We start from the raw sequence: 72,089 nt of genomic DNA, 5'->3' as shown, positions 1-72,089 counted from the left end.
TTTTATCAGCTCCACTTACCGTATAGAAGCACTTTGTAGTTCTACAACTACTGACTGTAGTCCATCTGTTTCTCTACATGCTTTGTTAGCCACCTTCCATGTTATTCTTCAATGGTCAGGACCACCACAGAGCAGGTATTATTTGGGTGGTGGATCATTCTCAGCACTGCAGTGACACTGACATGGTGGTGGTGTGTTAGTGTGTGTTGTGCTGGTATGAGTTCATAAAACACAGCAGCGCTGCTGGAGTTTTTAAACACCTCACTGTCACTGCTGGACTGAGAATAGTCCACCAACCAACCAACCATTGAAGAACAGTAAAAGCAGGTTAAAAAGGTAGGCAGAAAAACAGATGGACTACAGTCAGTAATTGTAGAATTACAAAGTGCTTCTATATGGTAAGTGGAGCTGATAAAATGGACAGTGAGTGTAGAAACAAGGAGGTGGTTTTAATGTTATGGCTGATCAGTGTATATTTAGTCAAAACGTAGCTATGCTTGTGTTTGGATTTAAGGAGTATAGGAATGGGTGGGGATGGTTCAAAATTACTACATATCCAGGGTGTCCAGGCCAGTCTGGAAGATTTCTGGTTCCCTGTCCTTATAATTACTGATCTCAGATGTTTTGCAGTGTGCTAAAAAGGACAACATTCTTATTCCTTTTTGGTAGGTAAGAAACTAAAGGGATGGTGTTAGAGGTAAAGGCAAACTTTGATAAGAAGGCGCTTAGGTTCATTCTTTTCAACTGTGCCACGCCATGGTGTTTTTCCTCTTCAGCAGCTAATGGCTGAGTTCATACGAGGTGAAGAAATTGTCACATGTAATAAAGTGATTTAACAGGATCATACATTTTACCCCCTACACCGCTTTCCAACATTTTGGCATCACAGATTGCTTTACAAAATGTTGGAGACTGATATAGGGGGTAAAACTTATTATCTCATTAAATCCATGTACACAGGAAACCAGTGCGGAACAAGAATTGGTAATAATCGAACTAATTTAATCGCTCAGGAACAAGGAGTGAGACAGGGCTGCTGTTTAAGCCCCACTCTATTTTACATCTATATTAATGAATTGGGCTCCAGTCTGAAGTGTAGTACAGTGCCTGGTCTCACTCTACACGACTCCTGCTGTATGCAGATGATCTGTTTCTGCTTTCCCCCAGTGCTCAGGGTCTACAGCAAAAAAATGGACCTGCTGCATCAGTACTGTCAGACCTGGGCCCTGACAGTCAATCTGAAAAAGACTAACACTATTATTTTCCAGAAAAGATCCAGGTCTTGGGGAGCTAAACACACATTTATATTATCTAGCAATTAAATTATACTTAGGACTAAAATCAGCTCATCAGGAAACCTTAACCTGGCAGAACTGAATAAATTGACAGAAAAAGATTGCAGGGCTTATTGTGCCATAAAAAGAAAAAACATTCATGAAAATTCCAGTTCGAATTTGGCTCAAAATCCTTGAATCAATAATTGAACTAATTGCTCTGTATGGATGGATTGGATGGGGGGATGGATGGATGGATGGATGGGTGAGTGGGTGGATGGATGGATAGATGGGTGGATGGATGGATGGATGGGTGAGTGGGTGGATGGATGGGTGAGTGGGTGGATGGTTGAGTGGGTGGATGGATGGATGGATGGGTGGGTAGATGGATGAGTGGATGGATGGATGGGTGGATGGATGGACAGATTATTAAAAATTATAGGTTTGCTAACACATTACCAACTCCATAATTGGGACAAACATCCATTAGGAATGCATGCAGAGGTCTGCAAAATCATCCAAAAAGTGCAAAGAAACACCACAAAGATTGCATGCAGAGTAGAATTAGGTCGATTTCCAATCATTATAAACACACAGAAATTCTGAAAACATCTAAAAGAAAGACCCACAATCTTATCATTATAAAGCTCTGCAATGCCAAAAGCTGAGCAAAGACACCAGTCCCCTCATCCCACTGGTCCTGAGTCACTGCACCAACACACTACCTACACACATCTACGCATCACCTACACACACCAACACACCACTAACACACGTTAACACAGTAAAGGCTCAGTAAAAGAAGTAATCTGCAAAAACCCAAGTAGAAACAATATACCAAATACCATAAAGAACATCAGAAACTAGTGATATAACACACAATGAATGGAATATTCAAGCAAACCAAAGCAGACACTCTTATCAAGTTTCTAAAAACATAAAACTCATAGTATATATTGAAACCAGCATAATGGTTTGGAATTACTTTGCTGCCTTGGTAAAAGGACATCTTTAAACCGTTGAAGGAGCAATTTATTTATATTTATTTTGTTACTAAATAAAAAAAAGTAAATGACAGTGTTTGACATTGACCTTGAACTGATGCATCATGTGTAACTCGTAACTACCTGTCCTATCATTAATATAACCAAAGTGACAAACAAACAGACCCAATTAGAATGAACCAAATTACACAAACACTCTGAGTAAAGTATCTGAGTTATTTGGAAACTCAAGCTTAGGTCCAGTGAAAGTGCAGTGTTGGCTCTACACAGTCAGTACAGTGTGGCAGATTATCTGAGCACGGTGTCCAACACTAAATTAAGAAACACCTTGACGAGGTACAGACTGAGTACGCACAACTTTCTCACTCATTGCACTAAATATCACCACATTCAAACCCAATTCTTTCCCAAATTCAGCATTATTATCCCCAACTTTAACTCCCTCTCAGGTGCCGACAAACTGCCCACCTATAAGGGGAATACAGAGAAAGCTGCAAACTAGCAGCACTATACACAATGGTGACAGTGTAAGTGACAGTGAGTGACCATATCACACACACACACACACTGAATTATATTTTGTTATTAATGTTTACATAGTAGTACTTACTGTTATTATCGCCATTGCTGTACATTTGTTGCTTTTAATATTATTATTATTATTATTACTATGTTTAACAGTAATATACTGTATCATAAATTTAATAATAATTATATTATTAGTATTTCATTTTTATCATATGTTAAATCTGTAAGCAAGCTTTGGCAATATGAATGTCCATATTTTTCATGTCAGTAAAGCTACCTTCGAATTGAATTGAATCAAATTAAAATGAATTAAATTGAAAAGTGCCCCCTCACTATCACATCAAACACAACCCACTGAATTGCCCTATAGGTGAATGGGTGTGTGTATGTGTGTGTGTGTGTGCATATGTGTGTCTGGCCTGCGATGGACTGTCACCCGTCCAGGGTGTTACTGTGTGCCTTGCGCCCAAGCTGGGATAGGCTCCAGCACCCCCGCGACCATAATTGGATAAGTGGTTAAGAAAGTGAGTGAGTGAGTGAACTAATTGGGTTATAGAGGCATGGTAGATGCTCCCCATTCTTCTCCCAGACCTATTTTATGGCCACCAATTTGTGTCGTACACCTTGCAGATCTTACAGCTAGTTACAGTGTTGTATTCTTGAAAAAAGATGACTTTCCGTGGCATACTGGCAAAATCATCATTTTACTCTGTGTCCTGGAGACCAGCTTAAACCTCACTTTGTGCTCCTATACACACCAGCTAAAATTAGAAGCCCTGTGTAGGCCTGCAGGTCAATCTCATCTCTTTTTCAGTCTTCATATTTACAGAGACTTTCAAACTTTGTCTCCATGATTATTTTTTTTTTTTGATGGCTGGTGTGAGAAACATGTCAATATTTGAGATTGTGTCCTGGGCATGGGCAGAGGCATGTATTGTGACATTTTGTCCTGATATCCTCTTTTGGTTGTCATGCCGTCATGTGGTAACAAGAACCATGTTCTGTTATTGTTCTTTTACAAAAAATGTCTCCCTGTCAGCTTTGGGATTTCTTCTTTATCTGAAAATGATGCATTATACTCTGTGTTGTATTCTTTCTATCTTGTTCTTTAGAAATAATTTTTCTCTCATTGTTCCTCCAGAAAAGAAAGAAAAAGGAAAATCAAATGGAGAAAAAACAGATCTTTAATTCAGCACTGAAACTTGAAATTATAGCTTCAGCAAAGAGAAAACTGGGTGTCCTGTCATTTGCTGAACCTTCAAAGCCTCTGAATAAATTCCACATTACAAACAATGCTATTAATAAATGCTTATTTTGTCTGAGGTTTTGTTTATTTTGTCTGTGAACTCGAGTTGTGTGTGTTTGTGAGGAGAGATGCTGAGTCTGAGTTTGTCTTAAAAAAAAAAAAAGAATAAACTGACCCACTAGATTTGGTAGAACCATTTTTTTGTGTTTAACAATGCCCAATTACAACTTCAAATCAGAAAAAGTTGGGACAGTATGGAAAATACGAAATAATAATAATAATGCAGTGTTTCTTACATTTACTTTGACTTTTATTTGATTTCAGACAGTTTGAACCCAAAGATATTTCATGTTTTATCTGCTCAACTTCATTTGATTTGTTAATAAATCTCCATTCCTGCATTTCAGGCCTGCAACACATTCCAAAAAAAGTTGGGACGGGGGCAATTTAGGGCTAGTAATGAGGTGAAAAAACTAAATAATGATGTGATTCCAAACAGGTGATGTCAACAGGTGATTGTAATCATGGTTTGGTACAAAAGCAGCATCCAGGAAAGGCTGAGTCTTTGATGAGCAAAGATGATCAGAGGATCTCCAGTTTGTCAACAAATGCGTGAGAAAATTATTGAAATGTTTAAAAACAACGTACCTCAAGGAAAGATTGCAAGAGATTTGCATATTTGTCTTTCTACAGTGCATAATATCATTAAACGATTCAAGGAATCGGGAGGAAATTTCAGTGCATAAAGACCATGGGCGCCTGTGATCTTCCATCCCTCAGACGTCACTGAATCAAGAATCGCCACTCAACATTAAATAGCTGATATAACCACATGGGTGAGGGATTACTTTGGCAAACCTTTGTCAAGCACTACAATACAGAGTTACATGCACAAATGCCACTTAAAACTTTACTGTGCAAAAAAGAAGTCTTATGTTAACCATGACTTCTCTGGGCTTGGAGGCATCTAGGATGGACCATCACACAGTGGAAACATGTATTGTGGTCTTTTGCCTGCAGTCCTGACCTGTCCACAATAGAGAATGTGTGGAGAATTCTGAAACGAAAAATGCGACAACGACGACCCCGTACTGTTGCACATCTTAAGACGTGTTTGCAGGAAGAAAGAGACAAAATAAAAGCTGAAACACTAAATCACTTGGTATCCTCGGTGCCAAAACGTCTTTTAAGTGTGGTGAAAAGGAATGGCCACATTACAAAGTGGTAAATGCTTTACTGTCCCATCTTTTTTTTGGAACGTGTTGCAGGCCTGAAATGCAGGAATGGACGTTTATTAATAAACAAAATAAAGTTGAGCTCAGGTTCATTCTGTCTGCAATAAAATAAAAGTCAAAGTAAATGTAAGAAACTCTGTGTTTTTTATTATTTGCATTTTCCATGCTGTCCCAACTTTTTTCTGATTTAGGGTTGTATTTAACATTGTACAATTAATACAATGGCAAATTACATTTGACATAGTTTCAGTTTGGATAAATCTAATTTTGTTATGCTCTTCGGCAACCTCTACTTGTTTCATAATTGCTGATTGCTGTTCTAAGACAGTCACAGGCTCGCACATGCCTCCCTTAACATGTGTAAAGCTTTAGGCCTCATCTTTAAATTGGCAAGCTGCTAAATAGCACAAATAGAAAAGGCAATAGACCCGTAGCAAGCATTAAGCAATGAACTGCACCACAATCCTCCATCTCTTTACTCCATGCAAAACTATTGGCTAAAAAGAAGCACAGAAATGCACATTTATAATTTGCACACAAGCATTTTGACATGTACACAATGGAGAGTAAAAATAGAACCCTTATGCAATGATTCAGCTTGTTTTAGGGGGAAATATGGAGGCGGTAGCATCATGTGGCAGCTACTTTTTACGCAATACTGGTGCAGTACACTTCAGTGACAGAAACATGATTGAACCACTGTACTAGGAAATATCACAGAATAATTCAAAAAATATATATTATGTAACAAATCCAAACTGGTTGAATACCCATTTAAAAATAAAGGATCTATCCTGGGCATGACGAGTTTAGTATGGAGGAACCCCACTGTCCTACAGAGAGCATTGAGCTCAACCCTATTCATCTCCTTTGGGATAAATTGAAATAATGATTGCAGCCCGGATCTTCATGTCCAGCACCAGTGCCTTAGGCTGTTATTGTAGTCCAAAGAGACCCAGTGTGTGCCAACAATATTTGTTTACAAATCAGGTTTTGTCCATCATGTTCTGACCCCACCATCTGCATGTTCCAGCAGAAACTAAGATTTATTAGACCAGGGAAAATTTGTAGTCTTAAACTGTCTGGTTTTAGTAAACATACAGTAGTCTACAATTCTTGTTCTTGGAACCCCATGTAGTCCTTTGCTGTTGTAGCCTACTTGCCTCTAGGTTCATTCATTATGTTGTGCATTTTCTGTTCACCATGGTTATAAAGTTAACTTGTGTTACTATAGCTTTCCTGTCAGCTTGAACCAGTCTGACAATTATTCTTAGACCTTTGTCATTAATTACTTTTTGCTATTCATACACCGATCAGCCATATCATTAAAACAACCTCCTTGTTTCTACACACACTGTCCATTTTATCAGCTACACTTACCATATAGGAGCACTTTGTAGTACTACAATTACTAACTGTAGTCCATCTGTTTCTCTACATACGTTTTTAGCCTGCTTTCACGCTGTCCTTCATTGGTCAGGACCACCACAGAGCAGGTATTATTTAGGTGGTGGATCATTTTCAGCACTGCAGTGACAATGACATGGTGGTGGTGTGTTAGTGTGTGTTGTGCTGGTATGAGTGGATCAGACACAGCAGTGCTGCTGGAGTTTTTAAATACCGTGTCCACTCACTGTCCACTCTATTAGACACTCCTACCTAGTTGGTCCACCCTGTAGATGTAAAGTCAGAGACGATCACTCATCTATTGCTGCTGTTTGAGTTGGTCATCTTCTAGACCTTCATCAGTGGTCACAAGACGCTGCCCATGGGGCGATGTTGGCAGGATATTTTTTTGGTTGGTGAACTATTCTCAGTCCAGCAGTGACAGTGAGGTGTTTAAAAACTCCATCAGTGCTGCTGTGTCTGATCCATTCATATCAGCACAACACACACTAACACACCACCACCATGTCAGTGTCACTGCAGTGCTGAGAATGATCCACCACCCAAATAATACCTGCTCTGTGGAGGTCCTGTGGGGGTCCTGACCAACAGCATGAAAGGGGGCTAACAAAGCATGCAGAGAAACAGATGGACTACAGTGCTAACGTGCTTCTATATGGTAAGTGGAGCTGATAACATGGACAGTGTGTTTAGAAACAAAGAGGTGGTTTTAATGTTATGGCTGATCGGTGTATAACTGCCACTCATTGGATTGGATTTTTCTTTGGAGGAGGAGGTTTGTGGGGGTGGGTGATGTGGTGATGGGTGTTTGCTTTTTTTTTTACGCACTACGCTGCTGTCTCATGACTTGCTGAATGGTGTATTAGATTAATGAACAGGTGTACAGATGTTTCTAATAAAGTGTTTAGTGACTGTATATCACACTTTCTCTAGCAGCCTCCATCAATAACAATATGACATTAACAACATGACAGATAATCAAAAAGGTTTTTATCATCTCTGGTTTAGTGCCACAGGCCTGTCTCACACTGATAATGCTAAAAAGCACTTGTGTATGCATAGTTTAGCATTATTATGAAGCATTAATGTCAATTTTATTGATTTACACGGTAATAGTCCTCTACTTATAAACCTGTCAATTCATTTGAAGAATACATACCCCCTTAAAAGGACTAATGTTCTTAAATTATCTGTAGGCCAAGACAGGTCAGGCTGAACATTTTTATTGCCATTTTGATGTTTTGGTCTCTGGTTCACTTTATTTGGCAGTGTGTTTCTGCTTGTTCTCCCCAAGAATCTTATTGGTGATAATGAACTGGCACAAACCTGAAGCTGAACATTAGATTAAAAATACAGCCCACTCCTGAACTTGGTCTAGATGCCAAAGAAACTGGTGTGTATGTGATGTTTCTCTTCTGATAAGACAATGAGAAAAGCAGTTGACAACATGTACATAACTATCAACAATAACATTAAAACCACCTCCTTGTTTCTACACACACTGTCCATTTTATCAGCTCCACTTACCATATAGAAGCACTTTGTTGTTCTACAATTACTGACTGTAGTCCATCTGTTTCTCTACATACCTTTTTAGCCTGCTTTCACCCTGTTCTTCAATGGTCAGGACCCCCCACAAAACCACTACAGAGTAGGTAATATTTGGGTGGTGGATCATTCTCAGCACTGCAGTGACACTGACATGGTGGTGGTGTGTTAGTGTGTGTTGTGCTGGTATGAGTGGATCAGACACAGCAATGCTGCTGGAGTTTTTAAACACCTCACTGTCCCTGCTGGACTGAGAATAGTCCACCATCCAAAAATATCCAGCCAACAGTGCCCCGTGGGCAGCATCCTGTGACCACTGATGAAGGTCTACAAGATGACCAACTCAAACAGCAGCAATAGATGAGTGATCGTCTCTGACTTTACATCTACAAGGTGGACCAACTAGGTAGGAGTGTCTAATAGAGAGCTGCTGTATCTGATCCACTCATACCAGCACAACACACACTAACACACAACCACCATGTCAGTGTCGCTGCAGTGCTGAGAATGATCCACCACCTAAATAATACCTGCTCTGTGGTGGTCCTGGGAGAGTCCTGACCATTGAGAAACAGGTTGAAAGCAGGCTAAAACAGTATGTAGAGAAACAGATGGACTACAGTCCATAATTGTAGAACTACAAAGTGCTTCTATATGGTAAGTGAAGATGATAAAATGGACAGTGTGTAGAAACAAGGAGGTGGTTTTAATGTTATGGCTGATCAGTGTACATTGGTGACTTCAGCTACAGTGCTGGGAAATACGTAACTCTTGCCTCTTCTGGTTTGCCTTTGTCATTGCATTTTTTGCACTTACGACCATTAAATCTAGGTTTAGTTCTTGAATATTTTTCTAATTCCAATAAAGTCACATCTAGCTTAATTCTGTCAATACAGGACTCTCTAGAATTTTGCATAAGTACCAATTAAAAAGTATCAATTAGGCACTCAGGTGGTGCAGCGGCCTGATGAGATCTTGAACCTAGGAGGCAGGATGCCCAAACAGGCACAATTGGCTCTGCTTGAAGAAAGATCTCATGGCTGCTGCATAATTGCAACCTTTGCTGTCTGGTCAAGGCAGAGTCTGTCACAGCACTAAAACTGTGAGAGAGGCAGGTGAAAAGATGCGCCTGGCGAGTACACGAGTTGAAGGCGGCACGTGATAGTCTCTGTCCTCTTTAGCCAACGTGGGCGTGGTACAAGCTACAATGCATCAACAGCCATGATATGGATAAATCAATTAGTAAATTTATTAAATGAATAAGTTACCAGTTATTGGGTCAAAAAGGCAATTAATTTTTGGGTAATGTGGGTGTTAACTGTTCTAAACATAGATATACTTTAATTTTACTGAATGTAAAAGCTTGCACTGGTGTTTGTGGGTGTCAGCAATTAAATTGTGAATATCTGGAGTGCTGATGGAGGTCATGTACATTCTAACTAAAAAAAGCCTGGCTGTCAAAAATAAATCTGAGAAATCAATGTTACACAGTCCAAGCAGGTAAGGATTAAATATCTTTGTCACAGATCCAGCCCCAATGTGCTCCTGCTGGAGCTCCTGTGCACCTACCTCTTTGATTGGTCCCCTGCTTATAATTAGCCCCAGCTGCACCTCATCTGAGGGCATTTAAGAGGGGAGCAGGGATCTAGTTGTTGGAGACTATTTTATGTGACTTTGTTCTGTCTGTCGGTCGATTGAGCTGTTTAACTCTGTGTAGTCCTGTGTAGTCCTGTGTAGTCCTGTGTAGTCCTGTGTAGTCCTGTTTGGCCTTTAGATTAGATTAACATTGTTCATGTATGTTTAGTTTAGGTTAGCATTTAGCATAGGTCTTGTTAGTTTGTCTTGTCTAGTTCCTACCTGTCTTGTGTAACCTTGTTGTGTCTTGTCTTTTATTATCATTAAATAAAAAATGCTTTTTTGGACTCCAGGACATAAGTGACATTGTTGGGATTTTGACCTATTGGGCAATCCCTCTTAATTATTGTGATGTTCATCATTCTTTGCATCTTGAGTAGGGCAAAGCAAAACACACCCTGAACAGGTTTATCACAAAACATCACACTTATTTATATCCAATAATTATTGATCTTTTTGGGAAGACGGGGAAAACCCAGCCAGTAAATAAAAATTGCGGGGTAACAGCAACACTATTACATATACCGTACATTTGCCAGATGCTTTAATCCAAATCAGTTTATAATTGAGACATTTTACATTCCAAGCAAGTGAGGGTTAGGGGCCTAGCTCAAAGACCTTGCTACAATCAGTAATCCAGAATCTTAATCTGTGAACCTATGTTGCTGCTTATACACTGATCAGCCATAACATTAAAGCCACCTTCTTGTTTCTACACTCACTGTCCATATAGAAGCACTTTAAATTTCTACAATTACTGACTGCAGTCCATCTATTTCTCTACATACTTTTTTAGCCTGCTTTCACCCTGTTCTTCAATGGTCAGGACCACTACAGAGCAGGTATTATTTAGGTGGTGGATCATTCTCAGCACTGCAGTGACACTGACATGGTGGTGGTGTGTTAGTGTGTGTTGTGCTGGTATGAGTGGAGCAGACACAGCGGCACTGCTGGAGTTTTTAAATACCATGTCCACTCACTGTCCACTCTATTAGACACTTCTACCAAGTTGTTTCACCTTGTAGATTTAAAGTCAGAGACGATCGCTCATCTATTGCTGCTGTTTGAGTTGATCATCTTCTAGACCTTCATCAGTGGTGACAGGACGCTGCACACGGGGCGCTGTTGTTTGGATGTTTTTAGTTGGTGGACTATTCTCAGTCCAGCAGTGACAGTGAGGTGTTTACACCACCACCATGTCAGTGTCACTGCACTGCTGATAATGATCCACCACCCAAATAATACCTGCTCTGTGGTGGTCCTGTGGGGGTCCTGACCATTGAAGAACAGCATGAAAGGGGGCTAACTGTAATTGTAATTGTAAAACTACAAAGTGCTTCTATATGGTAAGTGGAGCTGATAAAATGGACAATGTGTTTAGAAACAAGGAGGTGGTTTTAATGTTATGGCTGATCAGTGTATATTTAAGCTGAAAGTTAATTCTTTGTACCCAAGAGTTCTCCTGCACCCCAAGAAGGCCTGCCCTAAAGTCTGAACAACTGCTTAAAGAAGTAAATAACAGAAAAACCAAACACAGCAACAACCAGAATGGCAAATTACACAAACAATACCTAAGAATGCCCCAGTCAATGCAGAACACATACTCCCTCTTTACATTTTTAAGGGTGATTTCAAGTGTGCTCCTGAAATTCCCTGGTCTTATTATTGCAATCATTGTGTCGGTTGGTGTGCATTATTTATGAGAAGACAGAAGAAAGGACAGTGAGTATAAAGATACCGAGCCCCCTGCAGACAGCTGCCTAGTGGCATGAATGCCAGTGACCCAGTGGTGGTAATAACTAAAACATGAGGCTTAGTTGGGCTACGCTGCTAGGCTGACAATGTTGGGCAAGTGATTAACATAAAACTGCATGAGCATTCTGAAGAGCACCAGAACAGAAATAGTAATGTTTGAAGTACTCTTACGCGTCAGCTTTAAATTACTAATACAGTGGCTGATGTCCCAGTTCGTGTTTATCTAGTAACTCGAGTGGTTGACCTGTTTGCCATATGTTTCACTTCTGTGCCAGCCTGTACAACATGTCACTGCAATATGGTCATTCTGGTGTCAGAATCTTTCAATAAAAGGCAAAATTTTCATACTATGACATACTATTACCTCTTGTTGCAAATACTGGACATAATACTGACTGTTAGCGTATAATCTCTTTTACAATACAGAAAACCATAGAGACAAACCAATTTGTTAAAGAGGTGGCACCCTTTGGTTGTATACCTTTTAATGTTCGTTAAGCCATAACATTAAAACCACCTCCTTGTTTCTACACTCACTGTCCATTTGTAGCACTTTGTAATTCTACAATTACTGACTGTAGTCCATCTGTTTATCTACATACTTTTTTAGCCTGCTTTCACCCTGTTCTTCAATGGTCAGGACTCTCCCAGGACCACTACAGAGCAGGTATTATTTGGGTGGTGGGTCATTCTCAGCACTGCAGTAACACTGACATGGTGGTGTGTTAGTGTGTGTTGTGCTGGTATGAGTGGATCAGACACAGCAGCGCTGCTGGAGTTTTTGAATACCGTGTCCACTCACTGTCCACTCTATTAGACACTTCTACCTAGTTGGTCCACCTTGTAGCTGTAAAGTCAGAGACGATCGCTCATCTATTCCTGCTGTTTGAGTTGGTCATCTTCTAGACCTTCATCAGTGGTCACAGGACGCTGCCCAAGGGGCGCCGTTGGCTGGATGTTTTTGGTTGGTGGACTATTCTCTGTCCAGCAGTGACAGTGAGCTTTTTCGATGCAGCGAGACGCTCCCACCTAGTGGGGATAGAAGACAATAACACTCAAAGTGTGTTTCTTATGTCCAGTCTACTTTGTAACATTGATTCGGTTGCCGTCACTGCAGAAAATTCCACTTCAAAAGATAGGTTGTTGTAAATGGAAGCAATGTTTTCATTGCTTTTGTAGTGATCTCTAATTATTATTAATTTTAACCTGGTACCGGTCTGTGTTCCGGTGGTTGGGGACCACTGGTTTAATAAGTGTCACTATATTGTGGCTACATTAAACAGTCATTAAACATTAAACTTAGTTTGATTACTTTTAGCATAATAAATTTGCCACATCACAAAGTTTCCTTAAACTGATTTTAATAAAGATGACAATTAATTATAATAATTAATTACAACCCCAAATTAGAAAAAGTTGGGACAGTATGAAAAACGCAAATAAAATAAAAATACAGTGTTCCTTACAGTGTTCCATACTTTGACTTTTATTTTTTTGCAGACAGTTTGAACCCAAGATATTTTATGTTTTTTTCTAGTCAACTTCACTTCATTTGTTAATATACCTCAATTCCTGCATTTCAGGCCTGCAACACATTCCAAAAAAGTTGGGACGGGGGCAATTTAGGGCTAGTAATGAGGTGAAAAAAAACAAAATAATGATGTGATTCCAAACAGGTGATGTCAACAGGTGATTGTAATCATGATTTGGTACAAAAGCAGCATCCAGGAAAGGCTGAGTCTTTGATAAGCAAAGATGATCAGAGGATCTCCAGTTTGTCAACAAATGCATGAGAAAATTATTAAATGTTTAAAAACAATGTACCTCAAAGAATTAGCATATTTCTCCCTCTACAGTGCAAACTATCATCAATCGATTCAAGGAATCGGGAGGAATTTCAGTGCATAAAGGCCAAGGGCGCAAGCTTAAGCTGAACTCCTGTGATCTTTGATCCCTCAGACTACACTGCATCAAGAACCGCCACTCAACAATAGCTGATATAACCACATGGGTGAGGGATTACTTTGGCAAACCTTTGTCAAGCACTACAATACAGAGTTACATGCACAAATGCCACTTAAAACTGTGCAAAAAAGAAGCCTTATGTTAACCATGAGCGAAAGCGGTGTCAACTTCTCTGGGCTCAGATGCATCTAGGATGGACCATAACACAGTGGAAATGTGTATTGTGGTCAGATGAATCAGCATTCCAGGTCTTTTCTGGAAAACAAATGGACACTGTGTGCTCCGGACCAAAGACAAAAAGGACCATCCAGACTGTTATCAGGGACAAGTCCAAAAGCCAGGGTCTGTCATGATATGGGGCTGTGTCAGTGCCCTTGGTAAAGGTCATTTACACTTTTGTTTCAGCATTAATGCAGAAAAGTAACTTTGTACACACTACAAAGTGTTAAATGCTTTACTGTCCCAATGAAATAAAAATAAAGTAAATGTAAGAAATGTAAGTGTAATGTAAGTAATTTTTTTTATTTTATTATTATTTGCATTTTCCATACTGTCCCAACTTTTTCTGATTTGGGGTTGTTAAATAATAATTAATCATGTTTGCACTAACCACATTCTTAAAGAAATGATTCGATCGCTTGTTGGAATTCATGCTACAAGAATGAATGTTGTTTGAGTTTCAGTTGTCATGGAGTGTATTTTTACTTGAAAACACCCTTGCAACAGTGTTAATCCACAACGTTCAGTGGTCATTATGGATTCCTTTCCAAAGACTTGATGCAACACTTGTAAGAAAGTGCTGATGACGGTACCCTGTGAAACACTCTAGATAATGCAAGATTACTTCCTGTGGAGTTGAATTAAGGTGCTTTTATTCAGAGGCGAGTTGGTTGATGAATTCCCTGTGGATCTATTCATAGTCTTGTTAACTTTTCGCCCCACATCACCGTAAGCTTGACTGCTTTGATCTCCCCAAGCACAATCCATTTCAAATCGCCCGTTCCTTTCTTTTCCTCACTATCCTTCTACAAAATAAAAAAGAGCTCACTAACTGTGTCTCTTTTCTGACCCTTGTTACCCTTTTCTTTACCTTTTGTGCTCCTTCTTTTTGGTTTGCTAACTAGTTTTGGTCCCAGCATCTAATCTTGGTTCTGTTTACATGTGGAGAGGACTTTGTAATAGTTTAAAAAGGGTAATGCTTAGAATTTGGCAATTTTATTATTCTATCAGTTTCTCAGATAGTGGAGGATAAGTCTAGCAAGATTTCTGTACCCAGTTTGAGAAACAGTTAGACCACATTTTGCACAAATGTGTATGTATAAGACTTGAGAGATTCACCCCTTACCTACTCCCTTTTCCGTCTCCTACATACCCCTAAATCCTGTCTCCTCACACCTGTTTGTATATTGAAATGAACCCTCCTGTTTGATCCTTTCATCCTGTATCCTGACCCCCTCCCTTGTACCCATCATAAAGCCAACACCCTTTTGATCACACTTCCCCATTCTTTGTTGTAGTTACCCTCTCCATTGCCATTTCATTTTCTCCTTAATCTCCTCCTCTTTTTCTTAATACCTCCCCTCATTTCTAGTGTAGATAAGGTGTCCCCAAAAATATGTCTAGTTAGATTCTGTTGGTCTTCCAAGCTGCGCCCATACACCTGTATGTGTTAATAAAGAGTCTTTGGAAGAAGACCTGGTCTCCTGACTCCTGTATGCTGAATTTCTAACAGACTGGTGCATAAAGAATTGCACTATGAGAGTATAATGTCTTTGGGGAAAAGACTTGAACTATTGGAAGTGTAGTTCTATTTCTTTTAAAACATTTTATTAAACGTTTTTGCAGCTGACAGTTTTTCAAGTAATTTCTTTTAGCCTCCCAAAACCATTTCAATGCATAAAAGCATTTATTCTTCTAAATCCAAACACAATACTTTGTAAAATGTATTAAATTGGTGTTGCTTTCCATGTTTCCTGTGAAGTTGAATTAAGGTTTTTTTTATTCAGAGATCAGTCGGTTGATAAATGGAGATAAATTAAAAGTAGGGCTGGCTCGATACCACTTTTTTATGTCTGATACCGACTGCAAATTGAATATCTGCCGAAACCAATACCAATCCGATACCGTAATTTCTCCTTTCAAACAACTAAGCAGTAATAATACATGTCTCAATGCACCATGGTTAAACTAGCTATCTAAATAACAATGCTCAGACTGTGAAACACATATTCTAAAGGAATAAATACAGAACCTACAACATCACACTTATGCAAAACTGCTGTTTTTATTTTAACTTTTACACACAGAACATTTAGCAGCATTTTTGGCTTGTTTAACAGCCGAAAATTTTAAATTAAAATTAAGGCCGCTCAGGTGGCACAGCGGTAAAAACACACGCTGCAACCAGAGCTGGGATCTCGAATACATCGTATCTAAGCCGGATATGGGTCTCTCTCTGTCAGACTGGTGCAATTACGACCTCCGCTGGCTGATTACAGGGCCTACACAGAGATGAGGAAAGAGTGCTCTTAGGGTGTGTCTCTCCGTACACAATGCTAGGTGGCACAACACTCGTCAATGTGTGGGTGATAAGATGCATATGGCTTGCTGCCCACGAGTCGGAGGGGTCGTGGGTTAGCTTCGATATCCTCGGTCAGAGCAGGGATCTGCATAGGTGGAGAGGAAGCATGATGCAATTGGGCAATTAAACGTGCTAAAGGGGGAGAAAAGGGGAGAAAATGCATTAAAAAAAATATTAAAAGTGCAACTTTATCTGTATTTAACAAATAAATTATAATTTTAATATAAAATTCTAGATCTGTCAGCTCTCAAGTCTACACCTTGAAGAGGCAGCGAAAAATAATAATAAAATAAATAATAAAAATATTATTCATAAACAATAAAAATAAAACAATTAAATAATAAAAAATAGGAGATATATTGGAGATATCTCACATTCTCAACAACATTTAATCCATTAGTTTCATGAAATAAAACAAACTACACTGTTTCCAGTTAAGTTCAAAGTTCAAAATCCAGCAGGGTTTTTAATAAGCACGCTTTGGTTTTTAATAATCTAAAAGCATGACAGAACTTTAACAGAAAATCTCAACCAAACACTAAGTCAATTCTAATTGGTCCATCGCGTTTGATTGACATCCACATCTTCCAATTGTAGACACTTTGAACATTGCAGTAGTAGATGATTTTTTTTTTAATGCTAACAGTTTAAGTACATCAGTGTGTTTTAATTTCTGAAAGGCCTTATTTACATTAAGTGTTATTTACATTGTGTTATTTACATGAAGTGTTATTTACATTAAGTGTTATTTACATTAAGTGTTATTTACATTAAGCAACAATATCAGATCGGATTTTTTTCCCTTCCGATATCCGATCCAGTGATTTGGGCCAATATGGGACCGATACCGACACAGAGTATTGGATTGGTGCCAGCCCTAACTTAAAGGCTTATTAACTTTTTGCTCACTGTAAAATTAACTGTTTTTATGTCCCATCAAAACTCATTTTACATTTTCCTGAACACTTTTTTTTTCACCATAAAACCCTTTACTATTGTTCTAATGTACATTTATTTTTATCTGTGCTTGTGGTTTTGGTGCCATCACAATTTTAATGGATAATTTTTGAAAATACTTGGTAATGGTTTAGGGTAGTGGTAGCTCAGTGGGTACGGCCTTGCTTAAGGGTTGCTGAACAAGGTCTAGATGTTGAAGAAGCATTGATAAAGTGCTTAGTCTCTCATGGTATATGGATTTGTTAGTGACAAAGGTTTGTGTAACTTGCACATTTGTACAGAAAGCAAAAATGCTGAGGGCCACACATGCATTTTGAAGCAATGTATGTGGTCTTCTAGCCTTTTAGGGACGTCCATGCTTGCTTCAGCAGGATAATGTCAAGCCACATTATGCATTTGTAACAGCATGGATATGTAGCAAGAGTGTGCTTACTTAGCAAGTTTTGATGTCTTGCAAAACACTTTGGCTGATTAACAGTCCTGATTGCATTTTTACATTTACAACAATTGTTGTTCTGAGTTCCCAAATGATTACAGGATGTTGTTAAAAGGAAAGTTAACATAGCACATTTAACACAGTTAACAGTTTGTCTAACGAATTATTATTCATTATATTTTAATGAAGCATTCATATTTAAAAAGTCAACCACCATTGGAAAAAAGTAAATAAATATATTTAGTAAATTAAAAAAAAACATTTTTGGCATAGGGCTTCCCTTTACCAACCACTGATGACTGTTGTTTGATGTACACTGTATATGAACTGTCACTCTGTATTTCACAGCCTTAGCTGATGTGGAAGTATTTTTGGCAGTCCCCAAAAAAATTCAGGATGAAAGAACATTCTGACTAAAATAATCTATGTTTAGCTGTTAAGGGGGAAAATGACATGGAGAAACCATACTACAAGGAAAATAATATCTCTAAATTGGCTACCATTGGATTCAATTTATTAAGCACCAGTGTACTTTTTGCATTTTTCCTATAGGAAACAGTGTAACTTCAATGCAAATCTTAGGGATCATATTATCATACCAGTAACTGCCGATTTATTTTAAAAATTTATTAAATCAATTACCTGTCTTTGCACTTTGTAGTTCTACAATTACTGACTGTAGTCCATCTGTTTCTCTGCATGCTTTTTTAGCCCCCTTTCATGTTGTTCTTTAATGGTCAGCACCACCACAGGACCACTACAGAGTAGGTATTATTTGGGTGGTGGATCATTCTCAGCACTGCAGTGACACTGACATGGTGGTGGTGTGTTAGTGTGTGTTGTGCTGGTATGAGTGGATAAGACACAACAATGCTGATTGAGGTTTTAAACACCACACTGTCACTGCTGGACTGAAAATAGTCCATCAACCAAAAATACTGTATATCCAGCCAACAGCGCCCTGTGGACAGCGTCCTGTGACCACTGATGAAGGTCTAGAAGATGACCAACTCAAACATCAGCAATAGATGAGCGATTGTCTCTGACTTTACATCTACAAGGTGGACCAACTAGGTAGAAGTGTCTAATATAGTGGACAGTGACTGGACACGGTATTTAAAAACTCCAGCAGCGCTGCTGTGTCTGATCCACGCATACCAGCACAACACACACTAACACACTGAGAATGATCCACCACCTAAATTATACCTGCTCTGTGGGGGTCCTGACCATTGGAGAACAGGGTGAAAGCAGGCTAACAAGGTGGTGGTTTATATTATATACTGGTGGCTGATCAGTATATATATATATACTGTATATACTGTATATATATATAATTTTTCAAAAATGCACAAATGCAGCATAAACATGACAACACACATTAGGAGCATTCTGCAGGTCACCACAAAGGTTGTAAAAGTTATTATGTTGCAAACAGATAGAGGTGGAAATCATGTAGGACTTTTGCTATCCAACTGCAGCTTTAAACCAAATAAAAGTGGGCAAAATGACCCAAAGGTCAGAGGTCAGGCTCAGGAGGCTTAGTAGTGTCTCTTTAAAATCCCAATATACGTCTCTAAATAGTCAATAGTAATAGAGTGTTAGGTTCTATTTTTATTGCAGTGGTAGACTGTGTTAAGTAACAGCATTTTTCCAAAGTACTTACAAGCATTTTTCATATTAGTATGATGGTATCTCATGCAGTGCCATCTGAGAAACACTTTTAACATAGTTTTTAGCCAGCCTTTCTGTAAATAGCCTAAAATGTCTCTGGATTTCTAGAATATTTTCATAATATTATGTATGGTAGATGGGAAAAGACCTACAGTACATTATTTGCCATCTTTAAAGCATTTTTTATTGACTGACAATTCAATAATAAAGTTTGGCACAAACGGTTGAACCACAACCCTTCTTTGCACTATTAAATATCTAGCCTACGCTGATTTTGTGTTTAATTGAGAATAGAAGTCTTTTGAGTCACTTTTAAACTGTTCTGTGTTGGTGTGAGCACAGGTAACTGAATAAACTTAGTATGCATGTCTCTGATGTAATTCATCATATCAAAGACAGGCTACTCCTGCACTGCAGGTTGTCATGTAGTCTCCTGCTGTAAAGGTGCAATAAGTTTCATAATCATTGTGATATAATGTAGTGAAATAATGTTGAGCTCCATGAGCCCTATACCAGTCATTTAAATGCCAGAGGGGTTTCCATACACAGAATCCCAGATTTAAAGGAAACCCGCTGTTCCTGTCTAACCCAGTTTTACAGAGCTTTGGGCATTCGGACAGCACAGATCCCAACAGCCGAGCCTATCATCAGCGCCCCCGATAGGTTCGGTAATGCTACCCGAGGTAAGCAGTTAGCCTGGTTTCTCGCTTTCTCTTTCACATTTTTGCTTTCTAATTTGGGCTGTCTCCTTCATTGTATGTGTGTACTCATGGGTAAAGACAGCTAATCAATAGCCGTGGCTCAGTATCCCAGCTCATATTAACTTTGTTTTCAGGAAGACTCTGTAAAGAGTCAGTAGGGAAATTCTGCCTCCTACAACTCTTTACCTTGCAGCGTTTGAACCATTTTTCTTAAAGCAAACCCCCATCCGATACAATCCATATCTCAGAATGGGTTTGGAATGTTTGATGTCAGGAACAACAAACTTGCCAGCATTTATTAACCATCTAGTATTTAACTGAATTTTAACAGTGTTTATACACAGTAATCAAAATGGATCAGCCTTGAGATATACACGACAAGACATAACATTATGACCACTGACAGGTGAAGTGAATAACTGCAGTGGTCAGTATCTATCAAAAGTGGTCCATGGAAAGGAACAGTGGTAAACCGGCGACAGGGTCATGGACAGCCAAGGCTCATTGATGCACGTGGGGAACGAAGGCTGGCCCGTGTGGTCCGATCCAACAGACGAGCTACTGTAGCTCAAATTGTTGAAGAAGTTAATGCTGGTTCTGATAGAAAGGTGTCAGAATACACAGTGCATCACAGTTTGTTGCGTATGGGGCTGCATAGTCGCAGACCAGTCAGGGTGCCCATGCTGACCCCTGTCCACCGCCGAAAGCGCCAACAATGGGAACTGGACCACTGAGCAATGGTAGAAGGTGGCCTGGTCTGATGAATCACATTTTCTTTTACATCGAGTGGATGGCCGGGTGCATGTGCGTCGCTTACCTGGGGAACACATGGCACCAGGATGCACTATGGGAGTGTGATGCTTTGGGCAATATTCTGCTGGGAAACCTTGGGTCCTGCCATCCATGTGGATGCTACTTTGACACGTACCACCTACCTAAGCATTGTTGCAGACCATGTACACCCTTTTCATGGAAACTGTATTCCCTGATGGCTGTGGCCTCTTTCAGTAGGATAATGCGCCCTGCCACAAAGCAAAAATGGTTCAGGAATGGTTTAAGGAGCACAACGACGAGTGTGAGGTGTTGACTTGGCCTCCAAATTCTCCAGATCTCAATCTAATCGAGCATCTGTGGGATGTGCTGGAAAAACAAGTCCGATCCATGGAGGCCCCACCTCACAACTTACAGGAGTTAAAGGATCTGCTGCTAACACCTTGGTGCCAAATACCACAGCACACCTTCAGAGGTCTAGAGGAGTCCATGCCTCGACGGGTCAGGGCTGTTTTGGCAGCAAAAGGGGGACAAATACAATATTAGGGTCATAATGTTATGCCTAATCGGTGTATGTTGCATTTGAAGTCATATCTTCATACCACTCCTAAGCACATGAAATTCAGCTCATTCTGTCATGTTCTCCCTTAGACTCCCTAAAGATTCAGTTTGCATCTCAGGATGTCAGGCAGATATCTTGTTATGGATGTCAGCTCATCATTTTGAGCTTTACTCCAGCAAGACTACACTGATGTGTATTGCTGAAGATATATCTCCCTGTTACGGTCTTATCATCCCACTTAATGAAACTCACAGATCACACCATCTGGATAGGAAGCTATCCTTCAGGCTTGTGTTGCTAACCTAACCTAACAATCACACTGGTTCCTTCTTGATAACATCAGAATGACTTGGACATTCCTCTCTATGGAAGCCACTCAGATTGTTTTTCAGTATCTTGTCATCTCAAGCCTGGACTACTACTACTGCAATTCTTCTCTGACAGGTCTTCCCAAGTTCTTCGTAAGACCTCTGCATCTAATTTAAAATGTCACCGCAGGTCTGATTTTTAATCTACCCAAGTAAGGGCCAATTCCCCACTGCTGTTTTCTTTTCACTGCCTTCCTTTAGCTGCCTGGATTTAATTTAAAACAATAAAGCCAAAAATGCACCAGACAAGGCTAACCTTAATGCACTTATCAAACCCTGCTCTGTACCCTGCAACCTTTGTGCCTCAAGTCTGGTTTGTCTTGATCCACCCTTAAAGACTGAAAGAGAACAGGCATCAAGGTTGTTCTCCACACTGGTACCCAGGTGGTGGGATCAATTTCCCATATAACAACAACTAAAGACCCACTTGTTTAATAGAAACTAACCCTGTAACTACCATCTTTCTGTTCTACATATAGTTGTGGTCAACATTATTGACACCTCCTTCTGTAAATCACCTTACACATATGGTTTCCGCCATTCAAGTGTTAACATAATTTTGATTCACCCTACACTGATCAGCCACAACATTAAAACCACCTCCTTGTTTCTACACTCACTGTTTTATCAGCTCCACTTACCATATAGAAGCACTTTGTAGTTCTACAATTACTTACTGTCCATCTATTTCTCTACATACTGTTTTAGCCTGCTTTCACCCTGTTCTTCAATGGTCAGGACCCCCACAGGACCACCACAGAGCAGGTATTATTTGGGTGGTGGATCATTCTCAGCACTGCAGTGACAATGGCATGGTGGTGGTGTGTTAGTGTGTGTTGTGCTGTTTGAGTGGATAAGACACAGCAGCGCTCACACAACACCTCACTGTCACTGCTGGACTGAGAATAATCCACCAACCAAAAATATCCAGCCAACATCGACCCATGGGCAGCGTCCTGTGACCACTGATGAAGGTCTAGAAAATGACCAACTCAAACAGCAGCAATAGATGAGCGATCATCTCTGACTTTACATCTACAAGGTGGACCAACTAGGTAGGAGTGTCTAATAGAGTGGACAGTGAGTGAACACGGTAATTAAAAACTCCAGCAGCATTGCTGTGTCTGATCCACTCATACCAGCACAACACATACTAACACACCACCACCATGTCATTGACACTACACTGCTAAGAATGATCCACCACCCAAATAATACCTGCTCTGTGGTGGTCTTGTGGAGGTCCTGGCTCATGAAAGGGGGCTAACAAAGCATGCAGAGAAACAGATGGACTACAGTCAGTAGTTGTAGAACTACAAAGTGCTTCTACATGGTAAGTGGAGCTGATAAAATGGACAGTGAGTGTAGAAACAAGGAGGTGGTTTTAATGTTATGGCTGATCAGTGTATATATATATATATATATACTGTATATATGTGTATATATATATGTATATATACAGGATGAGTCAAAATTATGTTAACACTTGAATATATATATATATATATATATATATATATATATATATATATATATATATATATATATACTGTATATATACAGTATATACAGTATATACATATACAAAAAAAATAAACAAATAAATAAAACTTGAAACTTGCCAAAAAAGAAACAAATACAAAATTAAAAACACTGCCAGGATGTGATTAATGGAACCCTTTGTTCAGTTTGAATTAAAGAACAAAAACAGACTAACCTTAGATTAATTGGAAATTAGAGTCACCTGTCCCCACCTTGTCAGTGCTCACATGACTTTAATTAGCATATGAATGGTGGCAAAGACAAGTTACCATAATGGGTAGGACAAGAGAGCTGCCTGAGCAGCCTGGAGGTTTATCAGAATGTTCCAGATTGTGATGGAAAGAGAAAAAGTGATGAGAGAACTCTATAAAACAAGCAGCAAGTATATATCACAGATTATAATGGGATCTGTAAAAATACTTCAGGTTTTTCATTATAAATCAACAATTTGAGTAAAAAAGTTATATCTTAAAATAAACTAACAAGATAAACTTAAAATAAACTAAACTAAATAACTAATTAATAAACTAATGAAGTTATAAAGGTGCTGTGGCCATATTTATATAGTTGGATACAAACTTAAAGTAGCTTGTCTTGTTTAGATTAGATCCACCAGATCAAAGCTGTCTGAGTATAAGATACACATTTCTATTTTTGGCACTCAGCAGATGCTTTAATCCAAAGCTACTTACAGTACTGGGTTGGCACGGTGGCTAAGTGGGTAGCACTGTCGCCTCACAGCAAGAAGGTCCTGGGTTTGATCCCCAGGTGGGGCGGTCCGGGTCCATTCTGTGTGGAGTTTGCGTGTCCGTGTGGGTTTCCTCCGGGTGCTCCGGTTTCAGTCCAAAGACATAAAAGTGAGGTGAATAGGAGACACTAAATTGTCCATGACTGTGTTTGATATAACCTTGTGAACTGATGAACCTTGTGTAATGAGTAACTACCGTCCGTTCCTGTCATGAATGTAACCAAAGTGATAAACATAACATTAAAAATCCTAATAAACAATAAACAAACTTACAGTACTGTAACAGTATATTGTCAAAGCAATTGAGGGTTAGGGGCCTTTCTTAAGGGCCCAACAGTGGCAACCTGGCAGAGGTGGGGCTTAAATCAGTGACCTTTTACATACTAGTCCAGTACCTTAACCGCTAGGCTGCACCTGCTCTACTTTTGTCATTAGTGCCAAATACTAAGAAATTCTGAAATGTATTTAATAAAAATTATAATATTCATTTACATTGTTTAGCTTTGGCGGCAACACTAACAATTTGTTCGGTTAATTGAAACAACCGAGACTCGATTTTGGGGCTCATTGCTAATGAGCTAGATTATTAGTTTATCTACTGTACCACCTACACTATATTACCAAAAGTATTCACTCACCCATCCAAATAATTGAATTTAGGTGTTCCAATCACTTCCATGGCCACAGGTGTATAAAACCAAGCACCTAGACATGCAGACTGATTCTACGAACATTAGTGAAAGAATGGGTCGCTATCAGGAGCTCTGTGAATTCCAGCGTGGTACCGTGATAGGATGCCACCTGTGCAACAAGTCCAGTCGTGAAATTTCCTCGCTAACAAATATTCCACAGTGAACTGTCAGTGGTAATATAACAAAGTGGAAGCGATTGGGAACGACAGCAACTCAGCCACGAAGTCTGAAGCCTTCTCGTCCAACATCAGTGTCTGACCTCACGAATGCGCTTCTGAAAGAATGGTCGAAAATTCCCATAAACACACTCCTAAACCTTGTGGAAAGCCTTCCCAGGAGAGTTGAAGCTGTTATAGCTGCAAAGGGTGGGCAGACTTATTAAATTCTATGGATTAAGAATGGGATGTCACTCAAGTTCATATGCGTGTAAAGGCAGATGAGCAAATACTTTTGGCAATATAGTGTATATACCCATAATATTTGATCTCTTTTACCAGCCAGAATGCTGGAAGCCATGCTGCTACCCATACCTGTAATTTTAATGTTGAAGTGGTGCATTGTTGAATAAATCATTTGGACTCTTTCCTCACTGGCTTCACAGGGGGGTCACTAGCTTGCAGCAAAAACAGTTTAGAGATTAAATTTGTAGCTGGGCAGTAAATTCAATCATTTTATATGAATAAAAATATAGAGATTTCACTACCCTGTGGCTAAATGATATTTTTTTGTATACTGTGAGCTCCATATGGTATTTCAGTGGAACCTGTTTCACACTCAGTAGTGCACAAAATAGGGGAATACAGGGACCTAATTGCCTCAGCCACCTCTCACCAAGCCTTCTTCTGATCTTGAATGGTCAGCTTGGGTCCAAATTTACTGACCGTTATTCCTTTCTATCCCCCACTTGGATGATTTTGGAACATACTATTCCAACGTTTAGTCTGCAAAAATGGATGCATGGTTTGGCATTAAAACCATCTCCTTGTTTCTACACTCACTGTCCATTTTATCAGCTCCACTTACCATATAGAGGCACTTTGTAGTTCTACAATTACTGACTGTAGTCTATCTGTTTCTCTGAATGCTTTTTAGCCTTCTTTCACCCTGTTCCTCAATGGTCAGGACCCCCACAGGACCACCACAGAGCAGGTATTATTTAGGTGGTGGGTAATTTTCAGCACTGCAGTGACAATGACATGGTGGTGGTGTGTTAGTGTGTGTTGTGCTGGTATGAGTGGATCAGACACAGCAGCGCTACTGGAGTTTTTAAATACCGTGTCGACTCACTGTCCACTCTGTTAGACGCTCCTACCTAGTTGGTCCACCTTGTAGATGTAAAGTCACAGACGATCGCTCATCTATTGCTGCTGTTTGAGTTGGTCATCTTCTAGACCTTCATCAGTGGTCACAAGACGCTGCCCATGGGGCGCTGTTGGCTGGATATTTTAGGTTGGTGGACTAGTCTTAGTCCAGCAGTGACAGTGAGGTGTTTAAAAACTTCATCAGCGCTGCTGTGTCTTATCCACTCATACTAGCAATTGTGCAATCGTTGTGCAATGCTTTTATATGGTAAGTGGAGCTGATAAAATGGACAGTGAGTGTAGAAACAAGGAGGTGGTTTTAATGTTATGGTTGATCGGTGTATTTTACATCTACTAGCATATATCTGTAACTGCATAATAACCAAATTTATTTCTAGCTCTCATAATTTAAAGACTTTGCAAAGGATTTTTGACCAAGCTCCTTCCTGATGGATACCAATTTCGTTTGACAGCCGACTCTACAAAGATTCAAGGTTCTTCCAGGTTAAATGTATTGAGGTCACTGTGTGCCTAGGGACACCCAGATCCTTATATTCTTGCTCTGATCTATGTCTTGCCAAACTTAATCACCTATACCCCTTTTCCACTGACGCGGATCCAGCTCCGTTTTGGTTCGTGAACTTGATTTTAAACCAGTTCCAAAGTGTTTCCACCGAAAAAAGAGGTTCCAGACACGAACTAGCGTTCTAATCTGGCTCCACAGAATACTTAATTTTTCAGCGTGAACGTGACATAATCTGTGGGCGTGTCACAGTGTAGAGGTTTGGGTGCTTTCACATGAGAAAGTTGCGCTGCTCTACACGCTCCACCATCATGTTACTACTCTTTACTTTTTTTGTGTAACGCCCACCGTTAACGACGCAGGCTTGGTTCCCAAAAACTGGTGGAAACGCGGGTCGGTTCTCTACAAAACACCAAGGTTAGAAGAAACCTGAACAGAACCGGTTCAAGAACCATGGTTCCTTTGGTGGAAAAGCGCTATGTGTGCCTAGGGACACCCAGAGCCTTACATCCTTGTTTTGTTCTATGCCTTGCCAAAATTTTATCTTAAAGATCCACAAACAGTTTCTTGTACTTGATGGCTTACTTTTCGGATGACAGTGCAGTGTAAATGTGGACCCTTGTGGAAAAGCTCAATATAAAGATCACAAAAGTCATGACCAATAGCTTTACCACGGATGGAGAAAATGTTGAAGTGGTGGACAGCTTTTGTCTGCTTAGATCAATTATTAACAGCACAGAATCCAGCAGTCAGGAATATGACACAGACTGGCACTTGGCAGAACGAGAATAAAAGAACTGGAAAAATCTTTAGATGTAAAGATTTGTCTCTCCAAACAAAGATCAGAACTGTACAGACTATGGTTCTCTCTTTGGTTCTCTATGGATGTAAAAGCTATACAGCAAGAATATTGATACCTTTGACCTTTGGTGCTGGCACAGACTTTAAATAGCAAACACTGGATGTCCAGGACAAACAAATGGATTCTAGAGCAAATTAAACCCAACCTCTCACTTGAAGCTCTCTAATTTGGACACATTATGAGAAGAACCAATTGACTGGAAAGGTCAATTATGCTTGAAGAGTTGAAGGTTGAAGAGGAAGATGAAGGCCAGGCACAATTAGGAGAACAATGAATAAGTCATTAAGAAGCCTGATGACACAAAGAGAAGATGGAAGGTTCTGGGAAAACACTAATCCATATAGAAGCAATCACATTGCTACAGGTAGAGCCCAATTAATTTGTAGACACATTTCCAGGTAAATTAAAGGAAACAGGATACACAGACCACAATGTGGAGTACCACAGGAAAGGTAAGGAAAAGAAACATTTTTTACTTTATTATGGATTAATAACTGTAAATTGATGGGTAAAAATGACAGATATATCCATGTCCAAGGGGTCTGAAAACTTTCTGAATCCACTGTATATTGTTGGGTATACACCAATCAGCCATAACATTAAAACCACCTCCTTGTTTCTACACACACTGTCCATGTTATCAGCTCCACTTCCCATAAAGAAGCACTTTGTAATTCTACAATTACTGACTGTAGTCCATCTGTTCCCCTGCTTTCTTTGTTAGCCCCCTTTTATGCTGTTCTTCAATGGTCAGGACTTTTCCAGGACCATTATACAGTAGAGTAGATATTATTTGGGTGCTGGGTCATTCTCAGCACTGCAGTGACACTGACATGGTGGTGGTGTGTTAGTGTGTGTTGTGCTGGTATGAGTGGATCAGACACAGCAACACTGTCCACTCTATTAGACACGCCTACCTAGTTGGTCCACCTTGTAGATGTAAAGTCGGAGACGATTGCTCATCTATTGCTGCTGTTTGAGTTGGTCATCTTCTAGACCTTCATCAGTGGTCACAGGACGCTGCCTACGGGGTGCTTTTGGCTGGATATTTTGAGAATGATCCACCACCCAAATAATACCTGCTCTGTAGTGGCCTTGACCATTGAAGAACAGAATGAAAGGGGGCTAACAAAGATGCAGAGAAACAGACGGACTACAGTCAGTAATTGTAGAACTACAAAGTGGAGCTGATAAAATGGACAGTGAGTGTAGAAACAAGGAGGTGGTTTTAATGTTATGGCTAATCGATGTATAAAATATATCTAATTTCCCTCTACAATCTGGCAACCCACCCAACAGTTTTACTCCAGCCAGGGGCAGATTTTTACAAAAAACCTGGATCACATGTATCTCTGCCACTCGTGTTGGTGCTTAAACCAGACATTACGTGACACTGTGAGACAAGGCGGTAATTTCCCATCTGACCTTCCTTTATTCAAACAGGGCCAATTGTCTGTCAAAGCCCGACCAGGCCGGTGACTAGCTTGTTAGACCACCACCTAAGTCACTCTTGTTGATTGTTTATTGCTATGCAGCTCTATTTATTTATTCAGATCTGTTGTGCTCTTCACAAATCCAGAACTATTGAGGTAAACCAATTAATTTTGGCTGCACCAGGTTGGAGGCTTTTATATTATTGTGCTGATTAGAAAGTTCAGTCTAGACACTTAATTAGCTGTGCAGGTTGCCCAAAGAACAAATTTCTATTGACTTTCCAATTAATTCCAATCGGAATCTGATTATCATACAAAGCCCTTATTGATTGTACGACTGTGTGATGGAGGGTGTAATTTTGCTGCTATTATTTTTATAACATTTTCATCTCCTTCTTAATATTATCGGCCAGCTATACTAATTTGTCAGTAGAGCTGTTTGCACTGTGATGGAATGCATTTTGTATGAGGTGGAATGGACACATGGAACAAGGGGAGGTGGAATTAATTGGATCAGACATCTGGCAGCTATTGAAAAATGAGTAGGTGGAAGGTCAGGTCATTTTTATTCATTTAATCATGAAACAGGCATCATTTTTCCTCCTTGTATGAACAACCCCCCACCCATGCAAAGTCCTAGGTCCAGTCTGCTTGCCACTTTTGACTTACACCAATCAGGCATAACATTATGACCACCTTCCTAGTATTGTGTAGGCCCCCCTTTTGCTGCCAAAACAGCCCTTTAACTGTGACGCACTGTGTATTCTGACACCTTTCTATCAGAACCAGCATTAACTTCTTCAGCAGTTTGAGCTTTTGTAGCTCGTCTGTTGGATCGGACCACATGGGCCAGCCAATGAGCCTTGGCCGGCCATGACCCTGTAGTCGGTTTACCACTGTTTTTTCCTTGGACCACTTTTGATAGATACTGATTACTGCAGACCGGGAACACCCCACAAGAGCTGCAGTTTTGGAGATGCTCTGACCCACTCGTCTAGCCATCACAATTTGGCCCTTGTCAGACTTGCTCAAATCCTTACACTTGATCATTTTTCTTGCTTCTAACACATCAAGGTTGAGGATAAAATGTTCACTTGCTGCCTAATATATCCCACCCACTAACAGGTGCCGTGATGAAGAGATAATCAGTGTTGTTCACTTCACCTGTCAGTGGTCATAATGTTATGCCTAGTCGGTGTATTCACTATATGCCTAAAAGTATGTGGACATCTGTCCATGAGCTTGTTTGAAATCTCATTCCAAAACTATTGGCATTATTACTGCATTCTTTCCCTGTTGCTACATCAGCTTCTACTTTTACCTATTTAGTCAAAAGGAACATAAGACATTTGGGACATAAGGCACTGATGTTGGGTCAGAAGGCTTAACTCACAGTTGACATTCTAATTCATCCAAGGTGTTTATTATTGGTGTTTAGTTGAATTAAAGTACAGTGGTACCTTGTAACTCAACGTTCTCTAAACTCAATATCTAGCACCCTTCATCAAGAAATTTGTACCTCTAAACTCAACGTTTCCCTTAAACTCCACGTGTGTACGACTGCTGCTTTTTTCAGTGTTTGGCTTGAGAGGTGCAGTAAAATGTCATTAAAGTGTGAATACGAGACATATCTGCATTTGTGTGGATTAACCATCAGATTCACTCTGAAAGTGCCACATGTATCTGTGTTTAGCTGGATTTTCCTCACTGTTTCACTTTTAAACTTGTGTTATAGCTCCGGGTTCTGAGAAATTGTGAGAATCAGCTTTTCAGAGAGAGTCTACACTTATCGTTAAAAAAAGCTTAAAGTGACAATGTATTAAAAGAACGACATAAACACTAAACCTCTCCTAATTATTACTGCTCATTAGTTCTCTCCACTAATTAAAAAGCATAAGGAAACAATAAAGAAGCAAATGTAAAGAGCAGGTTTTATTGTATTTTTTTTTTATTTTAACTGTAACTAATTTTTTTATTGTATTTCAGTGTTTTTATATTATACTTGCATTAATAACAACCCCATTATTTTACATTAGCCTAAAATACTGTATATGCAGTTCCACAGGACCATGGATCGCATTAACAGGTTTTCCATACATCCTTATGGGAAAAAATACCCTAAAACTCAACACCTTTTAAACTCAATGCCACTCCCAGAACCAATTCACGTTGAGTTTCAAGGCACCACTGTATCTGTGCAGGCCACTGGAGTTCCTCCACACCAACCACATCAAACCATGTCTTTGATGTATTGTGATTGTATACGCTTCTAAGCAATAAGCATGGCTGAAACACCTGAGGGGTGTCCACCTACTTTTGGCCTTAATATATTTTCTGAGATGTTTTGTTGATAACAGAATCTGATATTGTCAGGGAGTATTTAAATATCTGTATGCCATACAGAAACAGCTCGTCCTGAGGCCGACCGCAAGATGTTCTTCGCTCGGAATGCAGAAGAGTCTCGTCAGAATTAATTAGCTGTGAATACTGTAAAGTTCTTCTAACACTTAATTGTCTCCCCTGGGCAAACGAACCTCTTAACTAAGGACAATAAAGGAGCAAAATGTAAGCAGTTTTTGTTAAAGGAGTGCCCATCTATATAAAGGGATGAGAGGTCATTTAAATAATAATAGACTTTTAGTTTTCAGTCTGTGAGCTCTTAAACATGGAGGGATTTTTTTTTTTGGAAAGGGGAGTGGAAGGCTGAGAAGAAATATGGATTAAAATTTGCAGTGTCATTAAAATCTCACCATTACTGTCACACGCACTTCCTGCACAGCGGGTTCTGTGCCGGAGAGTGAGGACTACGATTCCCAGGATCCTTCTGGAACGCACGTGACCCGATCACCTGACTACTCCGTGAATCCTGAATCTCTTCAAGGAATCGGTTCCCCGGAATACTAATGATCGCAGCTGCTTCTAATCATGGACCATATATATACTGTGTGGTTATTCGGGCTCGTTGCGAAGTATTGCCAGTGTATTTTTCCTGAGCTTACCGAGCGTTTATTCTTCTATTAGCTTTTCCTGTGTACCGATTTCTGCCTGATATATATAACTACGCTTTTTGCCTTTTCCTAGTCTGTGTTGTTTGCTTCCGTGTTTCGGGTTTTGTTTTGTGCCTTTGTTTTGTTCCACGCATTATTAAAGTGTTCTTCTTACAATCCGCGAGCGTCCATTCTTGATCCGTCGCGTCACAGAATACTTCGCCGACGTCGTTTGGATGGCGGATCCCGAGGCGTTTCAGAAGGCCATAACCAGCCAAGGCATACTTCTTGGACAACACCAACAGGCTATGGAGGAGCTTTCCCAGTCTCTGAACCGTCTGGCTCGACAACAGGGTGAGCAACAAACTCAGATTGCTCAGGTTATCGAGGGTATTGGTAAACTGTCTGCTCAATTTCAAAATTATCCTGTAGAGGTACCACAGCCATCACACAGTGAACTCTCACAAGGACCCGCTGTGGGGAATATGATTTTTCCTGTGAGCAAACCGGACAAGTTTGATGGCTCACCAAATTTATGTCGGGGTTTTTTGCTACAATGCTCTGTTTATTTCAATAACTCTCCTGTAAGTTCGTACCAATCCAAAATATCGTTTGTAATTTCACGCTTGACTGGTAGAGCCTTGGAGTGGGCCACAGCCATGTGGTCACAGATCAACACCATGACTTATGAACTTTTTTTGGAGCAATTCCAGGCTGTCTTTGACCACCCTCATGAGGGGAGATCCAGTGGGGACCTACTCGTGAAACTTCGTCAAGGTAAACGATCTGTGTCTGAGTATGCCATAGAATTCCGCACCCTTGCGGCTGGTAGCGGATGGAATGATCCAGCCTTGAGAGTGATGTTTCGCCAGGGACTCAATGGTGACATATTGTCAGAACTAGCTTGTAAGGATGAGAATCTGTCTCTTAACAAACTCATCACATTAGCCATTCGCCTGGATCATTTACTTCAACCCAGGAGAACCATCTCAGCTCACCCACGTGTGTCTCGTGTTTATCCTGTCAATGATTTCATCGAGGAGACCCCGGTACCTATGCAGCTCGACACCACTCGTCTCACCACTGAGGAGAGGCAGCGCAGATTTGCTAGTGGCTTGTGCTTGTATTGTGGCAGGGCGGGTCATGTGCTGCGTGACTGTGGGGCTCGTCCTCAAAGGTCAAGGTCTTCAACCCCTGGAAAGCACGTGGAGAGTACTTCACGTGCTAATGTGGTGAGTATTTCCACAAAGGGGTTAATTTCAAGGTCATTTCTTTTGCACGTAAAGGTTTACTACCAACAAAGAGTTTCTGTTGTTTCAGCCCTGATTGACTCTGGTGCAGAGGGGAATTTCATCCATGCTGAGCTAGTCTCCAAGCTACAGATTCCAGTGAAGACCTTGAAAACTCCCCTCCGTGTCACCGCCCTGGATGGAGAGCCTGTTGGAGAGGCCCCCATTTCTTCTACTACCTATCCTTTGTCAATTCAAGCTAGCGCTTTACATGTGGAACAGCTCTCTCTTTTTGTAATTTCTATGTCTTCTTATCAGATTATTCTTGGTCTCCCCTGGTTAGAACTCCACAATCCCAACATTTCTTGGTCGAACCGTGAGTTAGTAGCCTGGTCCCCATTTTGTCATAGCAATTGTTTACTGTATCCCTCTGTACCTCTAAGATGCACGTCTGTTGTAGACCCTCAGTCCGAAAAGTCGTATGTGATTCCCTCCGAGTACTCTGACCTGCTGGAGGTTTTTAGCAAGGGCAATGCTACAAAATTACCTCCACACCGTTTGTATGATTGTGCTATAGACCTTGAGGAGAATGCAGATTTACCTAAATCAAGGGTCTATCCCCTCACTCAACAGGAGGAGAGTGCTATGGAGGATTATATACAGGAGGCGTTAGCCCAGGGTTTTATTAGACCTTCCACGTCGCCTGCGGCCTCCGGCTTCTTCTTTGTGGATAAGAAGGATGGTACTCTTAGACCATGTATCGACTATCGGAAACTTAATCTAGTCACTAAGAAATACCCTTATCCTCTGCCTCTCATTCCTATAGCTTTAGAACAACTCAGGGAAGCCAAGTACTTTACCAAATTAGACCTCCGTAGCGCCTATAATTTGGTAAGAATGAGAGAGGGGGATGAATGGAAGACAGCTTTTGTCACCACTAGGGGGCACTACGAATACTGTGTAATGCCCTTTGGGCTTAGCAACGCCCCCTCTGTGTTCCAAGCCTTCATCAATGATGTCCTAAGGGACATGATTGGGAGATTTGTAATCGCTTATTTAGATGATATTCTAGTGTATTCCCCTGACTTAGATACCCATGTTGCTCATGTCCGTTCTGTGTTGGGTAGGCTTTTACAAAACCTCTTGTACATCAAAGTAGAAAAATGTGAATTTCATGCTCAGACCATTTCCTTTCTCGGTTACGTTATTAGTCATAACGGGATAGTTATGGATGACCATAAGGTTCAAGCCGTGGTTCAGTGGCCGCGTCCATGTTCCATTAAGGAACTACAAAGATTTCTTGGCTTTGCTAATTTTTATCGTCGTTTTATACGCCATTTCAGTTCTATCGCTGCGCCCCTTACTACCCTCTTAAAGGGAGCCACCAAACAGCTTGCTTGGAGTTTACAGGCAGAGTCAGCCTTTGAGTTGTTAAAGAAGGCGTTTACCTCAGCTCCCATACTCAGACACCCTAATCCGGCCGAACCTTTTGTGGTGGAGGTAGATGCTTCAGAATCGGGAGTAGGAGCTGTTCTCTCGCAACGTGCTGGTAATCCTTGCAAGCTCTACCCAGTGGCTTTTTACTCTCATAAACTTAGTCCCGCTGAGAGTAATTATGGCATAGGAGATAGAGAATTATTGGCAGTCAAACTAGCTTTAGAGGAATGGAGACATTGGTTGGAGGGGGCCAATCACCCTTTCATTGTTCTTACAGACCATAAGAACTTAGAATATCTCAAAAATGCCAAGCGCATGAATGCACGTCAGGCCAGGTGGTCTTTGTTCTTCTCAAGGTTTCGTTTCAGCATTTCTTTCCGCCCTGGTACCCGGAACACGAAGGCGGATGCACTGTCCAGAGTCGCTGTATCCCAGTGTCAGGAGGTCTCTGAGAAAGACAGAGAACCCAAACCTATCCTTCCAGATGAGGTCAGTATTGCAGCCATTAGATGGGAGATAGATGAAGACATTAAAAAGGCTAGAGTGCACCCACCAGACCAATGCCCTGTAGACCAGATCTATGTTCCCAAAGAATTCAGGGATCGTTTACTCACTTGGGCTCATTCCTCGCTGTCGTCTGGTCACCCAGGGGAAGGTAGAACCCGGCAACTGGTAGCTAGCAAATACTGGTGGGAGACTCTTTCTGCTGATGTTCACCGCTTTGTCTCCTCTTGTTCTGTTTGTGCCCAATGCAAGACACCGAAAACGTTGCCTGCAGGGAAGTTAATGCCTTTGCCTATACCCGCTCGCCCTTGGTCTCACATTGCCATTGACTTTGTTACAGATCTTCCCGAATCCCTTACTTACACTACTGTACTTACAGTCTTGGACAGATTTTCTCGCGGTGTTCGTTTTATACCATTTTCAGTTCTCCCTTCTGCATTCAAGACTGCGGAGGCCTTGTTTACTCAAGTTTTTCGTTTATTTGGTATCCCTGAAGACATTGTGTCTGATAGGGGTCCCCAGTTCACGTCCCAAGTCTGGTCTGCCTTCTTCGAACAAATCGGAGTGTCTGTTAGTCTGACCTCAGGGTATCACCCACAATCTAATGGACAATGTGAACGGGTGAACCAAGAATTAGGAAAGTTTCTTAGACTGTATTGCCATAATAACCCTAATGACTGGGCACGATATCTGGGTTGGGCGGAGATGGCGCAAAACTCGCTTGTAAGTTCTTCTACTGGCCTGACCCCGTTTCAGTGCATTCTAGGATATCAACCACCTTTGGCGCCTTGGCATGCTCTCACAACCAATGTACCAGCTGTTGATGAGTGGATGCGGAGGAGTGAGGAGGTCTGGGAGAGTACTCACCAACGCATTGATTCTGCTCTTCAGCGTTATAAGGAGTGTTCCGACAGGCATCGCAGTGAAACACCTCTCTTCCAACCAGGTGATCGAGTGTGGTTATCGACCAGAGACTTCAGGTTTGCCGAGGGGTGCAAGAAACTTACCCCTAAGTACATTGGTCCATATAGAATTCTTAAGAGAATCAATAACGTCACATATCGGTTGGACTTACCTGCTCAGTTCCGGGTATCGAGTTCTTTTCATGTATCCCTTCTTAAACCTGTCATTCCAGGTCCATTGGACGAGGTCTCGCCTGATTCGATGCCACCACCACCGACAGTTATCGACGGGTCTCCTGCTTATGCTGTCAGTCAGTTGTTAAACTCAAGGAGACGTGGAGGCAAGCTCCAGTATCTGGTCGACTGGGAGGGCTATGGTCCCGAGGAACAGTGCTGGGTGCCAGCTGGGGAGGTCCTCGATCCCATACTTAAAGCAGAATTTCATCAGCGCTTCCCAGCCAAGCCTGGTCCCCGTCCCAGAGGTCGGCCTAGAAGACGTCCCTCTGAACCTCAGTCCAGATCGGACGGTGGTCTCACTAGTGGTCCCACCAGGAAGTCCTCGTCGCGTCCAGATGTCTCCTCAGTCGGTTCCTTCGGTCGCGTGGTTGGTGGTCGTCGCGGGCGTCCTCGTCCCGTGGCCGTCCCGGACTCATCGGGGGTGGGTAATGTCACACGCACTTCCTGCACAGCGGGTTCTGTGCCGGAGAGTGAGGACTACGATTCCCAGGATCCTTCTGGAACGCACGTGACCCGATCACCTGACTACTCCGTGAATCCTGAATCTCTTCAAGGAATCGGTTCCCCGGAATACTAATGATCGCAGCTGCTTCTAATCATGGACCATATATATACTGTGTGGTTATTCGGGCTCGTTGCGAAGTATTGCCAGTGTATTTTTCCTGAGCTTACCGAGCGTTTATTCTTCTATTAGCTTTTCCTGTGTACCGATTTCTGCCTGATATATATAACTACGCTTTTTGCCTTTTCCTAGTCTGTGTTGTTTGCTTCCGTGTTTCGGGTTTTGTTTTGTGCCTTTGTTTTGTTCCACGCATTATTAAAGTGTTCTTCTTACAATCCGCGAGCGTCCATTCTTGATCCGTCGCGTCACAATTACGGTCCTCACTTAAATAGAAACGAATTAAATATGTCACTACACATCTACATTATGAATAAAAATACAGCTCTGTAAAAAAAGAAATCTGAATTCCACATATATGGCAGTCGTTCCATTCCAGTGTCAGGGTTCCAACATAGGCACACCACATTCTACCTAATGAGGTACTGATTAAAGTTACTGAACCAAATCTTATTTAACAAAAGGGAAAAAAATCTGTGATCATGGCTATGATCTTGCAGTAAGACCAGTTGGGTGACAAAAACTACTGGAATGAAGATCAAAATAGAGAAACTTTTTAATGAGGAAAGAATAGGGTCAAGTAGCGGACACTGGGTACAGCAATCTGTAGACCAGCAGAGAGGGAAATTACTCCAATCAATTAAAGACCACCAACTTATTCCAATGTCTCTCAACAACCATAGAATGACATCAAGTGATCTACAACAAGAATAGATAACAACAGCTGGGTTAAAGTGTACCACAAAGTCATGCAAAGCTAGAAAAAAAAGTATTTCATCAATGAGAAGCAAAGAAGAGCCATTTAGAATCTGATACCTGGAACACACTCCAAAAAAAGTATTTTGGAAAGGGGGGAGTGAAAGGCTGAGAAGAAATGTTGATTAAAATTTGCAGTATCATTAAAATCTCACCATTACAGTCCTCACTTAAATAGAAACTAATTAAATATGTCACTACACATCTACACTATATGGCTAAAAATACAGCTCTGATAAGAAAAAAGGGAAAGTGAATACATTTTAACTGCATTTCTAAATGCATGGCAGTCAGTCCATTCAAGTGTCAGAGTTCCAACATAAGCACACCACATTCTACCTAATGAGGTACTGATTAAAGTTACTGAACCAAATCTTATTTACCCAAAAAGGGGGAAAAACTGTGATCATGGCTATCATCTTGCAGTAGGATCAGCTGGGTGACAAAAACTGTGCATGTAGTACCTCGAAGATCAAAATAGAAAAAGTTTTCAATGATGAAAGAGGGGTTCAATTTTGACTTAAGAACAAGGTCAAGTAGCAGACACTGGGTACAGAAATCTATAGACCAGCAGAGAGGGAAATTACTCCAACTGACTGGAGACCACCAACTTATTCCAATGTCTCTCAACAACCATAGAATGACATCAAGTGACCTATAAAAAGAATAGCTAACAGCAGCTGGGGTAAAGTGTACCACAAAGAGGGCTCCTAGTGGAGACTTTGCCTTTCATCAATGAGAAGCAAAGAAGAGCCAGACTGAGGTGTGTAAAAAAACATGAATTTTGGACTGTAGAGGACTACACTAAAGGTCTTTACTGGAAATCTTGGGGTTTGGCTGATATATCCCGATATATATAAACACTCCTCTTAATTATTAAGTTCAAGCTATTCGGCTACACCTAAGATGTATAAAGCCACTTGCATAGAAATATACACAGATCAGTCATAACATTATGACCACCTTCCTAAGAGAGTGCGAGCCTTAAAGACTCGGACCAACCGTCACCTCCACAGCTTCTTTCCACAGGCCATCACCATACTTAACAAGGACTATTCCCACAAGGACTTTTCCCACATTCATCAACTTTAACAATTGCACATGGACTTCAACAAACATGGTGAACATCACACTGCTCAATTTTTTACACTTAAAATCTGGCAATGTACTGTACTATACATCTGTATTGCACACTTTATCGGATGCTATACTGTTGTTATTGCTGCTATTTTTTTATTCTATTTTTTATTCTATGTTTATATATACAGTAGTACAACTTTATATTATTTAATTAGATGTGTATATGTTGACACCTGCAACAAAAGAAATTCCTTGTACACCTGGTACTTGGCGAAATAAAGATTCTGATTCTGATTCTAATATTGTGTTGGACTCCTACCATCCTGGTGCCATGTGTTCCCCAGGTAAGCGACGCACACACACCCGGCCATCCATGTGATGTAAAAGAAAACATGATTCATCAGACCAGGCCACCTTCTTCCATTGCTCCGTGGTCCAGTTCTGATGCTCACGTGCCCATAGTTGGTGCTTTCGGCAGTGGACAGGGGTCAGCATGGGCGCCCTGACTGGTCTGCGGTTATGCAGCCTCATACGCAACAAACTTTGATGCACTGTGTATTCTGATATCTTTCTATCAGAACAGCATTAACTTCTTCAGCAATTTAAGCTACAGTAGGTCGTCTGTTGGATCGGACCACACAGGCCAGCCTTCGCTCCCCACGTGCATCAATGAGCCTTGGCCGTCCATGACCCTGTCGCCAGTTTACCACTGTTCCTTCATTGGACCACTTTTAATAGATACTGAGCACTGCAGACCGGGAACACCCCACAAGAGCTGCAGTTTTGGAGATGCTCTGACCCAGTTGTCTAGCCATCACAATTTGGCACTTGTTCACTTAGTGCCTAATATATCCCACCCACTAACAGGTGCTGTGATGAAGAGATGATCAGTGTTATTCACTTCACCTGTCAGTGGTCATAGTGTCATGCCTGGTCAGTGTATCTATGCTTCCAACATTGTGGTGACAGTTCAGGATGTGCCCTTTCGAGTTTTTCGTATAAATGTGCAAATGTGCACAAATTAAGTCCTATATTGACATGGTTTGACAAGTTTGGTGTGGAGGAACTTCAGTAACCTGCACAGAGACCTGACCTTATCCCAATTAAACACTTTCAGGAAGAATTAGAATGTCAGTTGTGAGCCAAGCAATATTATGCAGGACTGTGGAAAGGACAAAGCTGATGGTGGCACTGACTTTCTAAAACTTTATCACTTATAAACCAAGCTCAAGGGAAGTCACCGAATGCTGCTTTAAAATTACTACTGATATTTGTTTTCTGCTAAGAATATAAATGACAACCACCTAAACATTAAATTAGATTTAGGAAATGTAAAGAAAATATTGCTTTTGTCACACTGGGCTGTAAGTTTGAGTTTTGATAAATGGTGGAAAATAAAAGGAGGTCCCATCAGGGATGCCAACGAACTTTAGCAAATATAACAGCAGTTTTCCTGTGGATCAAAGAAAAAAAAGTTAACTGTCATACTATGACATTTATATATTTATATGACGTTTGCATGCTCTGTAATGTTGGCAGTTGTAGCCTAGTGGTTAGGGTACTGGATTAGTAATCCAAAGGTCGCTGGTTCAAGCCCCACCACTGCCAGGTTGCCACTGTTGGGCCCTTGAGCAAGGTCCTTAACCCTCAATTGCTTAGACAATGTACTGTCACAGTACTGGAAGTCACTTTGGATAAAAGTGTCTGCTAAATGCCAAAAATTTAAATGTAAAGTCATTCACATACAAATCGCATCACAATTATTCCCAAAGTGGTTCTGCGTTCTGCTTGGAATCTATAGCTATCTATTGTTGGTGTGCTCATTATGTTCCCTACGATTGCATGTACACTTTTCACTTCAAATAAAGTGTAACCAAGCTTTTAATAAGCCGTATGACAGATAAAGAGCATTGTAATATTCTATATGTTGAGGTAGCAATGTTTAGCAAAGGAACAGTGGTAGCCTTGTGGAAGATCGTCGGTTTGAATCCAGGTTTTGTTATGCAGCCACGAATGGGCCCAGGTTTACATCAGGAAGGGCATCAGAAGTAAAAACTGTGCCAAGTCTGGTACGTGGACCCGATCTGCTGTGGCGACCACTATATACATATACACCAATCAGCACCTTGTTTCCACACTCACTGTCCATTTTATCAGCTCCACTTACCATACAGAAGCACTTTGTAGCTCTACAATTACTGACTGTAGTCCATCTGTTTCTCTGCATGCTTTGTTAGCCCCCGTTTCATGCTGTTCTTCAATGGTCAGGACCCCCACAGGACCACTACAGAGTAGGTATTATTTAGGTGGTGGATCATTCTCAGCACTGCAGTGACACTGACATGGTGGTGGTGTGTTAGTGTGTGTTGTGCTGGTATGAGTGGATAAGACACAGCAACGCTGATGGAGTTTTTAAATACCTCACTGTCACTGCTGGACTGAGAATAGTCCACCTACCAAATTTTCCAGCCAACAGCGCCCGGTGGGCAGCGTCCTGTGACCACTGATGAAGGTCTAGAAGATGTGGCAGCAATACATAAGCAATCGTCTCTTACTTTACATCTACAAGGTGGACCAACTAGGTAGGAGTGTCTAATAGAGTGGACAGTGAGTGGACACGGTATTTAAAAACTCCAGAAGCGCTGCTGTGTCTGATCCACTCATACCGGCACAACACACACTAACACACCACCACCATGTCATTGTCACTGCAGTGCTGAGAATGATCCACCACCTAAATAATACCTGCCCTGTGGTGGTCCTGTGAGGGTCCTGACCATTGAAGAACAGGGTGAAAGCAGGCTAAAAAGGTATGTATCTATATGGTAAGTGGAGCTGATTAAATGGACAGTGAGTGCTGAATCAAGGAGGTGGTTTTAATGTTATGGCTGATCATTGTATATTGTAATCTTGCTCAGAGAATCTTGTATTCTAGTTCATGTACCTTGCCTAAGAGTCTTATGTTGTAGCCTAATTTATGTTTAGCATAAGTGTTTGTGTTTTTTTCAGGGTTTGGCTTAGCTTAGGGTAGGGGAAAGTTTGGAGAGTGTGTTTAGATTGGCATTAGCAATTTGCATTTAGCATAGCGGTTAGCATAGGTCATGGGTTTGTGTGTCTTGTTATTTTTTGTGTCCTCTGAAACTAGGTCTTGTTTGTCGTAATGCTGAATAAACTATGTATATGTAACATCTGGGTGTGTGTGTGTTTGCCCTCGTCTCTCATTTAAGCCGTGATTTTAAAGGATAAATGTGCTTATGACCTACTGTACCTTTACGGTAAACACAGCCAACATAAAGGTAGAAAACAACACACATTTTACTCTGTAAGGTAAATTCTCACATATTTCACTAGTTTACAGAAGATGTAGTTATGTGGCTATTGAAACTTTTTAAATGTAAATTGTGGAATGTAGGGTGAAAATGGGGACACATTTAGAACTAGGTGCTGTGCAATACTTTTCTCCTGGCACCTCTTCTGTGTTATTTCAGCTAGAATTGAATTTTTCTTTCTCTTTATCCTCTTTAATCATCACATTACTGATCTGCGGTGGGCAGAAAATCAATAATAATACATATCCTGTCAGTTCCGCCTGTGACTGAGGAACTCTGAGTGATTGTTGTGGAAAGTGAAAAAGACACATTATGCTCTTGGTTTAGAGGTATGGCAGTATGTGACTTTATTGCTTTGGCATGATCTGTGTAAAAGCGGTTTGATAATCATGACAATTTGATTAACTATGAGATATTGTTTTTGGTTTTGTGAGTGCAGCATCGGTCTAGAGTTTGGAGACTCGGTTATGATCTCTATTTCCAGAAACTGTCTAAGAGTAGTTTTTCCAGTGACTATATACACCGACCAGGCATGCCTGATCGGTGTAAATGTCTATGTAAATTTCCTTGAGGTACACTGTCACTGCTGGAATGAGAATAGTCCACCAACCAAAAACATCCAGCCAACAGCACCCCATGGGCAGCGTCCTGTGACCACTGATGAAGGTCTACAAGATGACCAACTCAAACAACAGCAGTAGATGAGTGATCATCTCTGACTTTACATCTACAAGGTGGACCAACTAGGTAGGAGTGTCTAATAGAGTGGACAGTGAGTGGACACGGTATTTAAAAACTCCAGCAGCGCTGCTGTGTCTGATCCACTCATACCAGCACAACACACACTAACACACCACCACCGTGTCAGTGTCACTGCAGTGCTGAGAATGATCCACCACCCAAATAATACCTGCTCTGTGGTGGTCCTGTGAGAGTCCTGACCATTGAAGAACAGCATGAAAGGTGGCTAACAAAGCATGCAGACAAACAGATGGACTACAGTCAGTAATTGTAGAACTACAAAGTGCTTTTATAGGTAAAGTGAAGCCAGTAAAATGGACAGTGAGTGTAGAAACAAGGAGGTGGTTTTAATGTTATGGCTGATCAGTGTGTATATATACTGTATAGATATATATATATATATATATATATATATATATATATATATATATATATATATATATATATATATATATATATACTGTATATATAATCAATATTTTTAGTTTATTCTACCCTATTTTATTTACTCTCTCTGTGCTGCTGTAACACCTGAATTTCCCCCATGGGGATCAATACAGGAAGCTTTTTTTATCACTCCATTACAATTCCCTAGTATTGTAAAATCTATAGCAAAATGCTTTGATCACCAAACTCAGGACTTGGTGGTGCCACTAATAAAACAACACAGAGAGCCGGGTGGTTCTTCATACATGCCAAGGCACTGTAAGAATCCTCAGTTACAAAATGCAGCTTCTATCTCAGGAGAAATTCTCTGTTCTTGAGGTACAAATGAAAATCCTTCTGCATTCCTTTTCTGTCAGTGAATCTGCTAGACCTTTGCAGAACCACAAGCCTTTTCAAATATAGCTGACCTTATGATGGTGCTGAGAGCTAAAACATGAAAAGCATCTGTCAGATAAAGGGCAAAAACACCTCCGGCCGGCCTGATAGCCAACAGGTTGAAGCTGCAGGGGATTACTCTGAGTATCTGCCGTGTTGGGGGATATTCTTGCATGAGTGAGCTGGTGTCTCGGTGTTGGTATGTAGGTACATTAAAGGCCTCGGTTACTCAAAATGCCAAAGGCACACTCGGTAGCCTGTGGTTATAACATGACTGAAAACAAAGGGGGGTTACTTGTGGGAAACTGTTACTCTGAGTGCATCACTACATACAAAACACAGTAATACTGTTATGTTATGATATATAGTAATGTTATACTGCATGGTTTATTTTTCTAGTTGCCAAATGCAGTAATTACATTGTGAAATCATTGTAGGGCACCACACGCCACCCAATTATTTACTTACACTAAAATGTAAGTAAACATAATGTTACACAATATGTACCAATAATCGTGGCTTGGTGGGTAGCACTGTCACTTCACAGAAGGAAGGTACTGAGTTCAATCCCCAGGTAAAGCGTTCCAAGTCTGTGTGTTCTCCCAGAGTCTACATTGGTTTTCCCCAGGAGCTCTAGTTTTCTCCCATGGTCCATAGTGTATCTGTGGCCTGTTTAGTCAAAAAGCATTTTTTAAAATTTTATTTATGCATTTTCTCCCCTTTTTCACGCGTCCAATTGCCCAATTGCGTCATGCTTCCTCTCCACCAATGCCGATCCCCGCTCTGATTGAGGAGAACGAAGCTAACCCATGCCCCCTCCGACACATGGGCAGCATGCCGTATGCATCTTATCACCTACTCTTTGACGAGTACAGTGCAGCTCAGCACTGTGTATGGGGAGACACACCCTGAGAGCACTCTTTTCCCGACTCTGTGCAGGCGCCATCAATCGTAATTGCATTAGTTATGAAAGAGAGGCCCTATACGGCTTAATATCCCACCCATATCTGAACAACAGGCCAATCATTGTTCATGTGGTTGCTCAGCCCAGCCGGCAGGCAGAGCAGAGAGTCGATACGATGTATTCGAGATCCCAGCTCTGGTTCCAGCGTGTGTTTTTACCCTGCGCCACCTGAGCGGCGACTTAAGCAAAAAACATTTTTGACATCAGACACAGTTGTTGGACGAGACGTCTAGGCTTGCAATCAATAATCCAGGTCATCTTAAAGGTGTTTTATGAGGTTGAGGACTTTCTGCTGCCAGGCTACTGGTGTGTGTGTGTGTGTGTGTGTGTGTGTTTGCCATGTGATAGATTGGCGACCTGTCCGAAGTGTTACCTACATTTCCACCAGTGATTTGTACCCACTATGACCCTAATTAGGATAAAGCTAAAGTAAAACAGACAATAAATAAATTAATATCCGACATTTTTGGAAAGACCTTCTACTAGATTTTAGGGTGTCTCTGTGGCCTGTTTAGTCAAAGCGCATTTCTGACATCAAACACGGTTGTTGGACGAGACGTCTAGGCCTGCAATCAATATTCCAGTTCATCTTAAAGGTGTTTTATGAGGTTGAGGACTTTCTGCTGTCATGCCACTGGTGTTCCGTCACCAAATTGGTGTGTGTGTGTGTTTGCCAAGTGATGGATTGGCGACCTGTCCGAGGTGTTACCTACCTTTCCCCCAGTGATTTGTACCCAGTATGACCCTGATTACAATAAAGCTGTAGTAAAAAAGACAATGAATGAATAAATATCCCACTTACAATAATCCCCTCACACACAAAAATGTTGAGGACTTTTTGCTGCCAGGCCACTGGTGTTCCTTCACCAAACTGCATGGTGTGTGTGTGTTTGCCATGTGATAGACTGGCGACCTGTCGCCCAGTGAATTGGGCGCCCACTATGACCCTGATTACAATAAAGCTGTAGGGGAAGCCAAGGCAAGGCAAGTTTATTTGTATAGCACCTTTCATACACAGTGGCAATTCAAAGTGCTTTACATAGGGAGAAAAAATTAATTAAAAGCATTAAAACATTCCTGAGATCTAGAACCTCAGAAAGACTTCTTGCAAACATTTAGGTACAATAAAGAGAACATGAAATTCAAACAAGTAAGATAAAAAATTAAGAACATGAAAAACTAAAAGAAAATATAGTAAAATATACCCTAAAATTTAGAGAATATGTAGTAAAACAGACAATAAATAAATTAATATCCCACTTACAATAATCCTCTCACACACATTTTTGGAAAGACCTACTAGATTTTAGTGTTTCTGTGGCCCATTTAGTCAAAAAGCATTTCTGACATCAGACATGATTGTTGGACGAGACGTCTGGGCTTGCAATCAATATTCCAGTTCATCCTAATGGTAAGGACTTTCTGCTGCCAGGCTGGTGTTCTTCCACACCAAACTGGTGTGTGTGTGTGTGAGTGAGTGTTTGCCATGTGATGGACTGGCGACCTGTCCGAGGTGTTACCTACCTTTTGCCCAGTGAATTGGGCTCCCACTATGACCCTGATTACAATAAAGCTGTAGTAAAACAGACAATTATAAATATCCCACTTACAATAATCCCCTCACACACATTTTTGGAAAGACCTTTACTGACTGTAGTCCATCTGTTTCTCTGCATGCTTTGTTAGCCCCCTTTCATGCTTTTCTTCAATGGTCAGGACCCCCACAGCACCACTACAGAGCAGTTATTATTTGGGTGGTGGGTCATTCTCAGCACTGCAGTGGCACTGACATGGTGATGGTGTGTTAGTGTGTGTTGTGCTGGTATGAGTGGATACCAGCAATGCTGATGGAGTTTTAAAACACCTCAATGTCACTGCTGGACTGAGAATAGTCCACCAACCAAATATATCCAGCCAACAGCACCCGTGGGCAGCATCCTGTGACCTCTGATGAAGGTCTAGAAGATGACCAACTCAAACAGCAGCAATAGATGAGCGATCGTCTCTCACTTTACATTTACAAGGTGAACCAACTAGGTAGGAGTGTCTAATAGAGTGGACAGTGAGTGGACACGGTATTTAAAAACTCCAGCAGCACTGCTGTGTCTGATCCACTCATACCAGCACAACACAAACTAACACACCACCACCATGTCTGTGTCACTGCAGTGCTGAGAATGATCCACCACCTAAATCTGTGGGGGTCCTGACCATTAAAGAACAGAGTGAAAGCAGGCTAAAAAAAGTATGAAGAGAAACAAATGGACTACAGTCAGTAATTGTAAAATTACAAAGTGCTCCTATATGATAAGTGGAGCTGATAAAATGGACAGTTAGTGATAGCCTACTGGGTAGAGCTTTGGGCCATCAAGATTGTCGGTTTAAATCCAGGTTCTGCTATGAAGCCACTGTTAGGTCCTTGAGCAAGGCCCTTAACCCTGTCTTCTCTGGAGGTGCCGTACAATGGTTGACCTTGAGCTTTGACTCCAGCTGCCAAACAAGCTGGGATATGCAGAAAAAGAATATAATTGTACTTTCATTGTAGAGTCAAGAAGGGTCCAAGGGTGCTATGTTTTGGATAAGACACCAATCACAGGGAACACCCTCACTCATATACTTACTTTCTGAAGGGTTTACCAAGGGTTCATTTATAGTAATGGGCCCCAAGACCATTGTCATTATGTGGCTCCCATTTAGCTACCAATCAAATCCACTCCCCCTAAAGACATTGCAGGAAACAACGTAAAGCTCTAATTGTCATTTTCACTAGTGCTTAGGTATTTATTTTGACAGGACCGACAGCCCATCACGCTCAGAAAGCACCAAAAGTGGCAAGATAGGGACCGAATTAAAGAAACAGATCGGCCCTTAGGGTAGGGATCAGATCAATACTGGTCAAAATCGTGTGGAAGTGAAGTCTATTTGTATGCATGGCCTCATTAATTCAGACCCGATTGCATCTAAACTGGAACTGGTCGTCTCACGAAGAAAGCTGTAATCAATAAATAAGTACACCGCGTAGAAAACCCCGAAGCGATGGATTATTAACACTACCAAAATCCTGACGTTAATTGATAGATTCAGTAAATTAGTCTGGATTAATATTTAATGTCACTTTTGAAATATTACAGATGGGATTTTATTCAGTATGTGTTTTGAATACAATGTGGCGTGGAATAATAAATGTGTTCTGTAATTAGCTGTCTAATTAATTACAGGTTAATGACAGATTTTATTAAGCATTTGAATAGCTGAGATTGGAATGTGAAACAACCCTTTTAATAGAGGATCTGATGACAACCCGAATCTGAAAGTGCAGCAGAATTTTAATGTGATCCCATTGGATTGACCTGGATGAAAGCTTGACAAATGCCTCTCTCATACAACAGAGTAATCAGGCATAAATGCTTCTTCCGACATGTGCGACAGGGGTCCTGATTTTAGGTTGCTCTTAAATGATTATCTACTTAGATATTCCTGTGGTGTTGGGTCTGTAGAATCCAATCTTAACCCCTATAAACTAATCAAAAAGGTGCTTCTAAGGTGCTTGGGTGGAGCAGCAGGCTTATACGCAAGCCAACCAACATGGATGCAAGGACCCAAGTTGAAAAGGAAAGTCAAATGGAGGGAAAGTCAAATGGAATCACATCCTTTCTTTAAAATGTTAAAAGAACAATATGTACCCCTTATGGTGGCTTGGCAGGCAGGTAGCACTGTCACTTCACAGAAAGAAGGTCCAGTGGAGCGGTCCAGGTCATTTTTTTGTGAAGTTTGACGACATGCAGTCAGGTTAATTGGAGCACCTAAAATTGCTGTGTGATGGACTGGTGACCTGTCCAAGGTGTTCTCTACCTTTCGCCCAGTGATTTATACCCACCACGACCCTGATTAAGATGACCCTGTGAAAAAACAGATAAAGAATGAATGTGCCCCTTGCTATAATCTTGACCCCCCCCCCCCCCTTCCCCCCTTGACATCAGGCTTATGCGCAAGCCTACCAACATGGATGCAACGACCCAAGTTAGGAGGGAAAGTTAAATGGAATCACAGCCTTGCTGCTACAACAGTAACTCCTACTGTCTAGTCAAGGCGACAATAAGCAATGGAAAAATAATAGAATGATAATTCATACGTGTAAGGCACGTGTCAAACTCAAGGCCCGCCATGTCATTTTATGTGGCCCGTGAGAGCTTAAAAGACGTACGATTGTACAAATATATTGTAAACTTGTACATAAGCTGCATCTTCCACAATGCATGTCGATTTTATGACCCGTGAAGTGACCATATCCTGCCACTACATGGCAGTGTTTCCACATCAGCATTTAACTAATGCCAAGTTCACACTACACGACTTTCCAAGTCGTCAGGTCGCTGTACAGTTCACACTACACAACTGGATCTCTTGTAATCGGGAGTCTTTAAAGTCAGTGAATTTGGCTATGTGAACAGCATGGATTGTTCTATAGTGAGTTGGAGGTTAATAAATATTTTTTTTGCAATGCAACGTTGGTGTTTTGTTTAGTAGAGAACGATAAGGTCAGAAATACTGTTAAACTTGTGTGTGCCGATGTATTCTGATATAAACTATGTTATGCCCCGGTCCCACCTTTTGACAACTCCTTCCCTTGCGTTTCTCCTCACCCTGTATCTTGCGTTCTCACTGGCTGTTCGACATAGCACTCATTGCCAGTCGGGCAACTCGGATCCAGATTTTTGACAAGCTAGAAATCTCTCTTCGGTTGCCGAGCACTCGATCACAAAGACAGAAATAGTGATGTTGCATGTATAGTTGATTCAGAAAGTATTTAGACACCTTGATTTTTTGCATGAATTATTGTGTTGTATGTTTGCTATTTTTTTTTAACAATCTACACTTAATTACAAATAATCACAAATACATAAAAATCTAAAACTGAAATCTCTTATTCACAAAAATATTCAGACCTTTTGTAGTCTGGTGCATCCTGTTTGCTTTAATAAATATTGAGATGTTTCTAGAACCCAGTGTGTGTCCACTTGCCATTTGAATCAATTAGACATAGTTTAGGCACAACCCATGTCTATAAGAGCCATCAATTTACACACTCTTAGTGAATCTTCGTTACTAAATTTTGGACATAATTGAGAGCTAGTATATAAAACAATATCTAAGGCCCCAGGTGTTCCCAGGACTCAATAATTTCAAAATGGTAAAAGCTTGTCACAATATTAAATCATCCTGAATAGAAGGACCTGGTCAGGGAGGTAAGAAAGAACCCATCAGTCACACTAAAAGAGCTTTAAAAGTCAAGTACAGAGATGAGACAACCTATTGGACAGACAACAATTTCTGCAGCACTTATAAATCAGACCTTTATGGCAAAGACAGAAGCCGCTATTGAGTAAAAGGCATACAACAGAATGCTTGGAGTTGACTAAACAACTGTTAAGGACTCTGGCAACATCAGGAAAATGATACTCTGGTCTAACAGGCAGTGCACATCACCTGGTTTACACAATTTCAGCAGCAGGAACAGGGAGACTGGTAAAACTTACTCTACAAATAATTGAATAAGGATTCAAATACTCTACAAATGATTAAATAAGGGTCCAAATACTCTACAAATGATTGAATACGGGTCTAAATACTCTACAAATTACTAAAAAGGGTCAGAATACTCTATAAATAATTAAATAAGGGTCCAAATACTTTACAAATTATTGAATAAGGTTTCCAAAACTCTACAAATTATTGAAAAAGGGTTCAAATACTCTACCAATGATTAAATATAGATAAATGGGTAGAAATGGCTATTATATTCATTAAAAATTAAATTATCAACACAATATAATGTACATAGAGTCCAAGGGTCTAATTACTTTCTAAATATACTGTAGATCTACATTGACATACACAGATAATTCTGACTTATGTTTAATATACAAGTCAATGATATTTGCTGACCTTCTTTCTGTAAATGGCTTTATTAGCATCTTTATTCATTTACTTACTTATTTATTTATTTCTCAGCAAGATATTAGCACATCAAGCAGTGCCAGACCGGGGGCTGCAATGTCCATTTAAATATGAGTCACATTAGTTTACAAGAGATTAATTACGTTTTTTTTTGTTTTTTTTTAGGTCAGTCGTAACTCAATTTAAAATTTAAAAACAAAATTTACAGGAACAACAGCAATTGTAAGCAGCAGATCTTTTAACTCCTGTAAGTTGTGAGGTGGGGCCTCCATGGATGGGACTTGTTTGTCCAGCACATCCCACAGATGCTTGATTGGATTAAGATCTGGGGAATTTGGAGGCCAAGTCAACACCGCAAACTCGTTGTTGTGCTCCTCAAACCATTCCTGAAACATTTTTGCTTTGTGGCAGGGCGCATTATCCTGCTGAAAGAGGCCACAGCCATCAGGGAATACCGTTTCCATGAAAGGGTGTACATGGTCTGCAACAATGCTTTGGTAGGTGGTACGTGTCGAAGTAACATCCACATGGATGGCAGGACCCAGGGTTTCCCAGCAGGACATTGCCCAAAGCATCACTGCCTCTACCGGTTTGCCTTATTTCATAGTGCATCCATGTGTTCCCCAAGTAAGCGACGCACACGCACCCAGCCATTCACGTGATGTAAAAGAAAATGTGATTCATTGGACCAGGCCACCTTCTTCCATTGCTCCGTGGTCCAGTTCCGATGCTCACGTGCCCATTGTTGGCGCTTTCGGCGGTGGACAGGGGTCAGCATGGGCACCCTGACTGGTCTGCGGCTATGCAGCCCCATACACAACAAACTGAGATGCACTGTGTATTCTGACACCTTTCTATCAGAACCAACATTAACTTCTTCAGCAATTTAAGCCACAGTAGCTAGTCTGCTGGATCGGACCACACGGGCCAGCCTTCATTCCCCACGTGCAGTTTATCACTGTTCCTTCCAGGAACACCCCACAAGAGCTCAAATCCTTACGCTTGCCCATTTTTTCACTGTCCCTAAAGACATAAACCAGCTGTAGTCTTTATTGGAACATCAAAATGAGATCAGCAAATTTTTGAGGCACCAACTGTAGCTTAGTACCTACATGAATTGAAAATGAACCCAGTGCAGAATGTTTAAACAAGGTAGAACAACACTGTGGGTAAAAAACAATGAATAAAAGGGGTAAATGAAAAATTAAAGTGGTGGCCAAAATAAATAATGGAAACAAACAAAGTACTCAGCCCCCAACAGAGAAATTCTATCCTATACATCTTGTAGTGTAGAATAATTGCCTGGAAATCAGAATTAAGTAATACATCAGCAGCTGGTTGGCGTTAATGAGTTTAGTGCTTTGCTGTTAGTAGCTCCTGTAGGTAATTTGTTAGATCTTCCTGAATTCAATCCTAAATGCCAGGCGGCGGTCGAAAAAGAAAAAAAAAACTGCCTTGAGGGGAGATTTGTGCTACTCTGCCCTATCGTTCTTGCCCTCCTATGAAAACTCCCTCTGGTACCCATCCCATTACAATGGTAATAGGATTTGGTGTCTTCATTATTGATGTTGTCTCCACCTCTGCACAGCCTGGCTTATAGTTCTGTTCATGCTGCTGTGTTACCCTGAACCTGCTGTATGTCTAACACATTCACAGAGCTGTGAATTCTATTAATGATGAGAAGTCATTTGTTTTCAGTTTGTTTATATTTTAACTTAAAACTAGGCAAAAACAAATTTCCATGCTTGTAATGAGTGAAGCCTAGTTTATTCCGCCTACTTTCTTTAATGTATGTGTATGGGTGTTTGTAGTGGTTTGCAGGGATGTGGAGGGCTCAGGGGCAGGGGCTCATTACTTTCCAAATCTGAATCATCAGAAACACCTTGCTTGCTATTTCTTCAGCAGAATGTTTGATGCAGCAGCCACACTAAGTAGTAATAGTCATAGAAAACAATGTAAACAACTAGTTTGTGCAATAATCTGCATGTCAGAAGTAAACAAGACAACTAACAAAAAGAACAACAACAAAAATGATGAAGATATGAAGACAGTACATACTGTACCTAACAGTGCGTACGTTTTGCAGAATTACCTACAACTGCAGAAACAACAGCTGGAGAAAAACAATTAGCAATAAACCAACTGCCATAAACAAATTCGAGAGTCATCTTTGTTTCAACACCCTAGGCAAACCCTGCTACCACTGCTGAACAAAACAAGCACAGGAATGCATTAAAGCATTTAAAGCAATAACACAAAACACACTCATACCCAGAGATATCTGTATCTTCAGTTAACCTAACTGCATGTCATTAGTCTGTGGGAGAAAACCGGAGCACCTGAACGAAACCCACACAGGCGCAGGGAGAACATGCACACTCCACACAGAAAGGACCCGGACCACTCTATTAAACCCAGGACCTTCTTTTTGTGGGCCCACCAAGCCACCTTGAACATATCATGTTCAAAATAACTATAAAACTATAGTGCATAAACACCAGCGAGGTAAGAGCCTCTTTCTAAAGGGTTGCTTCTCTGCAGCTGGTACTGGGCATTACAAAACTAAAATATGTCTTGATGTTTCAGCAAGCCAACCCCAAACATTCAGCTAAATAACTTTAACCTGATTTCTTAAAAAAGAACATAAAGGATGTCAGCTCATCATCTAAAACTCAATCCCAGCAAGACAGAGCTGTTACTTATTCCTGCTGATCAATCTCCAACCCAGGACCTGATCATCTCTCTTGATGACTCCCAGATCAGACCATCTGATAATGTAAGAAGCCTTGGTGTTGTCCTGGATAACCAGCTGACCTTCTCTCCTCATGTAGCCAACATGGCAAGATCGTGCCGGTTCCTCCTCTTCAACATCAGGAAGATTTGGCCATTTCTCTCCATGGAAGCCACTCAGATTCTGGTCCAGTCACTTGTAATCTCACGGTTAGACTACTGCGACTCCTCACTGCTGTGTTCTCTTTACTGGCTTCCTGTAGCTGCACACATTTAGTTCAAAACACTGATGTCTACAAAGCCAAAAATGGACCAACCCCAAGCTACCTTCGTGGTCTAATCAAATCCCGCTCTGTACCATGCAACCTCCGAGCCACTAGTCTCGCTCGACTTGATCCTCCACCCAGGACTCGAGGAAGACGAGCATCAAGGCTTTTCTCTGTTCTGGCACCCAAGTGGTGGAACGAACTTCCTCTGTCTGTCCGAACTTCTGAGTCTCTTGCTGTCTTTAAAAAACAATTAAAAACCTTCATCACCTCTTTACTAAGCACTTAAGCTGACTTGTACTTACTTACTTACTAACACTCTTATTTCTTGCAAAAAAAAAAAAGGTTCTAACAGGGTTTCAGCAGATTTGTGTTCTTGAACTGTTGTGTACATTAACTACAGTAAGGTAATGTTTACTATGGAAGCACTTCTGTAAGTCGCTCTGGATAAGAGCGTCTGCCAAATGCCGAAAATGTAAATGTAAAGGTGCTTGTATGGTCTAGCCAATCTCCTGACTTTAATTTCATTTTAAAGAGTTTTACAATTACAAGTCTATGAAGGGAACTCTTGTGGCTCTGGCAATGGATGACTATAATTCAACCACAATTCTTGCAAGAATGAGCAAAAATTCTATGTGCATAACTACAACAATTATGTAACACAATGGTGAACATGCCTCCCAATTTTTTAAGAGTATTGTAGACATTAAATTAAAGAAAATGTTTTTTATATATAAAATACAATGAAGTTAAGTGAAAACATCAGTATTTTTTCCTGTGCGTTTTTCAGTTAAATAAAAGTTCAAGGGTCGCTGAGGTGGCGCAGCAGTAAAAACACACGCTGCAACCAAAGCTGGGATCTCGAATACATCGTATCGAATCTCAGATCAGCCTACCGGCTGAGGCTGAGCGGCCACGTGAACAACGATTGGCCTGGGCGGGACTAAGTCGGATGGGGTCTCTCTCTCATGACTGATGCAATTACGACCTCTGCTGGCTGATTGGTGGTGGTTGCACAGAGATGAGAAAAGAGTACACTTAGGGTGTGTACCGTACACAAGGCTAAGGCTGCACTGCACTCGGAAAAAAGAGTAGGTGATAAGATGCATATGGCACGCTGCCCACGTGTCAGGGTTAGCTTCGTTCTCCTTAATCAGAGCGGAGAGAGCACTGGTGGAGAGGTAGCGTGATGCGATCGTGAAATTGGATGCGCTAAAAGGGGAGAAAATGCATAAATAAATAAAAAATAAAATAAAAAGTTCAATAGAATTAACAAATCACAGGTTCTTGTTTTTGTTCCAGTTTTTCTAGAAATAAAGTTTGTATTTGCATTTGGTTTGGGGTTGAGTGAAATAGTGCAGTGCAGAATTATTTTTATAGGCTCTACCTAAGTGCTTCCAGGAAAAATAATATAATACTAATAATCAGGGAGATGAAATTGTCAGCTTCTAAGCAACAGCAGTGACAGGAGAATTATTGTTGAAGGATGGTAATGCACTATAAACTGAAGCTTTTAGGATGACTGCCATTTTAACATACCAAGCACTTTGTCTAAAGCTGATATAACTGGATAGTATAATGACATGGGGTTGTGGCAGACAGATTTGGGTTCTGGGTTTGGTTCAGGTTTTCTGCCACATCCTCACTACTCAGTGTATTACCTGCTTTTAGTGTGACTGTGGGTACATATACACCGATCAGCCATAACATTAAAACCACCTTCTTGTTTCTACACTCACTGTCCATTTTATCAGCTCCACTTACCATATAGAATCACTTTGTAGTTCTACAATTACTGACTGTAGTCCATCTGTTTCTCTACATACTTTTTTAACCTGCTTTCACCCTGTTCCTCAATGGTCAGGACCCCCACAGTACCACCACAGAGCAGGTATTATTTGGGTGGTGGATCATTCTCAGCACTGCAGTGACAATGACATGGTGGTGGTGTGTTAGTGTGTGTTGTGCTGGTATGAGTGGATCAGACACAGCAGCGCTGCTGGAGTTTTTAAATACCGTGTCCACTCACTGTCCACTTTATTAGACACTCCTAGTTGGTCCACCTTGTAGATGTAAAGTCAGAGACGATCGCTCATCTATTGCTGCTGTTTGAGTTGGTCATCTTCTAGATCTTTTTCAGTGGTCACAGGACGCTGCCCACGTGGCGCTGTTGGCTGGATGTTTTTGGTAGGTGGACTATTCTCAGTCAAGGAGTGACAGTGAGGTGTTTAAAAGCTCCATCAGCATTGCTGTGTCTTATCCACTCATACCAGCACAACACACACTAATACACCACCACAATGTCAGTGTCACTGCAGTGCTGAGAATCATCCACCACCTAAATAATATCTGCTCTGTGGTGGTCCTGTGGGGGTCCTGACCATTGAAGAACTACAGTCAGTAATTGCAGTAATTGTAGAACTACAAAGTGCTTCGATATGGTAAGTGGAACTGATAAAATGGACAGTAAGTGTAGAAACAAGGAGGTATATGATGCCCTCTGATTAACTGGATCCCTGTCTAGTCTTACACCCAGTAATTCCAGCATAGGCTCCTACTTTGACAAATAATGTGATTAAACAATGTATATTTTATTAACATAGTGTTAAAAAGCTTATTTGAAGACACATTTTGTGCTTTTTTGACTGAGATTTTAAATAATTCAAAGAAATCATTAAATTCATGTGCGCTGGAGTTAAAAAAAGGAAACATTGCAGCATTCAAGCGAGTCTGCACCTACACAGGTTTATACAACTGGTCACATACTGTGTTCATCAGGTTGATGTTGGTTAGGTAGAAATATATTCCCCAATTAGCCTACTGCATGTTTATATTATTATCCATTTTCTATTTCATCTAACAGACATACACTTGTTTACCCAGTTTCCATGGAAACACGGAGATAAACTTGATGTTTCTCACTGAAGCAGTTTGATTACCTTACAGGTTTCTGAATACTTCAGTAATATTTCAGATATGGGCAGCAAAATACCTAAGTGACTTTAATAAGGGCCAAGGGTCATTTTGGCCAGACAACTAAGTTAAAGAATTTCAAAGACAGCAAGGGGTGCTCACAGGCACCATGGTAAGTAGCTGCCAATGCTGGTCCGAAGTGATACAAGTCACAAACCACCTACATTTTTGCATGTGTAGGACTCATTGACACCAGAGAACAATGAAGGCTATGACATCTTGTACAAACCAACACAACAGCTGCTGGTTCCCAACATGGAGGGATGGATGGATGGATGGATGGATGGATGGATGAATGGATGATAGATAAATGGATTATGGATGAAAGATGATAGATGGATGGATAGGTAGACAGATAGATTTATGTTTTTTTTGGTACCATGACTTCTATGGTTAATTTGTATTAAAATGTGTCTTTTTAATTTTATTTCATTAATTAATTATTAATAGAATATTAGTTTATTATTATTTAAATATGAAATTATTATTAATAAAATAAATTATAATTAATTCATTTATTTATTTTTCTAATACATGCCCTAGATTTGACTAGACGTATGAGTAAGAACTTTTTTAATTAATTAATTAATTAATATTTTTTATTTATTTATTTTATCGTTTTAATGTATTTGTATATTTTTATTTCTGTATTCATTCATTGGAGCCTATCCCAGCTTTTCAATGAGCGCCAGGCACACAGTAACACCCTGGACGGGACGCCAGTCCATTGCAGGGCAGACACACATACTCACACATACACCCGTTCACCTATAGGGCAATTCAGTGTCTCCAATTAACCTGACTGCATGTTTTTGGACTGTGGAAGGAAACCGGAGCTCCCAGGTGAAACACACACAGACACGGGGAGAACATGCAAAATATGCACAGAAAGGACCCGGACTGCCCCGCCTGGGGATTGAACCCATGACCTTCTTGCTGTGAGGCGACTGTGCTACCCACCAAGGCACTGTGCCGCCTATTTATGTATTATTATTATTATTATTATTATTGTTGTAATACATGCCCTAGACTTGAGTATGGGTAGGAACTAAAGTTTTCTTTCAATTAATGAATAAATTTTTATTTGTTTATTCATTTTATTGTTTTAATGTTTTTTTTTCTTTATTTTTGTATTATTACTATTACAAATAATATAAATATATATATAAATAACTAATACATGCCCTAGACCTAAGTATGGGTAAGAACTGAAAGTTTTATTTTTTTCAATTAATGAATTAATTTATACTTCTATTTATGTATGTTATTGTTTTAATGTATTTTTATTTTTTTCTTTATTTCTGTATTGCTATTATTATTATTATTATTATTATTATTATTTGTAATACATGCCCAAGACCTAAGTATGTGTTAGAACTAAAAGTTTTTTTTTTTCAATTATTTTCTTTATTTCTGTATTATTATTATTATTATTATTATTATTATTATTATTATTATTATTTATTAATTATTAATTATTAATTATTATTATTATTATACATACTAGGCTTGGGTATGAGTTTTGGTGTGAGTTATTGAGATCCAACCACAAACTTTGAGAACTAAAATAACATGCTATTTTTGTATCATGGTTCTTCGTTCAACTCATCAAACTGCGAACTTCAAAACCATCTTCTGCATTTGTTCTTAAATGTGCATGAACAAAAAAAGAACATTTTTGTTTTGTGATCGTACTGCGTGACGCCTTTACTGAGAAGTTTTGATGTGTCATTTATTGAAGTAGCCTAAAAATAAGTAAATAAATAAATGGTTTCTGTGAGCTCTTGAGTGGGGATTTATCATTAGATTTTAGAGGCCTGGGTTATATTTTTAATTAATTATAAGAACTATGTATGTTACAAGTGCTTATGACTGAAATTATTCAGAGCATTAAGTAGGACTTGTGGGTTAAGTACTCTTGTGAAAAGTAGGGCTGATGTTTATGAATTAAATGCTCTCTCTGTTTCCTGTCAATATTCAAACTCTATCTGTTTCTCTGCATGCTTTGTTAGTCCCCTTTCATGCTGTTCTTCAATGGTCAGGACCCCCACAGGACCACCACAGAGCAGGTATTATTTAGGTGGTGGATCATTCTCAGCACTGCAGTGACAATGACATGGTGGTGGTGTGTAAGTGTGTCTTCCTGTGCTTGTGTAGGTGTCTTAACAAGACAATTGGCTCTGTGCTACAGCTTGTGCATTCACTTATGCATGCAGTGTTGTTTCCGATTTGTTAAGAAGAATGAAGAAAGCCTTTATCATAAAGACATATACAAAGTGGTAAAATGCTAAACAGTCAATCCAGTCAATGACAACAATTGTCATTGTTTTAACAAATTAAAATGTTAGTTGATTGTAGGATCTGTTTTCACGTGTAGCTCTCATATTTTGTCCTCCAGTTCCTCATACAGTGGTACCTTGAAACTCGACGTCAAGAGTTTAAAAGGCGTTGAGTTGTCCATGGTCCCATAGAACTGCATATATTTTAGGCTAATGTAATATAATGGGGTTGTTTTGGACCCTGGTAAACTAAAAATGAGTTTAAGGGTACAAATTATGGTTTTATACTAGTTTTCGAGTTTAGGGAAGGTTGAGTTACAAGGTACCGCTGTATTTTATAAAAAGAAGTTTGAGGAATGCAGATTCAGGTGCTGCATTGTAATACCAGTGCTAAATCAATACATCCATTACATCTGTAGCTGAAAGATAAAGGTGGGGTTTATTTTTAGTTTTAGACACTCGGAAACAACCTTTTAAATTACAGTAGTACCTTGCAACTCAACATCCCCTCAAAATCTTTAAAACTCAATGCCCTTCGTCAAGAAATATGTACCCCTAAACTCAACGTTTCCCTTAAACTCAATGTGTTCAGTTTATTTGAAAAGAAAAGGTATTTTTTTAATTTCAAATTAACAATGAACAGTCGCTTTGTTCAGCGCTCGGCTTGAGCGGTGCGGTAAAACGTCATCAAAGTGGGAATATGAGACGAATCTGCATTTGTGTGGAATAACCATCAGATTCACTCAGAAAGCTCTACGTGTATCTGTGTTTAGCTGGATTCTCCTCATTGTTTCACTTTTAAACTTGTGTTGCAGCTCGGGGTTCTGAGAAATTGTAAGAATCAGCTTTTTATTTCAGTGTTTTTATATTATATTTGTGTTATTTTCAGTGTATAAGTGTCAAAACAACCCCATTATTTTACATTAGCCTAAAATATATGCAAGTCCACGGGACCATGGAACAAATTAACAGCTTTTCCATAAATATTATGGGAAAAAATACCTTGAAACTTAAAACCCTTTAAATTCAACGCAACTCAGAACCAATTGACGTTGAGTTTCAAGGTACCACTGTATATATTTATTTATTGTTTGCTGTGTCCACTTAAAGACTATTAGAATAATTTCACCTTTTTCTAAATGCCTTTAATTGGCTACTTCAGCATAAAATTCTAGTTCTAGTTTCTAGTCATTAAGATGTATCATACACAGGAAACTAACAATACTAAACACCTGGACAATACTAAGCACATGGCTATTAAACAGTGCTTTAATGGAACTATTTACTCCAACTATTTACTCGCACTGCAACATATTTTGCTACCTTTAATGATCAATTCCATATGGTGTCTTGCTCAGACCCCGTCTGGCCTATTCGTCCTCAGACACCAATTGTGCCTGTAGCGTTCCGAACCCTGCAGGTAGCACTCCTCAAGCTCGAACTTGTGCTAAAGTAATAACCTGGTTCACCAATTAAGTGCCTTTTTAAAGTACTAATTATATAGTTTCAATCAATTGCTGATAGTGTTCCACACAGAGAGCAGAGTATGCAGTGCTGGTTAATAGGTACTACATTTTAAGAGTGAGCAATTAGAATAGTGAAGGCTCCATTACATTTATGACATTCAGCAGACACTTTTATCCAAAGAGACTGACAACTGTGACCGAAGACGTGTAAGGAATTAAGTGTCAAGTTCTGTTCTTAGGAGGCTATGAACGGGAGCTTGGAGGAGATGGTTCTTGAACCAGCGACCTTTAATTAAAAGGCAGTACTTTAATCACTGAGCTAATATCACTCATCTGTGGTTGTGAACACTATTTTCTTTTTGCATTTTCTCCCTTTTTAGCGTGTCCAATTGCCCCATTGCATCATGCTTCCTCTCCACCAATGCCGATCCCTGCTCTGATTGAGGAGAACGAAGCTAACCCACGCCCCCTCCGACACGTGGGCAGCATGCCGTATGCATCTTATCACCTACACTTTGACGAGTGCAGTGCAGCCTAGCTGCGTGTACGGAGGGACACACCCTAAGAGCACTCTTTTCTCATCTCTGTGCAGGCGCCATCAATCAGCCAGCAGAGGTCGTAATTGCACCAGTCATGAGAGAGAGACCCTATCCGGTCCCGCCCAAATGAACAACAGGCCAATCGTTGTTCATGTGGCCGCTCAGCCTCAGCCGGCAAGGCAGAGCTGAGATTCGATACGATGTATTCGAGATCCCAGCTCTGGTTCCAGCGCGTGTTTTTACCGCTGCGCCACCTGAGCGGCCTCTGCATACCTTTTTAGCCTGCTTTCACCCTGTTCTTCAATGGTCAGGACCCCTACAGGACCACTACATAGTAGGTATTATTTGGGTGGTGGATCATTAACCACTACGCTACAACTGCTCTATAATGACAGCAACCCGACATCCCTGATCACCATGAATGTTTATGAGCATGAAATCCCCCTGCTCTGCATCTTCGCCAAAAGCCAGAGTGAATAATCACAGTCCTAGAGGGCCGAAAACCAGCACAGCCAGATTACCCAACAAATCATACAGAAATCCGACCAGCAGGTGGGACAGACAGTGAGAGCAGCAGTCTGCCAAGATCCCCAAAACCAGGGCCACACAATGCCTGGTTTACAGAAACTGATCAACGGCCAGAGTAAATGAGTACATTTTTAATCTGGATTTAAAGACAGGTTATAACCTCATACATTCTCTTCTTATTTTAGCAGGACACCATTAAAACTGGTCATTAAAAGTAGCAAAATATGTAGCAGTGCAAGTTGTTTTAGTGGAGTAAATAGTTGAGACAGCAAGGAAAATGCAAATAATAAAAAAACAGAGTTTCTTACATTTACTTTGACTTTTATTTGGGACAGTAAAGCATTTACCACTTTGTAATGTCGCTGTTCCTTTTCACCACACTTAAAGGACATTTTGGCACAGAGGACACCAAGTGATTTAGTGTTTCAGGTTTTATTTTGTCCCATTCTTCCTGCAAACACGTCTTAAGATGTGCAACAGTACGGGGTCGTCGTTGTGGCATATTTCATTTCAAAATTCTCAATTGGGGACAGGTCAGGACTGCAGGCAGCCCAGTCCAGTACCCGTACCCTCTTCTTCCGCAGCCATGCCTTTGTAATGTGTGCAGCATGTGGTTTTGCATTGTCTTGTTGAAAAATGCTGGACGTCCCTGGAAAAGATGACGTCTTGAAGGCAGCACATGTTGCTCTAAGATCTCAATGTACTTTTCTGCATTAATGCTGCCATCACATAAGTGTGAATGATCTTTGCCAAGAGCACTGACACAACCCCATACCATGACAGACCCTGGCTTTTGGACTTGCTGCTGATAACAGTCTGGATGGTCCTATTCGCCTTTGGTCCGGAGCACACAGCATCCATTTTTTTCCAGAAAAGACCTGGAATGCTGATTCATCTGACCACAATACACGTTTCCACTGTGTGATGGTCCATCCTAGATGCCTCCGAGCCCAGAGAAGTCGATGCCGCTTCTGGACATGGTTAACATAAGGCTTCTTTTTTTGCACAGGTGGCATTTAGGTGGCATTTGTGCATGTAACTCTGTATTGTAGAGCTTGACAAAGGTTTGCCAAAGTAATTCCTCACCCATGTGGTTATATCAGCTATTGTTGAGTGGCGGTTCTTGATGCAGTGTCGTCTAAGGTATCAAAGATCACAGGCGTTCAGCTTAAGCTTGCGCCCTTGGCCTTTACGTAGTGAAATTTCCCGATTCCTTGAAGCGTTTAATGATATTATGCACTGTAGAGGGAGAAATATGCAAATCCCTTCCAATCTTTCTTTGAGGTTCATTGTTGTTAAACATTTCAATAATTTTCTCACACATTTGTTGACAAACTGGAGATCCTCTGATCATATTTGCTCATCAAAGACTCAGCCTTTCCTGAATGCTGCTTTTGTACAAAACCATGATTACAATCGCCTGTTGGGAATCACATAATTATTTAGTTTTTTCACCTCATTACTAGCCCTAAATTGCCCCCGTCCCAACTTTTTTTTGGAATGTGTTGCAGGCCTAAAATGCAGGAATGGAGAAATATTAACAAATGAAATGAAGTTGAGCAGATAAAACATGAAATACCGTGTTTTCAACTGTCTGCAATCAATTAAAAGTCAAAGTAAATGTAAGGAACACTGCATTTTTATTTTATTTGCATTTTTCATACTGTCTCAACTTTTTCTGATTTGGGGTTGTATTAAAGCACTGTTTGACACTCATGTGCTTAGTATTGTCCAGGTGCTTAGTATTGTTAGTTTCCTGTGGATGAGACACTTTAATGACTAGAAGCTAGAACATTAAACGGACAGCAATCATTTTACTCTGAAATTTATGCTGAAGTAGGCAGTTAAAGACATCTTAGAAAAAGGTGAAAAAATTCGAACAGTCTTTGTGGGGCCATGTAAGAGAACGCTCTTCCTATTGCTGTGATTTTTTTTCTAATTCTAGGAACTAAAAATAGCTCTGCATCTTGTGAACGATGTAAATGAGCCGGGTAGTAGTGCTTAATGAGTTCCCTCAGATATTGAGGAGTCAGGCCAATTAATGCAGAATAATTAATCCTGAATGTAATGGGCAGACAGTGCAGAAATGAAAGAATAGGCTTAATATGATCAAACGTTCTAGTAACTGGAGCTTGTTTATGGATCTGTAAGAGCATCCGGTAAGAAGGGCATGGCAATGACATAACTCTGAAGTTATATGTGTGGGGATTAATTTTTCAGTGTCATTATCATCTCTTATTTTAGGACTTTGAAGCATATCAAAGCAACTCTAGTATTATTACTAATGTGTGCGTTAAAGGTAAGGTTTGAGTCATTTTTTTTACAACCAAGTTGGTGTTATAGAGGAAGCATTAAGGTTTAGAACCAGGACTTGTCCCTTGTCCCCCTGGTAACAGCTCAGTTTTATCTGAATTGTGTCCTGTCAGTGATATGTATAATTGTTATTGTGATGTTTTATTAAAACTCAAAGGTCTAAAGTGACATATTTAAGTGCCATGTAAACAGTTTGGTTTGTTTGTTACAATGACACATTTGGTACACAATATATAAAATATACACTGACTAGGCATAACATTATGACCACTGACAGGTGAAGTGAATAACACTGATTTTCTCTTCATCACGGCACCTGTTAGTGGGTGGGATATATCAGGGCAGTGATAGCTCAGTGGTTAGGGTACTGGACTAGTAATTAAAAGTTTGCCGGTCCAAGCCTCACCACCACCAAGTTGCCACTGTTGGGCCCCTGAGCAAGGCCCTTAACTCTCAATTGCTCAAAATTGTGTTGTCATAACTAAGTCATGAAGTCGCTTTGGATAAAAGCGTCTGCTAAATGCCGAAAATGTAAATGTAAATGTTATCATCAAAGTTGATGGGTCAGAAGCAGGAAAAATGGGCAAGCGTAAGGATTTAAGCAAAAGGGCCAAATTGTGATGGCTAGACGACTGGGTCAGAGCATCTCCAAAACTGCAGCTTTTGTGGGGTGTTCCCGGTCTGCAGTGGTCAGTATCTATCAAAAGTGGCCCAAGGAGGAACAGTGGTAAATCGGTGACAGGGTCATGGGCAGCCAAGGCTCATTGATGCACGTGGAGAGCGAAGGCTGGCCCGTGTGGTCCCATTCAACAGACGAGCTACTGCAACTCAAATTGCTGAAAAAGTTAATGCTTGTTCTGATAGAAAGGTGTCAGAATACACAGTGCATCGCAGTTTGTTGCAATATTAGGAAGGTGGTCATAATGTTATGCCTCATTGGTGTATGCCCATATTTGTGCAAACTATATATAAAACCTATTAGAAATGGGAACAATTTCATATATTAACATATATGTGTGGCCCATAGAAATATGTATGCCCATGTATGTGTTATACATTTTTTGACATACATGCCAAAATTCTTATTTCTATATAAGATACAGAGCCAGGTTCAAACCTGGGACCTTAGAATCTCAGCACTGATGTGCTAGCAGACTATCCCACTGCACCACCTGAACCACTACATAGTCAACTTCTTTTCAACTTAAAACAAGGTTTCAATGCTTGTGTTGTAGCCTATTTGCCAAAAATTGAACTAAACAAATGTAAATTGTGCCAGCTCAATCAATATTGCTCGGAAGTCTAGAAAATTCAAGCAGATTTTGAAGAGCTTGTTGAGTTTAGTTTACAAGACAAATTATATAATAGAATTATATTTAAATTATATTTAGAAGCATTAAATGTGTTATTATTGGGTGCATTTTAAAATATTATTATTAAAGTTACTCATTACACAAGATTCATCAGTTCACAAGGTTATATCGAACACAGTCTTGGACAATTTAGTGTCTCCAGTTCACCTCACTTGCATGTATTTGGACTGTGGGAGGAAACCGGAGCACCCAGAGGAAACCCACGCGGACATTGGGAGAACATGCAAACTCCACACAGAAGGGACCCGGACCGCCCCACCTGGGGATCGAACCCAGGACGTGTGGCTCAAGCTTGGCGTTGATGGGACTTGAAACCTTGACCTACAAGGTTACTAGTGCTAATACACTACTGCTGTACATAGAGACTGGGTTAGAAGAATAGAATAGAATGCCATTTTTTGTCATATACATATACAGATGTACAGTACAATTAAATTATTTCTTTGAGCAGAGAGGGTTAAGGGCCTTTCTCAGGGGCCCAACAGTGGCTTTTCAAGGGCCCTTTCAATTGATAGCCCAACGCTCTACCCACCAGGCTACCACTGTCACTTGACAGACATCTAATATTAATGGCTGGCTGGGTTAGGAGGGTGGGCGTGGCTGTTCTGTGTTTCCAGGATGCCTTGTACCACTCTTAGTGTAAATAGTTATGTGTTATAATGTAGGCTACATGTAGTGTAAATGTTTAGTTATTCAGCTTAATTATATTACGTGTTGTGTTTGTCTTGATGAATGTAAAATTTAGGATTCTTTGTTTTATGTTATTTGTATTTGTGTTGTGCAGCCCTTGTTTGTGTGTTCAGTGAGTCTAAAAATAGTGTGTTCCTCTAAGTGTTAGCTGTAAGTGTGAGTGCAGTTTTCTTAAATAAAATAAAAGATTTCCTACTGCCTCGACTCGTCCTTGACTCTAGGGTCACTATGGTGCTTTATGCTTTATTTATAGTATTTGATGTAGGCTTGAGTAAGAATTGAGGGTTGGATGCAAAGAAGTGGGCGCAAGCTAAAGTTTAGACACCCCTAATAATGTTTCATTTTATCATTTTCATGTACAATTACTGCTTATGAAATATATTTAACATAGGGCTCCCAGGTGGCGCAGCAGGATATTCTGCTAGCACACCAGCACTGAGATTCTGAACTCCTTGGTTCGAAACTCGGCGTTGCCACCGGTCGGTTGAGCTGTGTAATTGGCAGTGCCCGCAGCAGACACGTTTCTGCTAGGGTGGGATGACCGGACTGTGTGGGTGGGGTCTTCAAACGCTGTGTAAGGACCCTGATTGGCAGATAGAGAGGCGCTTGTGCAGAATGCATGGATGAAAAAGGGTTCAGCTAAGGGCTGCGCGCAGGTCAGAGTAGGCGTGAACAGCAATATACCCTCCTCGACTGCAATCAGGGATCCCCCTGCAGCGGAAGACAAATTGACTAGGCTAAATCAGGAGAAAAAGGGAGAAAATGCATAAATAAAAAAAAATTAAAAAAAATATATATATACTGTATATATATATATATATATATATTTAACATATCTAAAAAAAAAAACATAATCATAAGCAAAAATGACACCACACAAGCAAAAATGTCACATATAAAAGCTCTTTATAACTTACATAATATGTTTATTATTATTATTATTATTATTATTATTATTATTATTATTATTATATTGTTCTAACTGTATTAAACCATATTAAAAATTTAGGGTTAATAAGGTATACATTAGCCAGCCATGTAATTACATTTAATCAAGTTGAAGCAGCAACCATGTGAAAGGCTAATTAGTTTAGCTTGGCTGCTTCTCTCTCCCTTGAGGGGGATCTGTTTTACTTCTAATTAAATACATGCACAATCAAATCAATTAAAAGCTGGTACATATCTGTGTGTAAAGCTGTGTGTTAAACTAACATTATTGTATGCACACCACATCACCAATATTATATGGTAATTTGATTATTTAATGTGTAAAACATTATGAAAATGTGCTATATGAAAAAGAAAATCATTTAAATGGCCATATTTATTTTACAAGTTAAATTGCCCTGCTAATGTATTTTTTTATATAAAAAATGTTTTTTTTATTTAATGAATTAATTTATTATATTATAATTATCATAATGATAATACTAATAATAATTACTATTATTATTTTTATTATTCAAATAAATTAAAATAAATGCAAACAGGATTATTATGTGTTTTCAGAGCCAGTAAGACCTAATGTCAATAGATGATAATTTTTCGTAAAAAACTGCAAACATCTGAGTTACTGACAGTAGATTTTCTGCCTTAAAATTCCTTCCTTAGTCATTATTTAATGGGTTTGTTTGTGCTAGACAAATTCTTAACACTTTAAAATTGTGCTAGTAAGCTTGTTAGGCCATTTAGAATTAGATTGATGTTGCATTCCTGCTTATGGATTACTTTCCAGTCATTTTGGATTGTAATACTTCAAACAGTTACAGTCATTCATCACTATAATTGTAGTCCAGAGGGGCAGCTGTGCATTTTTTAGTGCTATAGTTGTTTTTTAGTATTATTAATATACAAGTTTAGAAGAATAGAATAGAATGCCCTTATTTGTCATATACATATACAGATGTACAGTACAATTAAATTCTTTTTTTTGCATATCCCAGCTGGTTTGGAAGCTCGGGTCAGAGCGCAGGGTCAGCCATCGTACGGCGCCCCTGGAGCAGAAAGGGTAAGGGCCTTTCTCAAGGGCCCAACAGTGGCTTTTCAAGGGTCCTTTCAATTGATAGCCAGACGCTCTACCCACCAGGCTACCACTGTCACTTGACAGACATTTAATATTAATGGCTGGCTGGGTTAGGAAGGGTGGGCGTGGCTGTTCTGTGTTTCCAGGATGCCTTGTACCACTTTTAGTGTAAATAGTTATAATGTAGGCTACATGTAGTGTAAATGTTTAGTTATTCAACTTAATTATATTACGTGTTGTGTTTGTCTTGAACACAAGAAATTTTCGGTTGAGCGTGTAGCCATTGATGCACCGCTGCTTTCACATCATCATCACATGAAAACATTCTTCTCCTTAAAGCTTCTTTGAGCATCCAACAAGGTGGAAATCAGATGGCACTAAATCTGGACTATAAGCATCTCTTAGTCACGACCAATCACTACTCTAAGTGTAAAAGTGCGGAAACTTTTTAAAGATCCCTGGTAGTACCTGATTGTTCTAATTTGTCGGAACACTTGTGTACAGACTTATGTTTAGTCTATTAAAATCTTGCATCTGAGAGAGAATTGTGAGAGAATATATATATATTTATACACCGACCACGCATGACTTTATTACCACTGACAGATGACAACTGAGTCAGAGCATCTCCAAAACTGCAGTTCTTGTGGGGTGTTCCCAGTCTGCAGTGGTCAGTATCAATCAAAAGTGGTCCAAGAAAAGAAAGAGTGGAAAACCGGCGACAGGGTCATTGGCGACCAAGGCTCACTGATGCATGTGGGGAGCGAAGGCTGGCCCGTGTGGTCCGATCCAACAGACGAGCTACTGTAGCTCAAATTGCTGAAGAAGTTAATGCTGGTTCTGATAGAAAGGTGTCAGAATACACAGTGCATCACAGTTTGTTGCATATGGGGCATCAAAAGGGAGACCAACACAATATTAGGAAGGTGGTCATAATGTTATGCCTGATCTGTGTATATATGTTCATGGGTTGGTTTCACAGACAGGGATTAAGCCTAGTCCTAGACTACGCAGCATTTTGAATGGAGATTCTCCATTTAAAGCAAAATGTAGTCCTGGACTAGCCTTAATCCCTGTCTGGGAAACCAACCCAAAATGTATTTTGCTCTGACCGAGATGTTAAATGTGTTTACTATGCATATGTTGCTTTTTCAAGTGCTAGTATTATTTTTTTTCCTTTTAGAACTACAAATGAAATCATATTTTATTTGTTTGCAGCATTAATATTTTGAGCTTGGCTAATTTTATGTAACCTGTTAAACATATTAAAGTGGAAAGAGTTCAATTCATAAGGGGAAATGAATAACCTGATGTGACAAAATATTATGTAATGATTCAAGTTTCAATCTAATGATTCATCTTTACTAGTTTTTTTATATTTGAAAAAAAATCTTCAGCTTTTCGTGTAAGTACAAAGTAAAAAAAAAACTGAGATCACATTTCAGCTAAATGTCATGCTAGTGATGAAAGCTGCTTGTGGTGAAACTTGTGGGTTTGTACAAATATGAGCTATTTTAAAATCGTGAGCTGCTTTGCCACAGCAGGGGTGCCAGTCTGGAACATTCATTACACACAAGACTAGTCAAAAGTGAGGAAAAAACAAGCCTGGTGAAGGAAGCATGTTTTAGAACCTATGTACACTAGCAGACCCCCTAAAGTCATTACAGAGATGCATCAGTGGACAGAAATGAATATAGAGAACAAGGAGTTTAGATGTTCTTTCAAAACTCTTGTGACAAACTTTTAAAATGTACTATATACACCGATCAGCCATAACATTAAAACCACCTCCTTGTTTCTACACTCACTGTCCATTTTATCAGCTCCACTTACCATATAGAAGCACTTTGTAGTTCTACAATTACTGACAGTAGTCCATCTATTTCTCTACATACCTTTTTAGCCTGCTTTCACCCTGTTCTTCAATAGTCAGGACCCCCACAGGACCACCACAGAGCAGGTATTATTTAGGTGGTGGATCATTATCATCACTGCAGTGACACTGACATGGTGGTGGTGTGTTAGTGTGTGTTGTGCTGGTATGAGTGGATAAGATACAGCAGTGCTGCTGGAGTTTTTAAACACCTTGTCCATTCTATTAGACACTACTACCTAGTTGGTCCACCTTGTAGATGTAAAGTCAGAGACGATCGCTCATCTATTGCTGCTGTTTGAGTTGGTCATCTTCTAGACCTTCATCAGTGGTCATAGGACACTGCCCACGGGGCGCTGTTGGCTGGATATTTTTGGTTGGTGGACTATTTTCAGTCCAGCAGTGACAGTGAGGTGTTTAAAAACTCCAGCAGTGCTGCTGTGTCTTATCCACTCATACCAGCACAACACACTAACACACCACCACCATGTCAGTGTCACTGCAGTGCTGAGAATGATCCACCACCCAAATAATACCTGCTCTGTGGTGGTCCTGGGAGAGTCCTGATCATTGCAGAACAGCATGAAAGGGGACTAACAAAGCATGCAGAGAAACAGATGGACTACAGTCAGTAAATGTAGAACTACAAAGTGCTTCTACATGGTAAGTGGAGCTGATAAAATGGACAGTGAGTCTAGGAACAAGGAGTTGGTCATAATGTTATGGCTGATCAGCATATGTAACTAAAACTGTTTGATTCCCAGGTGGAGAGGTCCGGGTCCTTTCTGTTTGCATGTTCTCCTCGTGGCTCTGTGTTTTTTTGTTTTTCTGGGAGCTTTCAATCACATGCAAGGGAGGTGAATTGGAGATACACAATTGTCCATGACTGTGTTTGACATTAAATACTTGAACTGATGAATCTTGTGTATCGATTGTAACCAAAGTGTAAAACATGACATTAAAATCCTAATAAATAAATACTTTGACTTTTATTTGATTGCAGACAGGATGAACCTGAGATATTTCATGTTTTATCTGCTCAACTTAATTTCATTTATTAATAAACATCCATTCCTGCATTTCAGGCCTGCAACACATTCCAGAAAAAGTTGGGACAGTAAAGCATTTACCACTTTTTAACGTTATTATTCCATCTCCCAACAATTAAAACACATTTTGGCACCGAGGATACCAAGTGATTTAGTGTTTCAGCTTTTATTTTTTCCCATTCTTCCTGCAAACATGTCTTAAGATGTGCAACAGTACGGGGTCGTCGTTGTCGCATTTTTCGTTTCACAATTCTCCACACATTCTCTATCAGGACTATAAGTAGGTCAGTCCAGCACTCATACCCTCTTCTTTTGCAGCCATGCCTTTGTAATGTGTGCAGCATGTAGTTTTGTATTGTCTTGTTAAAAATGCATGGACGTTCCTTGAAAAGACGTCTTGAGGGCAGCATGTGTTGCTTTAAAATCTCAGTGTATGTTTCTGTATTGTTGTTGCCATCACAGAAGTGTAAATTACTTTTGCCAAGGGCACTGACACACGTCACACCGTGACAGACCCTGGATTTTGGACCTGTTGCTGATAAGTCTGGAAGGTCCCTTTTTGTCTTTGGTTGAGAGCACATAGTGTCAAAAAAAAAAAAATCTAGAATACTGATTCAGCTGACCACAATACAAGTTTCTACAGTGTGATGGTCCATTCTAGAAGCCTCTGAGCCCAGAGAAGTTGACGCCGCTTCTAAACATGGTTAACATAAGGCTTCTTTCTTGCACAGTAAAGTTTTAAGTGGCATTTGTGCATGTAACTCCGTATTGTAGTGCTTGACAAAGGTTTGCTAAAGTAATCCCTTGCTCATCTGGTTATATCAGCTGTTGATAAGTGGTGGTTCTTCATGCAGTGCCGTCTGAGGGCTCGGAGATCACGGGTGTTCAGTTTAGGCCTGCACCCCTGCTTCTTATGTACTGGAATTCATCCAGATATTTTTTTGTTGACAAACTGGACATCCTCTGCCCATCTTTGTTCACTAAAGACTGTCATGGATACTGTTTTGTCCCAAATCATGACTAAAATCACCTGTTGACATTACCTGTATGAAATAACATCACATTTCTTTTAGGTTGTAGTATTCTAAATATACTCTAGATGTGAGTGAGTGAGTGAGTGAGTGAGTGAGTGAGTGAGTGAGTATGTGATGCTGTCAACAGATACCCTGCCTTGTCCCTAGTGTTTTAAGTTTGGGTGAACCTTGAATCTCCTTGAATGACCAAGTGGCTTGACAGCAACATGGCCACTTCGTTGCTAGATGATTTGCTAGTTTGTAGTATACAGTATAATAAAAGATGAATTCTTGCTTTCTCCAAACCTGCTTCGATACATTGCTACATTAGCTGCAGTTTAAAAGAGTATGTTGGCTGACTTGACTTGTCTCGGATGAGCAAGTTAGCTATTAACCTTGCAGACAGTTAGCTCACAGTGGATTTAATAGCAACATTGATTAAAAACTGGATTAAAATCTCTCTGATTAAAACAAATATATTATTATAATCAACCAGCTGTTTCACTCCATTACAGTCTGGGACAAAAACATGGCAGCTGTAATTAAGCCGTCAGTTTCCCATTTTAGCACAGGCTCAAAGATGCTTAATTGGATTCAGATCTGGTGACTGGGAAGGCTGTTGAAACACAATGAACTCATTGTCACCTTTATGGCCAACTTT

General features: G+C 40.2%; 1 non-coding gene across 1 annotated transcript; it reads left to right on the top strand.

Annotated features, from left to right (window-relative positions):
• Positions 1–40,033: 40,033 nt before the first annotated feature.
• trnat-agu (transfer RNA threonine (anticodon AGU)) lies at positions 40,034–40,107 on the top strand. Its single transcript has one exon. It is a non-coding gene; the product is annotated as a tRNA-Thr (tRNA).
• The last annotated feature ends 31,982 nt before the right edge of the window (positions 40,108–72,089 follow it).

Source organism: Trichomycterus rosablanca, chromosome 13 (genome assembly GCF_030014385.1).
Source record: "Trichomycterus rosablanca isolate fTriRos1 chromosome 13, fTriRos1.hap1, whole genome shotgun sequence".
NCBI lineage: Eukaryota > Metazoa > Chordata > Actinopteri > Siluriformes > Trichomycteridae > Trichomycterus > Trichomycterus rosablanca.
The sequence above is the reverse complement of the archived record's forward strand: the minus strand, read 5'-3'. Positions and strand labels throughout refer to the sequence as shown.